The sequence below is a fragment of the Nuphar pumila genome, chromosome 16, assembly GCF_984573655.1.
Source record: "Nuphar pumila chromosome 16, dmNupPumi1.hap1.1, whole genome shotgun sequence".
Taxonomy (NCBI): Eukaryota; Viridiplantae; Streptophyta; class Magnoliopsida; order Nymphaeales; family Nymphaeaceae; genus Nuphar; species Nuphar pumila.
The window spans coordinates 12,573,115-12,645,203 of NC_143264.1; the positions used below are offsets into that span (position 1 = coordinate 12,573,115).

At 36.3% G+C, this 72,089-nt stretch overlaps 2 protein-coding genes across 6 annotated transcripts; both read right to left on the reverse strand.

Moving 5' to 3' along the window:
* Positions 1–10,502: 10,502 nt before the first annotated feature.
* Positions 10,503–39,369, reverse strand: LOC149812944 (uncharacterized). 3 transcript variants are annotated; one of them, XM_089990788.1, is made up of 8 exons: positions 39,010–39,369; positions 22,946–23,008; positions 22,773–22,865; positions 20,142–20,189; positions 18,093–18,164; positions 11,191–11,249; positions 10,974–11,064; positions 10,503–10,812 (listed from the first exon to the last, which is right to left on the reverse strand). In XM_089990788.1, the coding sequence occupies exons 1-8, from the start codon at positions 39,334–39,336 to the stop codon at positions 10,651–10,653; spliced, it is 915 nt and encodes a 304-aa protein (XP_089846914.1). In that variant the 5' UTR covers positions 39,337–39,369; the 3' UTR covers positions 10,503–10,650. The 3 variants fall into 3 exon arrangements, with proteins under 3 accessions (XP_089846914.1, XP_089846915.1, XP_089846916.1); XM_089990789.1 differs by lacking the exon at positions 20,142–20,189 and having other exon boundaries at positions 10,546–10,812; positions 39,010–39,362; XM_089990790.1 differs by lacking the exon at positions 22,773–22,865 and having other exon boundaries at positions 10,546–10,812; positions 39,010–39,361.
* Positions 39,370–57,278: 17,909 nt separating this feature from the next.
* On the reverse strand, positions 57,279–63,566 carry LOC149812945 (putative transcription factor PosF21). Of its 3 annotated transcripts, none has more exons than XM_089990693.1 (5): positions 63,340–63,566; positions 62,334–63,024; positions 59,016–59,148; positions 58,477–58,561; positions 57,279–57,769 (listed from the first exon to the last, which is right to left on the reverse strand). In XM_089990693.1, exons 2-5 carry the CDS (start codon positions 62,972–62,974, stop codon positions 57,480–57,482), a joined length of 1,149 nt encoding a protein of 382 aa, XP_089846819.1. In that variant the 5' UTR covers positions 62,975–63,024; positions 63,340–63,566; the 3' UTR covers positions 57,279–57,479. The 3 variants fall into 3 exon arrangements, with proteins under 3 accessions (XP_089846819.1, XP_089846820.1, XP_089846821.1); XM_089990694.1 differs by having other exon boundaries at positions 63,190–63,559; XM_089990695.1 differs by having other exon boundaries at positions 63,330–63,437.
* Between the last annotated feature and the right edge of the window lie 8,523 nt (positions 63,567–72,089).

Consider the following 72,089-nt stretch of genomic DNA (forward strand, 5'->3'; position numbering starts at 1 on the left):
ATGGAAGGAAGCTGTGTTGGTTTGATTGTCACCATCGATTTCTACCCAGCGACCATATGTTCCGATGACAAAGAAATGTGTTTAAAGTAGGCATAACTGAAATAGAAGGTTCACCTACACGGTTGTCTGGCATAGAGATTTTAAGACGATTGTGATACTTTTCATATGGACTGACAGATGCCTATAGTGCAAGGTCCTTCCTTGGATTTAGAAAGGATCACAATTGGACAAAGAAATCTATATTTTGGGAACTACCATATTGGTCGGCTTTATTGATATGACATAATTTGGATGTGATGTATGTAGAGAAAAATGTGTTTGATAATGTGTTCAATACGGTAATGAATGTCAAAGAAAAAATGAAGGATAATTTGAAGGCATGTATGAATTTAAAAGTAATATGTAAAAGACCAAAATTGGAACTCAAAGAGTATAATGGCAAAGTACTGAAACCAAAGGCAAGGTATGTGCTTAGACCAGATCAAGTAAAGCAAGTATGTCAATGGTTGAGATAGATGGGATTTTCAGATGGATACGTCTCTAACATTGCTCAGGATGTGAAGATAGATGAGGGACAATTATATGGGTTGAAGAGCCATGATTGTCATGTTATCATGCAACAATTGATTCCCCTAGCATTTCATGATATGTTAGACAAACCTATATGGGGGGTATTATCCGAATTCAGTAGATTTTTTAAAACATTGTGTGCATCGGAAGTTGTAGTAACTGAGGTAAAGAATCTAGAGGATTCTGTCGTCACTACTATTTGTCAGCTAGAGAAAATATTTTCTTCAGCGTTTTTTGACGTTATGGAACATGTGATCATACACTTGCCATATGAACTTAGGGCTGGTGGTCTTGTGCAATATCGATGGATGTACCAATTTGAAAGGTAAATTTTTTTTATATATTTTTCTCTCTAATGCTATTAGAAATTTATTATATTACGAGATGTATATTGTTGTCAGATGTATATTTGACCTCAAAAAAAGGTTCAAAATAAAGCAAGAGATTTCAAATTTCGCATCTATGTACTTTAAGCCTCATATTCCAACACGTTACACTTGCCCACCTCGTAATGATAATGGAGAACAAGTTATTGTGGCTGACAAACTATCGATATTTAAACCACTTGAAAATGTCATTGGGAGTTGTCGGTCAAGACTCTTGAAAGATCGAGAGCAAGATGCAACACAAATCTATATTCTTTTTAACTGCTCATAGATCAACCTCTACATCGAGTAAGTATACATAATATGTTACACTAAGTTCTCTACGTACATGGTTTGATAATATAATTATTTGTTAAGTGCAAATGATTTAATCTGGAGTTGCGAAGACAACTTTCATATCTCATTGATTCAGAATTACAAAAAGAACGTGAAAATAAGTTTGTGGCATGGTTGAAAGAGTTGGTAAGGACGATGACATGCATTCTTTTTGTATAAACAACAATATGTTACTTAATTAGTCATGTTTACAGCCATTGTTTATGCTTGTAGGTCTGCCATGGTGATGTTAATGACCAAAAAATATATGATTTATAAAATGGTCCGACCAAAGTTGTGCAACGTTACAACGGATACATCGTAAATGGTTATCGATTCCATACAAAAGACTATGATGTAAACAAGTCAACGATGAATAGTGGCGTATGTGTCAAGGGTAGCAGTTATGGTAAAAATGAACTTGACTATTACGGTGTTATAGAAGAAATAATGAAGTTGACTTACTTAGGCATAAATAACAGGGTAATTTTATTCAAGTGTCATTGGTTTGATCTCACAGCAAAAAGAGTCGACAAAGCCTCAGGCATTGTGGAGGTGAATCATAAATCAAGGTTTGAAACATATGAACCATTCATATTAGCATCGCAAGCTCAACAAGTTTACTATACTTCATATCTGAATACAAGGAAGTCAGATAGAAATGAATGGTAGGCGGTTTGCAAGGTGAAGTCTAAATTATACCCTGAGTATGATCAGTTACATGAAGACAAGATTGTTGAAGAGGGTGATTACTATCAATCAGATAATATGTATGACTTCTCTTATAGTCACGATGTCACACATGGTTTGCATGTCACATCTCCATTGTCCGATAGCACACGTATGGAAGAATGTGATCCAAATGATATACCAAATGGATGGGCGCACAATGATGAAGAAGATAAAGACGATGAAGATGACGAAGAGAAGGAGAAAGAAGAATATGAAAGTCAAACAAGTGATGAGGAAGCATACTCGAGCTAGTGAAATACATCTTGTAATACATACCACATCACTTTCTCATATGCTCTTATTTTTGTAGTTCAAACACATACAAGCATTCTTTCATCACTATGACAACTTTAGAACACATATGAGCATGATATTAGCATATATGAAAGTTTTTTGACTGTCTTATAACACATATATGCATGATTAAATCAATATGAAAGTTTTTTGACAACCTTAAAACACATATATGCATGATTGAATAACTATGAAAGCTTTTTTATTGCCTTAGAACACATATGAGCATCATTAAATCACTATGAAAGTTTTTTGACAACCTTAGAACACATATAAGCATGATATTAGCATATATAAAAGTTTTTTGACTGCCTTATAACACATATATGCATGATTGAATCAATATGAATATTTTTTGACAACCTTAGAATATATATGTGCATGATTGAATCACTATGAAAGTTTTTTGACAACCTTAGAACACATATAATCATGATTTCATCACTATGAAATTGTTTTACTGCCTTAGAACACATATATGCATGATTGAATCACTATAAAAATTTTACTGCCTTAGAACACATATATGCATGATTGAATCACTATGAAAGTTTTTTGTCAACCTTAGAACACATATAAGCATGATTTCATTACTATGAAAATTTTTTAACTGCCTTATAATACATATATGCATGATTGTGATACATAACACATTTATTTGACAGCCTTATAAACATTATATGCATGCGTGAATCACTGTGATATTTTTTTGACAACCTTAGAACACATATTTGCATGATTGAATCACTATGAATTTTTTTTGTCAGTCTTAGAACACATATCTGAATTCTGTTATTGTCCTTCACTTTATTGCTAGTTTATTTGTCATTCAGTCATTTACTTTGATTGCATTAGATTAGGTGCATTGCATATAACTTATTTCATTATATTTTGTTTATCAATACTAACATTTCGGTTCTCTTGTAGGATGTTGGAGATGATCAGCATAGAGGAGCTGATTGAGGCATGAATGGAGGGCAGATCGAGACAATGAAGAGGATGATGCCCCAAATCTTGGCGAAGATTAGATTTATGTGTTTATTTTGTTTCTCTAAGATTGTTGTTTCAAACGAAACTCTTTGTATATGTTCACTTGTAACTAATTAGAACTTAGCAAGGACTGTACTGGGTTGTTAAATTTGTTTAACTTATAACTTATGTTAAATTTGTTTCACTTGCTTTGTATATGTATTTTTTATGTGTACTTTATTTTTTATACACAGGTTATATAAATTGTATAACGAAAATTTTTTCTTGATATTCATATTTTAAAAAAAAAATTTAAATTTGCGACGGATTAGCAATGGATATTATTCGTCACTAATATCCGTCGCCAATTTAAATAAGTCGATGTTTTGTGATGAAATTTAATCCGTCGCTAATCCCTCGCTAAATTGGCGACAAACATTAGCGACGGATAAGTATTCGTGGTTAAATTTTAGCGACGAAATACATTCCTTCTCAAAACCAAATCAATTCTTATTTAGCGACGGACATGATTTGTTACTAATTAGTGACAGATTGGCGATAGATAAATTCTGTCATATTTTAGCGACCAGAATTATGCGATGAATTCTTTCTATCGCAAATTCATCGCTAAACATGTTAGCGACAGATTAGCGATGGATAGCGTATGTTGCTAATCCGCATTTTTCTTGTAGTGTTTTGGTCCTCAGCCGGTAGTCTCCAATCCTTCTGGCGACAGTCAGGCAACATTTTGGCTTTGCAAAAAACCCTCATCGGTGGTGGTTCACTGGTGGTGGAAACCCCTAAAAGCATGAGCGGTACTTCATCGACGATGAGTTTTTGTTGTAAAAGCATGAGTGACACTTCATTGACAATGAGTTTTTTCAGTAAAAGCATCAGTGGTGAGAAGATCGACGACACTTCATTGATGGTGAGTTTTTCTTATAAAAGCATCAATGATACTTCATCAATGATGATTTTTTCATTAAAAGCATCAACAGTGAGATCTTATAGTATGGGCAGAATAGAAAGCCAAAATTACGTAGGTTGTTCGTGAGTGCAAAAGTTGATCAGTTGAAAATTTGTTCTCATTATAGAGAACGTGAAGAATGGTGACGTAGGATAGATGGAGGGGTATCTGCTCTAATGAACTATGAAAGCTCCTAAGATGTGTTAGACGATGATATTTTCTCCCTTTGCAATTTATTAGTGACTTCATTTTGTAAAAGAATGAAATGAATGTAATATATGAGTGACTTCATTTTGTGAAAGAATAGAATGAATGCAATGTATGAGCGACTTCATTTTGTGAAAGAATGATGTTTCATTTCTCAATCATTTTTTTTTTGCATTTAGATGCTCTATTTTCATATACTCTGAATTTTGGCCTCCCTTGAACAATTTTTTTGGCAAATCTCCTGCAAATGGTGAAGCCAAATAAGAAATTTTGCAAGAAAATTTTGCAACCCCCATGCAAAATTCCTCACGATTTTCGCATCTATATACGAAAATCGCAACACCTTGTGAAGTTCATCAAGATTTTTGCATTGCTGGTTGCAAAATTCTTGAAATATTTCCAAAATTCCTGAAATGTTTGTGGAATTTATGAAGTTTCGCATGAGGTGATGCAAAAAAAAAATCAGCATGCAAAATTATTTATGCATTAAATGTGATGTTTTGTTTTGGATGAAACACAAATTGACAGTACTTTATCAGTGGTACTTCATCTTGTTACTGATTTTTTTCTTAGAAAATGATGGAATCTGAAAAAATACAGAAAAGAATAGAGATTCTATATGAAAATATTTTTTCACCGATATTTTATTCATTGAAAAACGATGAACGAGTGTTGAGATACAACCCTAAGAACGTTCCCAAAATAGAAGATAAATCGTCGTAGCTGCACCTATCCCGATAATTATATGCTATTTTTTGCCCACCTGTGCCAAGAATTTGGGGAAACAGAAAAATAACAGAAGAAGATTAAAATAACTTTCCAATGCCATCAAAATCACATTAATCTAATGAATGGTTAGAAAGAAACACCTTCTTGAACACAAACTGTTCGATTGTAATAGTCTGCAGAACAGTTTTCTATTTAGATTTTTTTATCTTAGAAATGAGAACCCTAGAGGGGTTTTTATTCTAACTTAAAATAGGAAAGTTTGAGATTTGTGTTTCAACTTTCCAATGGTTATAAAAATATGAGTTTTTAATGTCTGAAACTGAGATATAGATCTGAGAACAGAAGTTGTTTTGCATATTTTTGAAAAAATTTGCATGGAGATTATGAAATTCGTGAAGTTCAAACATGATAAAGGTAAAAAGATCCTAAAATTTTGAGAATCCGTGAAATTGTCCATTTAGGGGATGTAATAAATTGTGGGGCATTTTTTAAAATGCATCATTTTTTGTTGTACGGTATGTATTTTCTAGATAATTCATGTGGTGAGGATTTTGGGTTGGACCTACCTTAGTGGATGGATCTCCACTTTGGTATGCACCTGGTATTGCATTGTCATGTTCGTGCGATTTTGGACTCAAGATGGACATGGACAGACTAAGTGTAGAGTAAGCTGGGTCGAGTCGCTTGACACAAGTGCTCCCCGAGACCGGCAAAAATATGGGTATGACCTGACTCGCAAATTCAAAAGTATTTTAAAAATAGGCCTCTTGGACATTTTCTTTTTAATTTTTTTTTTCAATAAGAAACTATTTTTTATATTTTAATATATAAAATGCATTTTTATGAAAATTATTACTTAAAATTATTGAAAATTATTCATTACGTGTCCTTTTCCATCTGATTGTGTCATATCATATCTGGTACTGTCACCCAAGACACACCACTAAAAAGAATAGTTGCATTAAGATCTATCATACTTCACTTGGTCCTTTTATGTATAGTGACATATCTTACTTTCTACCATTAACAATGGATCAGATTCAAACTTGACCGGAGGACCAATATCAAAAAGCATAAGGATTTCTCGGGCACGATAAGAAAAATTCGAAATGGACCCGGAGAGAGAACTGGGTCATTGTTTGCTCAAGAAATGTATCTGAGATCCATTGGTGAGTTTTCTTGAATTAATATCATAAAAGAGTAGGACCTGACATACTTCTTGGTTAATTCCTTCAAACTGGTCTTTGTTCAACCATCAAAATCCAAAATATTATACCAGGTTCAGGATTTAGTTGGCACATCATGTTAGCTGGATCGGGTCCAAATATCTTGGACTCTATCTGCTAAAAGCATCAAACCCATTCGTTCAGTATGAAGGACTTGCCAATTTTAATCATAAGGGTTTCCGACTACATGGGGTAATGATAATGAAATTAAATTAAGTTGCATGTTTGTGGTCCGAGTTTTTCCTCAATGTTTTTTTTTTTTTATGACGAGGAACCCTCAACAAGTACTTGGTCACTTAGTGGGCCCGCCTCCCTGCAAGGTAAACTCCGAGTGGGGTCACCGACACTCGGGTTCTTACTAGCTCACCAGTTAAAGGCACCTGCACACCCGATGAGAGTCTAATCCCTTGCTAAATTGGCGATGGACATTAACGACAGATAAGTATTCATCGTTAAATTTTAGCGACTAAATACATTTTTAAAATGATTTTGACATGATATTATGTTGTTTTATTTTTGGCTAAGCCAAGGAAAATCCCCCTCATGAATCCGTATTGATAGGCTTTCCATTGGTAAAACCATTGAGTTTCCTCTTGCCCATTAGGGAGTACACTTTATTATACTTTATTATGTGTTAAGAACATGATTTTCAAATTTAAGCATTTTATTTAAATATCATGTTTTTTACGGCATAATAGCTATTGAAAATATTGCATTAGGTTAAAAATGAAAGTTTTCTAAATCACACCTAAGTTTTTTGGCGATAATAAAAACTACACTTAAGTTTATGATATTGTTAAAACACACTTAAGTTTATACTCCGTTAAGCAGACTTCCATTACTTTAACTTGGGATATCACTAAGCCAACTAACCAATTGAAGTTACAACTAATTTGTCTTCAAAGCATGTTTTTGTTTAGAAAATACTAATTTGTCTTCAAAGCATGCTTTTGTTTAGAAAACTTTCAAAAACACACCTAAGTTTTTTCATTTACACCACACATTTTGTGACAACTTTGGCAGAAACAAACGTTAGGTTTTTTAATTAACCATGACAAATTTAAGTGTGTTTTCACCGATACTGAAAACATAGGTATTTTTTTTACGAAAAATGATAGTATTGTACGATAAAAATAATGTGTTTTCCTAAAAACCCATAATTTGTTAAAATTTGCTCGATAACCAAAATAGCAAATAGCTAACTTTGTTAGAACCTTTTTACCCTTTGCATATGTGAAACTCATGAAGTTTGCGGGATATATCGCTCCACTCATCGGGTATCCCAAACTTCCACTTAAAAAGAGTTTTGCATGTTTTTTTTTTGTAAACCTCATGAAGTTCGCATAATAATAGTTGCAAATATCCTTTTAAACTTAAACTTTGCAAATACCTAAATAAGTTCACATATATATCCTCCAAATATGTGAAGTTTCTCTCAAATATGCAAAGTTTCTCAAAAATATGTGAAATTGCTCTCAAATGTGTGAATTTCCTCCCAAATATCTGAAGTAGACTATACTTTTTCTTATAAAAGCAATAAAAAAAATAGACTATACTTTCATTCTTTAAATAAGTTTTGTGTCGTATGACTCCTTATCCCCAAATTATAGAGCTTGCTTGCTAGCACTACATTCTTATCACTAATCATCTAAATAAAATATAGCTAAATTTTCTTTCATTGGATTGAGGCTATGAATATAGAATTAGATGTCCTTAAAAAAGCCAGGACATAGGAAAAGAAAAACAAGCATAACGGTGCTAGCCTGGAGGAAAGCCAACATATATAGACCAATGAAAGAAGAGACGTGATGGATAGGGGATTTACTGAGATAAATGCCATAAAATTTTTGAACAATCGAAAATTCAAAGACCCACACGAATCCTTGTAATTCAAGGAATTGTAAATACCTCCTTGTTATAAAAAGGAGTTGAAATTTGAAGTTGGAAGGATTTAGGGTTGGTTGATTCTTAGTTTATATTCTTTCCTCCCTACAATCCCTTCTCCCAAACATGGTCCAAATTCTTTTGGAATCATCCACATCATGTAACTATCTCCAATGCTCTCCCACCTCCTCTCGTGCCCTACGCCCATGGTTCATACCGAATAGAGGGGGTTTCTTGACTCAGTATGTGCTCAATTCGAGCTAACTCGATTGAGTTTCGAGTTAACTCAAGAAATCCGACCTTGACTATGGATGACTCAATGTTTTGGTGAAGGACTTGAAGAGGTAGTAGGCTGAGAATAAGGCTGTGTTTGGGAGGTTTCCGTTCCCAGAAATGGGAGGGTGTCAGAGACAGTTATGTCCGTTCAAGAAATCATATTTCTGCGGAAGATTGTTTGGTTGAATGAGTGCAAAGAACCGTGAATCGAGGCTGAGATTAAGGAGGTCCCAAATCCTCACTTTTACCCTCTTTCAACTCCTTCAACAATGAGGAGGTATTTTTTATTGTGAAAGGATTCCGGTGGGTAGTTACCAAAATACGTTCACCTCTCTCTCTCTCTCTCTCTCTCTCTCTCTCTCTCTCTCTCTCTCTCTCTCATACTAACCGTTTATGTCCAGTTTGGATCTAGGTAAACTAAACCCACACAATAGTCATGCATGGACTCAGGTTCTATTGGATATTTGACCCAAATCTAAATTGTTTGCATCTTTAATTATAGAGTTGAAAATGGATCGGATTTGGTCAAATCTTTGGTCCGAATCTGACATTTTTTTCGGGTATCAATTGAGATTTATATATTCAGACTGTTTTATATTAAAATCAATCTTTTGAATTAGATATATGGTTGGATTCAGATCTAATTCAATTCATTTATAGCTTGTAGATGTAAGTTTTTTGTCCATCATTTTTAAGAATCTTGTGGTTGATATTTAGGTGGATCTAACAAATTAGATAGTTGATTGGAATGATAAGCATTTTTCGGTTTCATTTTCTAATGGCACTTGTGATTTTAGTTTGTATTTTTTAGTTAGTTATTTTTTTAAATAGTTTACTTTTATTAAAAGAGAATGTATCAATTATTCCAAAAACTTAGTATATGCAAAATTAGACTTAATTTGTGTGCATGAGATTCTATCCAACTGTAATCCATATTACATGTAAAATGTTCTTCAATCAAACACGGTAAGTAATCAGGTGGATTGTAAGCCTGATTCCTTACTAGTACTTCCAAAGAATCAAAGAAATCCATATTACATTTCGAACACACTTCCCTTGAATTCCAGTATAATATATTTTTTCCAACTCCCTTTGAATCCCGCCAAATGCCTCCTCCCAAACGCCGCCTATTACACTGGTGACCGTATGAAGACAATAATATTCATGATGTTGCAGAGGATGACCAAGGAAAACACACATCTCTGAACGATAAGCAAGCTTGTGCTGCCTATATGCATGAAAACAGGGATAACAGACACATAAAAAAAAATTAAAACTCATAATCTATCCTTGTATTAAACATAACTTCCAACGGAGTCTTATGCTTCAAAACTTTTGAATACATACGATTCATAGGATATACAGCTGTATTAAAGGCATATGACCAATATTTTGTAAGAACATTTGCTTAAGCCATTAAGGACATTATTGTTCTCATATTGCGGTGTTTGCTCAGGCATATGTAGACAGGACATCCTATGCCCGATACCACACTCAAGTAATCCTCCAAAAAAAGAGTGGTTTGTGTTCCATATTTTAATTGAAATCCATCTGGTGCCTTTTGCAAAATCCAGTGATGGAACATGGTTTGGTTGAAACACTATCATGTGAATTGGATGTAAAAGGTCATGACAGCTCTCTAATGCCATGTGACGTTGTGAAAGCTATATACCAAAATCTGAGCTATTCCTGGTAATTTCAAATATATCTTTAATTTGTAGATTTGACATGTAGGATTTTGATTTTTTTTTCTTACTGTAGTCTCCGTTACCATGTCACAAGATAGCCCGTTACTCCAAAATATTTGAGTTACTGTAAATCATTCATGATAAGGAAAGAAGAACCTTACTACCTAATGGCTCACAAATCAGGAATTGTACCATACCAGGTACGGGAAACATGAGGCATAACTGTTTCCTGAAAGTTAGGAACGTGCAATCAGTCCATGAACTATGGAACTGGTTTGGAGAGAGAGAGAGAGGTTCTCATGGAGAGTAAATCTGAAAATTTCCATAGTCAAAGTGACCATTTCAACCGAGTACAATAAACAGCAAAATCCATAGCCAACAGCAGCAGAAACAAAAAATGTTCACCCTCATCTCCTACGAACAACCGAGTTGGCAGCACGCTGAGTTGCTGCTGCTTGTGACTGGGAAGGTTGTTGTCCTGAAGTTCCTGCTGGCTGCTCCTCTGGCATGTTCATGGCTTGAGTGATCGCATTCATAACTACGAGTCCAAGAGGGATCAAGTACATCCACTGCAATAACAGTAGAAAATCCACGAGCACAGAGACACACACGCACAGAGTCAGCTTCTCATAAATCTCACAACGGTGTTATGTTTGCTTGTGTGTATTTTCCTCCTAACTAGTTAACATGTTTTATCAAACAAAGAAATATAAACGTATAAAATACTTACATATTTTGACCAAAATGATCTCTCGGGTAGCTTAACTTCTTCACCATCACCATTCTCACTTCTTAGTACTTCCTCAGCAAATGATGGTTTTCTGCAAGTAGAATATGCCCATTTTAAGATCCCATTCAACAGCTTCAACCAAATACATGTGTAAAATAAGAATAAGCTGGGGGAATCTGTAGCTATGAAGGCAACTGAAAGCTTAATCTAATGTGACCTTGGAGCCACTTCGCCATTCTTCAGAACCGCGTGCGAGTTGAAAGACCACTTTGATGGCTGCATCGAAAGAGCCAAGTCAGTGATTAGACAATTTTACAAACTTACAATCATTGCACAGAATACAATCTATGGAGCTTTTAAAAGCTTCCAAATTTTGCTGTCAATGCTGGGGGCAGGGAAAATAGCTGCAGCTGATGTCAAAAAGGTGTTAGACCAGAGTAGAAAATAAGATTAAATTTTGAAGTTGTTTCTCACGTGGTTTTAAGAACAAAAACATTGCACTGTTTGATGCTATCATGTTAGCCACTTGACCAGTAGGTGTCTTAAATGAAGGTTTTAGAATGGCAATTATACTGAGCCAAACATGGCCACACACAACACTTTGTTCAGGATGACCAGTATTATCTTATTATTTTCCAACTAGATATCATAAATCATATATTTAGAAAATTACAGAAATAGAAATCAAATTTATCAAATTTGGAAACTCGTGTCCCTACAAAGAGAACTGAGATTCCACTAGACCAAAAGCTATGTCAACTTTGAGGCTAAGTCACACGGACTCTGTTAAAAGGTCGACGCACCCACGTCGATCGTACCTGACACGGGTGCGGCTTCGGACACGGGGCAGACACGGTCAACTAAGTGTCAGACTCAGTCAACGCATCGGGGCCAAGTTCCTCCACATTTTGGACTCGGTCAACTTTGACCGAGTCTATTTTCGTCCATATTTTAGGGCAAAAGATGTATAAAAACTAAAAAAATCGATCTTCGATCGTCTTCCTCCTTCTTTATGTGTTATATTTTGGTAAATTTGTGTTACTTCAATAGAATTGCTTTTTTATTTTTGCTTTAAAATTTACAATCTTATTATTGTTATATATATATATTTAAAATATATATATATATATAGTCGTGACTTCATGCGCAAGATTCAAAAGAAAGAAATTACAGAGGCTTTGAAGAAAATGAAATCAAGAAGGGCAGTTGGCCCAGATGGTATACCTATCGAGGCTTGGAAATGCTTGGGAGAGAAAGGTTTAGAATGGTTGACAAATCTTTTTAACTTGATTTGGCGAACAAATAAGATGCCTAATGAGTGGAGGAAGAGTACTTTGGTGCCTTTATATAAGAATAAGGGTGATATACAAGATTGCACAAACTATCGTGGTATAAAACTCATGAGTCATACTATGAAACTTTGGGAGAGGGTGATTGAGTCTAGGTTGAGGAAGGTTGTCATGATATCGGAGAATCAATTTGGTTTTATGCCTGGAAGATCAACTATGGAAGCTATACATCTTCTTAGACAACTTATTGAAAGATATAGAGAGAGGAACAAAGATTTGCATATGGTTTTTATTGATTTAGAGAAGGCATACGATAGAGTACCTAGGAACGTTCTCTGGTGGACAATGATGAAGAAAGGTGTTTCTCTCAAGTACATTAGTATAATTAAAGATATGTATGAAGGAGTAGTAACCAATGTCCGCACTTGTGGAGGGGTGACAACCAATTTTCCGATAACGGTTGGGTTACATCAAGGATTTGCTTTAAGCCCTTTCCTATTTGCGATAGTGATGAATGAGCTTACGAGATCAATTCAAGAAAATGTACCGTGGTGTATGTTGTTTGCTGATGATATTGTTTTGATTGATGAGTCTAGAGCTGGGGTTAATGCTAAGTTAGAATTATGGAGACAGACATTGGAAGCTAGAGGTTTTAAGTTGAGTAAGAGTAAGACTGAATATATGGAATGTCGGTTTAGTAAGCAACGAAGTAGTGATGCGAGTGTAGTGAAGCTTGGTGAGCAAGAAATACCGGTGAATGATTATTTCAAATATTTGGGATCCATCATTCGAAAGTATGGAGAAATTGATGGAGATGTAAATCATAGGATAAAGGTTGGGTGGATGAAATGGAAAAGTGCAACTGGAGTGTTGTGCGATCATAGAATGCCATTGCGGTTGAAGGGAAAGTTTTATAGGACGACTATTAGACCCGCTTTACTATATGGTACGGAATGTTGGGCTGCCAAGAGACATCATATTCAAAAAATGAGTGTAGCTGAGATGCGGATGCTTAGATGGATGTGTGGAAATACAATAAAAGATAAGATTTGGAACGAGGAGATACGTAAGAAGGTAGGTGTTGCACCCATTGAAAATAAGATGCGAGAGAATAGTTTACGGTGGTTTGGACATATTCGGCGAAGGCCTAATGATGCTCCAGTTAGAAGGTTGGAGAAATAGGAAAATACATTAGTTAAAAGAGGTCGGGGTAGGCCTAGGAAGACTTGGATGGAGATGATAGGAAAGGATATGAATGCTTTGAACCTCACCGAGGACATGGCATTGGATAGAAATGATTAGAGGAAAAGGATTCATGTGGAAGACCCAAAATGAATTTCTTTTTTGGTTCATATCGCTGACCCCAATTGTTTTGGGATGAAGGCGTAGTTGTTGTTGTTGTTGTTGTTGTATATATAGTCGTGTTCCCGTGTCCAAAATTTTTGAAATTGCTCTGCTCCCGTACCCGTACCCGCACCCATGTGACATAGCTTTGAGGTGTTTTTCATGTTTCACATGAATGATTAGTCCATGGATTCTCTTTTCACACTTTATAAATACTGGACGATCCAGAATCTCCAGATCTGACACCAAAATTGAAACTTTTAAGATGGCATGACAATCCCCATTCACACAATCATGGACATGCATGTTGATTAATAGAACCAAATACGGACATATTTGAGAAACGGAGATGAGAGGGGAGATGGTATTTAATGAGGATTTAATAAATACCACCTACCCCGATCGGTGGTTGGGAACCCTGTTTTGGGAGAAGAGAATGGTGTTGGGAGTGGAGATGGGTCATTTTCAACCATAGTTACAACTGTTGTTCTCAGTAATGAAATATCTCGGGAGATTTAATTTTTTTTTCTCAAAAAAATCAGTTTATTAAAAAATACTACAAAAATATAATAAAAAAATATTGAAAAGAATTTTTAAACAAATAAAGAACAAGGTATGAATGGTAAGAAATTACCTTTTTCTTCAGATACAAGGTAATATCTTACCATATGAAATATACTTGGATGGGTACCATGTTAAATCACATTACAGTCTTTTCAGAAAATAGTCCATTCAATGTTGTCAGTAGCGTTGTGAATTGGCCTGAATCGGCTGATTCGTATTGTATCACCAAAACTTCGATATGCTATAGGGGTGAATCGGCCCTTCAAAAAATTGAACAATTCAGGCCGAAACAGTTCGGTCTGATAGATACCACCTGAATCACACTTTTGTGTGATCCGTTTGCCTCTCTCTCTCTCTCTCTCTCTCTCTCTCTCTCTCTCTCTCTCTATATATATATATATATATATATATATATATATATATATTTTGGCCACTCCACTGTCGTGAGCGACAATGAGGCGATAGGCTGGTGTTGGAGGGTCAATGCTGAATCTCATGAACTCCATGGCTGGCAGGGAGGGAGGGGGATTCTATATGTTAGGGCTCTGTCATGGGGGGTAGGGGAAAGCCCATGTCATTACTAGTGAGTTTGGTGGTGGGTTTGAGAGGGGTTGTGCTAGTGGTTTTCACTCTGGTGGTTCTGTAGGTGCTCGTTTTGATGAAGCAACAACAGTTGGAAAGCAGTAGGAGGGAGCAGCCAAGCAGTGGAGGAGGACGAGGTGGTGGAAGTTTGTCTGCAGCCAATGAGGCACTGTCTCATCGGCGATGAGGTGTCGCTGCTGAACAGAGGGAAGAGGCAGCCTCTCTCTCTCTCTCTCTCTCTCTCTCTCTCTCTCTCTCTCTCTGTGATTTTCTCTTATTTTTAAAGTTTATGTTTTTCCTATTTTTATGGATTTTTAATCAAAAACTATCTTCAATTTTTTTGTTTTTAAATATTTTTTTCTGTTTTTTTAATTTTGAATTAAAATTTCAGTTTTTAAAATATACATATGTCACATGGGTGCGGGTACGGGTGCGACACGGGTGTGGAGCAATTTCAAAAATTTTGGACACAGGGACACGGCTATATATATATATATATATATATATATATATATATATATATATATATATATATATATATATATATAATAAGACTCGGTCAAAGTTGTGCCCATTAGAGGACACAGCTAAATATATATAACAAGACTCAGCTATATATATATATATATAAAAATATCAATTTTTTTAGTTTTTATACGTCTTTTGCCCTAAAAATGGACTCGGTCAAAGTTGACCGAGTCCAAAATATGGACGGACTCGGCCCCAGTGCATTGACTGAGTCTGACACTTGGTTGACCGTGTCAGCCCTGTGTCCGAAGCCGCACCCGTGTCGGAGCGTGTCGACGCGGGTGCCTCGACCTCTTAGCTGAGTCTATGTGACATAGAAATAGACCGATTTCAGTCGACGTGGATTCGATTCAATACAGCCTGATTCAGGGTTTTTTTTTTGAAAAACGATATGGGTTTGATTCTGATACTGACAACATTGGTCCCATATCAAAGAGGGTGTCCAAAGTCGGCCCCTCCTATTTCTATTTAAGAGGTCTTTTGTGCCTCTTGAGAAGCACAACTTGTGTGATTACGTGGAATTGCACATGTGAACACCTTTTGAATGCTTTTTAAAAAGCATTTAATGGCGTACGAGTTGGTAGTGAGCTAATGTACATGTATGACCTTACTAATAATAAGTATTCTTTGCTTTTTGGTTTATCTTAGAAGTTGTGATAATACACGGTTTTTTCATAATAAACAAGATTTTAGATTTTGAAAATCTCGAGATAATATCATCATTATCACGGTTCTTGAATGAAACAAGATATTATTGCGAGATTTTCAAAATCTTGGCGATATTTGTGACTATGTTTTTAACTACATCCTCACAAGGATGTTGTTGACAACTTATTACGGTCCAAAATCCAGAGGATCCGGTGCTCCAGGATCCCAACACCACATCAACCATGCAAGAGTCTCTCAAGTCAAAGTGGAGCCCAAGGAGGTGACGTGGTTGCTGATGTGGTACCTCTCTATGGAGGAAAGTCAAGGGACACGTCCCAACCAGCTTGAAGGAGAGGAAGAGCAGTAGGACCCACAAGTTGGCATTGATTTTGTAAGGAGGAAGAAAAGAGAAAAGGAAAGTGAGGGGCACCACCTACTTTCCAGAAAAGAGGGTAGGACGCTTCCCTCTTCTACTTTTCATTTAATGTTTTGATTCTAGCATAGGTATATTTCATATTCATGCATTATTGATTTTGGTAATTGAAGTATGGTAATTACGATATGATTAAGGAAGGACCCCAATCAGTCTAACTAACCTTCTTCCTAGTCTAGTTATAATTGTCAGTTAGAGTATAGTTTTGGCAGTTAGAGGGTGCATGGGTTTAATGGGTTAGATTTTATTTTTGAATTGAAGTTGGACCCAAACCCAGGTCACACACTATAAAAAGTATCATAGGGATCCCTTTTATAGTTTATGCAAGTATGAATTTGATTCTCTCCCTCTAGTCGTTTCTCTCTCTCTCTCTAGACGTCTTTCTCTTTATTTTTTCTTATTTCTCTTCTCTTTCTCTTCTTTTTTTCTCTCTCTTTCTCTGATTCACATGATGACCAGACCACCTAGGTTGGTTAATCGCCTTGCTTGGAAGAGCCCCAACTCCTGCAGTGCCCCGGGTCGTGCGGTCCAGCTTCCCCGACATTGCAGATCATGTGCCTGAGTTTCAGATCGTTGGAGACACCTTTGTAACTGGCCCCTAGACTCGATCCCTAATCTTGGTTAAGCCTCTACTTATTTTCCGAAATCTAAATCGCGCATCTTGACGGGGACCTGGCTTACCCACAAAACCCATTCTGGCAAACCTCGGACCATCAGCAGCCTAAGCCCCTGTGCAGCACTTGTTCTAGACACCCCCCCTCCCCCCCTCACACGTCTCTAGGCCTTCTTAGAATCCCTGGACCAGGTCCTACACGTTCTAGACCTCATTCCATACCCAAACCATCTACCAACCCCAAACCACACCAAACCGATTGGCCGAATAACCTCGTTTCTCCTATATCGCCTTGTTCGCCACAACGAGGAACCTTCGACCTCTTCCCGATCATGTCAACCAAGGTTCAACCCCTATGACACAACTCACAGGCCCCAAGGCCAAAGAAACCAAGGTTCAACCCCTAGGACACATAACTCACAAGCCCCAAGGCCAAAGAATAGCAGGTTCGATCCATTTGAGTATGCCGGACTCCGATTACGGTACCCATCAGTCACAGATCTGGACCTTCGTCCGATCCCAACACTGGTTCATCCCGCATGAACCTGGAAATTTCTGAGGGTACAACACAACGCCAGCTTCATCTCCCATTTTCTTCTCCACTCCCATCACCCCTTTCATCTCCTCCTCAACACCAGCTCCCAAACATAGCATAAATGAATTGAAAATGGTAATTTAGGATGTACCCACCTACCTTTCATACAGAATGCATCAACTACTAAGAAAAATTAAAGCCCCATTTATATGGGTTTTTCCTCCCTTCATGCTTATTAATGTGCAATATTAATTGCCATTAAAATAGAGGCAAGTCATACTCCATTTATCCATGCGTCTTATCAGAAATTATTATGGAAATACAACTGATGATGGCATTTTTTTTTTAGAAGCATAGAGACAAAAGCATTTAATGAGAGTTATTTTCATAGAAAAAATTGCCAGATACCCAGGCCTAAGATTATTAATGTCAGCAATCAGTTCCAAAATGCTAGAAGCTAATGAAATACAGGTTATCCTGTCTATTAGAAATTAATCAGGAAAGATGAGTGACTGTTTTGCAAGGAACTTGGGGACATGCTTCATACTTAAGTAAGAAATGCAAACACACTAGGTAAACTTACAAATTTCAGTAACCGTGGATGAGGGCATGAGCTGGGTGAACCATAGTTAACAGCCAAAACATTGACACCTTCCTGCATCACATATCATGGTACAAACTCCATCAGAAAATAAACCACAACAAGCATAAACAGGCAAACAGCTATTATGATGGATAAAGAAAAAAGATAGAAAAAAACTATATATTGGTAAATATAACATGAAGAGAGAACAGATACTTGTATTCATCAAACGACATCATCAGTCACATTGTCTCCCAAAGAATCTCCATTTGGAATGTCAAGGTAATATTCTTATCCTTCAATTATGATGTAATAGCTATAGAAATGGATAAGCAATGTTAAACTTATGAACACGGCATGTCTCATCCAGTGAACAAAAGAACTGCAATATCAACACAATGGACCTAACAAAATGCAAGCTGTTGTTTGCCCTGTCATATAATACACCATATTGAAATTGGATGGCAGGAATGCCGTTTTTTATTCTTTGTCCTCATTTCTTTTCTCTTCTTTAGGCTGTGTGCAGGCAGGAGGGGTTGCAACATCGACTGATGCATTTGAAGTCAACATCCCTTTATGAAGATGGCACAACTCTATGCAACCATCACATCAACCCAGCTATGTTTTTGCACCACAAGAAGATTTCCCAAGCATTTACCAAATTATAATTTTATTTGGTACAATGGAAAAATAGGTCCACCAGACATTGGAGTTTATATGACAATTATATCTGGAATGTTGCCTCTTTTCAGTTGTATGTTCTCTTCATTTTATCTTTTGAAGTCGAGTTCTCCAAAGAGGAGGCAGGAACTTGTCTGCCCCCATAAATCAGTAATTTAGGTTAGTTCCTATTTACATAATTAGAGCCACTTTACAGGAATTTCTCTCACCAATTCTCATATGTCTTTTTAATATTGTAGTCTAGACGATTTAATTCAACATGAAACAATCCAAGTTAATAATAAACGGGCAAATATTTGGTACTGTAGAAATCACCTTTATTTTTCATATTTTTTTTTACTTTTTGTAGATCAAACCCTATAAATGTGATCTACATGGTTTGTATAAAGGGAAATAGTTTTTGAATCAAATAATTGTGACAAGTAGGTATTCCAAAGGTTTAAAAATCAACAACCCACAATGTACCGAAATTTGATTGCTCAAAAAATCATGTTTTTGTCAGAAAAACATGATACAAGGTCCAATCTTTCATAAACAAACCATGTTGAACAAATTTATATGGTCTGATTGAGTTGATACAGCTTCCACCTATGATTGCCACCTCAATACTTCCATCCCTTCATTAGTACCAAATATTTACCCACAATGACTTGTTGAAATATAGAAACCACTAGAATGCAACATTGAACCATGTGTAAAGTTTTATGTGATGCCACCCTACGGTACAACATGATATGCTAGAAATGGAAAAGGCACACATGCACACACACACACACACACACACACACACACACACACACATATATATATATATATATATATATGTATATATATATGAGAACTGAACATATTAGGCCCAGTTTTCTCATTCTGCCCCATTAGGCCCCATAGTTTGAAGTGTTTTATGATAGATCTGAACCATTAGATGTGTTTATCATGCTTGATTTAGTGGGAATCGACTCTTGGATCATGTTTTTCTGACGAAAAAACATATTTTTATGAGCCGGAAAAAACTGACACCTTCATAGCCATTGATTTTGGATCACCGGAAAAACCTGTATACAGGTCGGATTCCGGTGATCCAAAAGCCGGTTCCCACTAAACAAAACCTATAGATCACATCTATGGTGTTAGATTTGAGAAAAACCACCAAAAACTACGATTTTAAGTGGGGCAGAACCAGCGCGTTACACTATATATATATATATATATATATATATATATATATATATATATATATATATATATATATATATATATATATATCAAGAAGCATCCTTTAAGGAATAGGAATATGACATGAAGATCCAAAGACAAAGCCAAAAATCACAGATCAAAACATAAATGCATAATATGCACAGGACTTACCGCGTGGATGACAAAATGCTCTTCCAATAACATCCGTGGAAGGCATCTCTAGGATTGTCAATTAGGAAAAACAGAAAAAAGAAACGGAGGTAAGACTCACATTCATTATAAGATTCACACAGACGTAAAACTGACACAAAGCAAAACATCATAATAAGCCACTGCAAATAAGAAATAATTGGAAAAGAAAGGCATGAGAAATTACATCAAACATGAACACGACAAAAGAATCATCTTCTGCCCCAGATAACTAAAAAGTGTATCATGTATGAATCTAACTACGGCACACAATAATGGAGGAAGATAGATTTTTCCCTTTATCTATGAATTGCAGGAAGGGTCAAAACAATAGGAAATAGTTTGTCTTTTTTTCTCGACAAATATGAAGTTGGCTACTTCAGAACCATCAGGCAATTTCCTTTAAGCTACTACTCTGTCTGGTTCATGGTTTCTTAGATTTTGGCAAATGCTCATTACATGGTGTGTTTCTGTCTGCTGTCATGGATATTAACCACTGCCCATATTATAAGAGAAAAATCTTGATTTTGATTCATAAGAAACAAATGAGCACATAATGACCTGGATTATTCTACATACAGAAACATAACCATTTTGTGCCTCTCTAAACATTTTCAAGAAAGATTATAGGCCAAGTCAAAAACTTTTCCTTTTGAAGTGAAGCAAAAATTTTATTATAAAGTCAAATAAAACAAAACTAAAGGAAAGGAAAATGTAAACTCATGTCATTTCCTATTTAGAAAACACATTCCTGACTATCAATCTATCAGTGCTAAGGAAAAGGAACTAAGCTGGGTACTATGAAGTAGGAGGAATGACCTCCTTGAATGGAAAGAAGGGAACAATCATTGGAAGAAGTGAGATTCATGATGCTTTAATAAGCTGTGTTCTGTGCAATAAAAAAGTGTCTTCTTGGCCCTCATAGTAGCATACTGGCACTTCTATGAGAGAATATCATTGGCAAACAGACAAACATATATACAGTTAGTGTCACGAGATGGCAAACAAGAGATGAACTAAGAAGAGAAGGTTGTGACATCTAGTTATTGATAACAAGACATCCATTTATCCCAATTTATGAACCACCGGAAGAGGATTCAAGCCTCTGAGGTGACTATTGGTTGTAATTTGTAAAGTTTCCTTCTGTGGGACACCTGCTGGTGGACATCAATTTGCAAGGATGTGCATATGAGAAAATATTTTTTACTCTCTTAAGGTGGGACAAGCAAAACATATAAAAAAGTTCTCTTCCATGAATTTGAACTTAAAATTTTTACTGTTGCAAAAACTAAGTGTTGACAGATAAATGAAAGGTCTTGGATACTCTTCATGTTAAATGCACACAAGCATGACTAGCAAAATCATCTGTAGTGTAACACAATAGAAGTATCTGAAAGGCACAGACTGGATTTCCTTCTACACCAGCATGAATGAGAACAGAGAATGCAATATGTGCTCCATATACTATTATCAATCAATTCAAATTAGATCAGCTAACTAGAAGTACAATAACCTAGAGAAAAGCATTTTAAGCACCTCATTTTTAACGTGTCTATAAAAATAAGAATATGAGAAAAGAACAGTAAAATAAATACATATGTGGATGCTAGCATTGATTTGATCCCTTGACCTTCAATTTATTTTTACTTTACCCTTTATGCTTCCCGGGAGATGCACAGCTTTGGTTGATTCTTTGGATTAAATCACCAAATTTAAACCACAGAAAACGAAGTGTTCTTCTAAAGACGACTATTATGATCCAAACAAGCATTTAATCATGAATATGATTGACAAGTGACAACATAGTTGCTACACAAAACATACTGTGAACAATACTTTCATGACCAATGAACTAAAAAGAGAAGATTCATAAAGAATGCAATATACAAAAGCTTAATGAAATGTTGCTGGTGATGAGTTGTGGAGCCTGATTCACTGTTTTTTGCCCTTGCAGGAAGGGGGGTCCGGGGGCTCCCCCCGGCGCGAGTCCCGCTGCGCGGTCAGCGGGCGGGGGTCCAGGGAGGGCCGCCCCTGGCGGGGGGTTATAGGGGGGCAGCGCCCCCCCAAAAGAAATTTTTTCTGGGGCTTATGTTTGGGACCCGGTTTTCAGTGGATCCGACCTGATTTGGTTAGGGTTAGGGTTGTCGCCCTTGCCTTGTTTATATTCTCGCTTTTCTTTCCCGAGCTGTAACTGTCTGTTAAGAGTAATAATATTTCTCTCTGGGCGGCCGTGGTTTTTTATTCTCTCTCGGATTTGAGGAGAGGTTTTTCCACGTAAAATCTGTGTTCTTCTTGTGTTTAGTTTGATCGTTCTTGTTCTTTGTTTCCTTTTGATTGTCTCTTGCTCGTGGTTTTTCCTAACAGCTGGCGTATGTATGTATATGCCTCCAACAATTTAAGCTAATGAAACTATGGTGCATAAATTCCAAATCCAAATGCAGGCGATTTAATGCCTCTACATTTGCATCCTAATAACAAAATAATTTAATGCCTCTAAATATGCATCCTAATAATGCAATAATGGGTGGAACTGCTAGTTCATTATGCAAACAAACCCAATAATAATGATAACAAAAGATGGAAAAAGACAGCTCAAACAACAGGCAAACTTACTGCCTTGACAGATGAGACAACATAAACTTTCCCAGTATTCAATACATTAGATGGTAGTCTGATCTGATAGAATTCATCTTTTTCTAGCAGATCCTGCAGAAAGTGATGTTAATCTCCTAAACCAATAATAGATCAAAAGAAGTTGGAGTATGGCCAATGGAGAAATACAATACTTGGAAAATCTCCTTCTCCTTTTCAGTTAAAGCATTTCTTGAGAGACGAAGCTTGGTAAGAGTCTGCAACAACATGTTAATTGATATCATGCATAAATATCACACACACACACACACACAGAGAGAGAATATGTATATATACAGCAAAGTGTGCTCCTTTATGAGAAAAAATGGTTGAGAGATAGTAGGGTGTTCAATCGTAATGAAATATGCGGAAAAATAAAAACAAAGTGCACAAGCACTATTACAAGTCCAATAAAGAACAAAACAAAAACACTAAGGCACTACAAAAGCACAAAGTGCATAAACAAGACTTCAAAGAATCAAAACAATAACACAAAAACATAAAAAAAATATCATCTTTATTGAGTAGAATGCTTATAAAAAGCATTCTACTCTAAAGAAGATATTTTTTATGCCTCTACATATGCAATAATGAGTGGAACTACTAATTCATCATGCAAACTGTTGGAGCACATATGTAATATAGCCCCTTTAGTTAGTTATTGTTCATTTTATTGTTTTGTATCTTGTGTACATATTGTTATAGGCAAGGAGCAAACTTATAAATTAGCTCTTCTTTTGTTTTTATCTTTCTTTGTAATCCTAGAGAGGTCGACACATAAAGGTGCTCTCTCTCATTTTTCATGTAATTTTGGAATGCAAACCCCTTTGCTTCTCCCATTGTGAGTTAATCCCTAACTCTTCTCCGACCCTAAATCCTTCATTCAATATGGTATCAGAGCCTAATGCAAGCTTTTAGAGGATCGCGGGAATGAAGACCAGAGGTAGGGACTCCATCTTGGTCATCGATATTCTGTCTTGGGAAGCATGCTGCTGATGTCAGCATTGGTTTCACGAGTGGCAGATGCATCTCCCCTGAAGTAACCTTTAAATTGATCTTGATTTTAGAAGCTGACCCAAACAAGAATCAGGTTATTTGGTGATTTGAAATTTCTGTGATTTTTTTAAGTATTTCTGAAAAGCGCACGTAGAAAGGTCCAGATTTGGGGATTTTGTTGATTGTGAGCAAATCAATGATTTTGGATCCCCTTAAAGGATTGTATTTGACACTAGAAGACTTTTAGAAGTGGCCTGGTGACCTAATGTGGCAATTAGAGGCAGATTCATAGTGATTTTGATGTTCTGCTTTGTAGCAATAACCCTGTTAATATATTGGTGTTGGAGGTGTTTGGGTACCATATTGTGCAGTCCGTAGTTAATCTTTTTGGCTGGTTGAAGTATTCTTGATATGTTTTTGGTATTAAAGCTTGCACATTAAAGACAGTGTATTGAAGTTTGTGATGGTATACTATTGTGCACACTGCTTTGGATATTGATTTGTTATTGTTTTCTTGTGAAGCTCTACACTTTGTGGTTGGAGGTTTGGGAGAGAATTGGAGAAAGATGGAACCAAGATTATCCCAGCAAAGCTGGATGGGATGAACTATGTGTATTGGGCTGACTTTATGGCGTCACTGATAATAGGGAAAGGGTTTAAAGGGAATTTGGATGGCTAAAAAGCACGATCCAAGCCCACTGATGCAGATAATGATAAGGTGACAGAAGATTGGATTGTGAGTAGGGGTGGCAAAATCTGACCCGACCCGCCAACCCGCTTCTTAGCCGGGTTAGGGTTTGGCTTAAACGGGTTCGTGTCGTAAACGGGTCGACCTGCCTAACCCGTTTATTAAACGGGTCGTGTTCGTGTTAGGGGGTATGCCAACTCGCCAACCCGTTTGACCCGTTTAATAAACGGGTTAGGCGGGCGGGTCAACCCGTTTACACGAACCCGTCAACCCGCAACCCATTTATATATATATATATATATTAACTTATCTAACCCTAACTCCTAACTTTACACTTTAGTCACCCATCTAACTCCTTCCTACCCAGCCGCAGCCGAGAGCCCGAGACCTCTCCTCTCCAGTGGTGGTATGCGCCTGTGCGGTTATCGTGTCTATGTTATCGGGTCGACCCGTTTAATAAACGGGTTGTCGTGTCGTGTCGACCCGACCCATTTATTAAACGGGTTAACCGTGTCATGTCGGGTTACCCGTTTAATAAATGGGTCGTGTTTGTGTTTGCCACATCCGACCCGTTTAATAAACGGTTCGTGTTGAGGTATTCTGACCCGCCAACCTGCCGACCCGACCCGATTGCCACCCCTAATTGTGAGCAATGCAAGAGTCAAGGCTTGGATTCTCGGTTCGGTAGAACAGACAATAGCTATGAATTTGTCCAATTTTAGGAGGCCAAAGAAGTCTGGATGTATCTCAGACACGTCTACAAGCAAGAAAATTGGGCAAAGCACTATCAACTCACTCAAGAGTTGAGGAGTATGCATCAAGAGAATAAGTCAATTGAAGAATTTTATTCTCATTTGCAAAGAATTTAGGACGTTCTTGCACTTATGGAAGGCCAAACAAAATGCAAAAAATATGCAAAATGTGAGATATGTATCTCATGCCAGACTTGTCTGGGACTCCATAACCAAAACAAGAAAACTAATAAGGTCATTGAGTTTCTTATGACACTTAGACCAAAGTTTGATGGGACTAGGAGTGCCATCTTGCATCGTTCTCATTTGCCTTCGCTTACCAAGGTTGTAGCAGAGTTGACAGCTGAAGAGATCAAGATGAAATCTCTTGGAACTGTTAGAATATAAGTATTTCTTATATATATATATATATATATATATATATATATATATATATATTGTGCATGTAATAAGTTTTAACCTTCAGAGGTATTTTGGTCTTTTGACCCATGTAATAAGGACAACTCATTAGGGGTTATAGTGTCTTTTTCTATTTTATTTTTTCTTCTGTTTTTTGTTGTTTCGCTTTTGTTATATTGTCTAGCTGTTGGGAGTCCCCAACAGCTATATTTTAAGAGCCTCTCACTCCCTCCTTTGTGTATAAATATGGGCCTTAAGCCCCTTGGCATGTATGCATTTTATGTGTAATAAAGATTATATTTTTTATGTTGTGTGTTCCTCTAAGCCCCTAAGTGGCTATTGTGTTTGTGCCCCTTTTGTGGGTTTTGTATTTTCCTCTTGTTTGAGGTGTGTGGAGACTTCTTGATCTCATTAAATGGTATCAGAGCCATTGCAATCATGATCATGGTAAAACTTTTTTGTGTGGATGTGAGATCGTAGATCGTATGATCGGGGACTCGTGGTACCCAAAAGTATTTCGCTTTCATTATCTCATTTCTCTCTATCTCTCCATCTTTCTCTTCTTGTATCTATTGAGGATGAATGAGAAGTGATTGTTACCATGCTCGTGAGACTCAATGACATAAACTATGTGATGTGGGCATCCACATTAAAGCATAAGATTTGAAAAAAGGGTATATGGGGCTTGGTGGATGGATATGAGAAAGAACCAAAGCTAATGCTCGCCAAAAATGAAAACGGCAAAGAAATTGCATTTCAAGGAGAAGAGATAAATAAAGCCATTGCCGACTATGAAAAGAAATGGAAGAAGTGAACGATGAGTCATTCCAAAATCATGTTCTAACTTAGCAAAGTCTGAATTTGCTAGTGATGCTTGGAAGTATCTCTAAATATGTATTCTCTAAGGGATGTAGCTCATATATGTAATCTCTAAATTAAAGAAAGAACAATGAACCAAGGAGATATGAGGATGAGAGAATACTACAATGCTATTTATCTCCTTTGAGATGAATTAGCTCTTAAAGCCTAAGTGGTACTGTCCACTTGACATAAAGCTCCAAGAAAAGCAAATCAACTCGGAGCATTTTTTATCAATTCATAAATGGGCTTAGGCCCGAATTTGAATGGACAAAATCGGCCCCTTTATAGAAGAGGTATTCTTTTCATAGTAAAAACTCTAGAAGAGCTAACTATACAAGAAAATAGATTGAAGAAACCCTCCTCTACCAAAGATGAGGAATCGATGCTTTCTATGTCAAGACCTGGAAATCAGATAAAAGCATATAGGCTTCCTCACTTTGAAAGATGCCAAAACAACTATAAAAGAAGCTCAAATGACTATGGGAAGAGGTCAAATGACTACGAAAAAAACTTAAGTGACTATGAATACAAAAAAGGTGGTAAGATAATGTCACTTTTGCAAGGAGTCGGGCCACATCAAGCCGTTTTGCTCAAAAAGGAGAAGAAAAGATTGAAGAGATAAAAGAAAGTAGTCTATATGGGATCATCAAGCGAAAGGGGTGGTGTAGACGAAGGCTCCACGAACGTCTCATCTGCTCAACTCATGAAAATCCTTCAACTATTAATCAAAGGAAAATCTTCCTCTCTTTCTCTGGTGTGGGCGTATAAACATGTGTGGACCCCAGTAAAACTCTTGGATTCTTCATTCCAGTGTCTCTTTCCATATGGCTCATAATGGGTCCATACTATCCAAATGTGTCATTAACCCCGATGATTCTTATGTTTCAACTGTCGATGGAATGTCTTTAAAAATTAAAAGTTTTGGTACTTTAAAAAACTCTTCTAAAATTAATCAAAAATTTTATGTCCCAAACATTAGAGTTGTACCAAAACTTAACCTAAACATCCTATTTGTTCCTCAAATAACAACCATGGATGTAAGGTCACATTTTCATCTAATGATTGCTTAGTACAGAATCTTCAATCCAAGAAGTTGATTGGGTGAGGCTATAGAAGAGGAGACCTCTACTATATGGACAATTTGAAACTATCAAATCAAAATATTTGTAATTTTGTTGAAAAGAAAAGTATTGAACATCGGCATAGAAGATTAGGACACCCAAGTATGTCAAAAATGTATTTATTTCATTTTCTTAAAAGTTGTAATGAAAATGATTTGACTTGTGAAGGTTGCATACTTGGAAAAATGAAATCTATACCTTTTGGAAATAGTCAATTTGTATCTAAAGAATCATTTGAGTTAATACATTCGGATGTATGGGGATTGGCACCGGTTATGTATAAAAGAGGAGTTTCTTACTATATGATATTTGTGGATGATTATAGGAGGCACACGTGGATTTATTTTCTTAGACTCAAATCTAGAATATTTGAGTGCTTTAAAAATTTTATAGTTATGTTAAAAGTCAATTCAAAACCTGCATTAAAATATTTAGATCTGATTCTAGAGGAGAGTTTTTATCAAAAAAATTTAAAAGTTTTCTTGATCAAGGCATTACTCATTAAAAAATCTTGCCCTTACACCCCAAAACAAAATGGGTTGGCCGAAAGAAAGCATCGGCACATTATTGAAACTACTAGAACTCTTCTAATATCCAAAAATGTTTCAAAAAGGTTTTAGGACGAAGCCATCCTTACGACGGTTTATTTAATTAATAAAATGCCTTCTATTATTCTCGAAAATACTTCTTTTATTGAAAAATTATTTAAAATTTTTCTCGATTATTCAAGATTAAGAATCTTTAATTGTAAATGTTTTGTTCTTTCCAACAAAAATGATAAGCTTTCTGCAAATGTCATTCCTTGTGTTTTCTTAGGCTATGCTCAAAAACAAAAAGGATTTAGGTATGATGATATTGAGAAAGACAAGTGTTATGTTTCAAGGAATATAACTTTTCTTGAAAAAGAAAATAGTTTTGGAAAAATTAAGTCTAAGAAACCATGTGTGTACTCATTTTTGTTTGATCTAATGCATGAGCATAATATTGATACTATTGATGAAAGTAATAATATTAATGTGAATGAAAGTAATGATACTCATGATATGCATGAGAGTGTCAATGGTAACACTCATGATGTTCATGAAGGTGATATGTTTATTGTTGAACCTCATAATGAACTTCAAACATATTTTCGTCATACACAAAGCCAACCATGTGCATTAGAAAGGTATACCCAAAATCAAGATAGATCAATCTAGTGTTTGAAGATCTACAAGAATATCCCAAGCACCTAGTAGGTTTGTATCCTATGAATCTTTTGAACCCTACTCTTATGTTGAATCTCTCCTATAATGATGTCAAAAATCATCATGAATAGATTGAGGCCATGAATAATGAATTAGAAGCCTTAGAAAAGGCTAAAATTTAGGAGATCCAATCATTACTTATAGAAAAGAAAACCATAGGGTGTAAATGGGTATATAAAATTAAAACCAAAAGTGATGGAATACTAGAAAGGTACAAAGCTAGGATAGTAGTAATTAAAGGGTATAGTCAAAAATATGAAATAGATTATGAGGAAACATTTGCCCCAGTAGCGGGGATGACCACAGTTCGAACTCTCATCATCATAACATCTATTAAAAAATGGCTTATCTTTCAAATGGATGTTAAAAATGTTTTTTTAATAGAACCCTTAATGAAGAAGTCTATATAGAACCTCCACTCGGGCTAAGTTTGGCACATGAAAAAGTTTTTCGTTTACAAAAGGTTTTGTATGGTTTAAAACAAGTTCCTAAGGCTTGGTATGACCGTTTTAATAATGTAATGGTTCAACTAGGATTTAGATCTTGTTATATTGATATTGCTTTGTTTGTTAAGTCCTCTTATGCAGGTATTGTTATCTTACTCCTCTATGTGGACGATATGATTATCATATGAGGGGATAAACAGGAAGTCATATCAAAGATGTTCTCAAAAGGAACTTTGAAATGACAGATCTTGATTTTCTTCGACATTTTCTTATGATAGAAGTTACTTATTTACCCCGAGTGGGTATTTTTTGTCTCAAACTAAATATGCAGCCGAGATAGTTGAAAGGTCAGGTCTTACTGATGAAAAGAGAGTAGACATGCCAAAGGTCATCAATGCAAAAATGAAAAAATATGATAGATCACCTCTAAAAGATCTAACTCTATATTGCCAAATGATTGGTGCCCTAACTTATCTCTCTATTACTCGTCCTGATATTGCTCATGTTGTTTGTACTACTAGTCAATTTCGGCCTATGTCACATGGACTCTTCTAACAGGGCACTGCACCTGCATCGCACCCGCATCCAGGTGGGTACGACACTTGGACACAACTTCCTTTGTGTTAGGTGAAATCAACCACATTGAGGTCTATTTTTATTTAAAAGTAGATTCAACTAACCCTAATCAAGTCTATTTTTATCTATATTATATATATAAATACATAAATGCACACAAATACACGTAGTGTTAACTTAAAACTGTTAAAAATTATATATATCCTCCCTGCACCCCCGCACCCAAGTTTTTTTAAAGTGCCGCATCACCACATTCGCATCCGCATCCGCACCCGCACCTATGTGACATAGATTTCAGCATTCTCCCACTATAGCGCACATGAGTGTTGTAATGAGAATAGTTAGATATGTTAAAAATATTATTAATCATAGTTTGTTTTTACTTCATCTCTATCAGATATTATTGCATATATTAACTCTGATTGGAGAGAAGATGTAAATGAGCATCGCTCAACTACTGGTTTTTGTATTTTTATAGGTGATTCCTTGATATCTTGGAGATGCAAAAAGCAACAAAAGGTGTTATTGTCCTCTACAAAAGCTTAATATTGTGTCATGACCACTACGACTTCTGAATTAGTGTGGTTGCGACAGTTACTAGAAGACTTGAGAGTTTACATAACAGAAGCCTCAAGATTATATTATGATAACAAGAGTGTTGTTTATTGCAAGCAATAATTCATTTCATGAATGAACTAATTGAAATAGATTGTCATTATGTCTACGAAGAATTCCTAAAAAAGACAATCACTCTACCATATGTACCATCTGAGTATCAACTGGCGGATTTCTTCACCAAGGCGTTGCCCTCCCTCAGATTCCACTTTTTCCTTGGCAAACTCTCGCTTGTGATTCCATGAGTTTAAGGGGTATTAGAATATAAGTGTTATATATAATATGTTTTACCCTTCAAGGGTATTTTGGTCTTTTAACTTGTGTAATAGGGATGTCTTTTTCAATTTTATTTTTTCTTTTATTTTTTGTTGTTTGGCTTTTGCTATATTGTCAAGGGCATTAATGTTCTTGACAAGATAGCTATTGGGAGCCCCTAACAGCTAGAAATATAGTTGTTGGGAGCCCCCAACAGCTATATTTTAGGAGCCTAACAATCCCTCCTTTGTGTATAAATATGGGGCTTGAGCCCCTTGACATGTATGCATTTTGTGTGCATTTTATGTGTAATAAAGATTATATTTTTTATGTGTTATGTGTTCTTCTAAGCCCCTAAGTGACTATTGTGCTTGTGCCCCTTTTGCGGGTTTTGTATTTGCCTCTTATTTGAGGTATGTGGAGACTTCTTGATCTCATTATAGGAACTTACTCGACCGGAGTCAATGTCATGGCAAGTTTCTAGATATGTGAGTGGCAGGGACAGTAGTAGAGGTGGAGGAAGATCTGGTGGAAGAGGTGACATACACATTCGGGGGAGAGGTGACTTGAGCTCTATTCAGTGTCACTACTATAAAAATTTTGGCCATATGAAAAATTATTGTCCAAATACTAAAGACAAAGAAAGGTAGCATGTTTGCAGCATCCTCAAATAGTGAAAGTACTTCGGCTAAAGAGGATCATCCCGACATTAGAACTCAGTCTGTGGGGTTGTTAGCCTTAAAAGGGTCAAAATTATCAGGTGGTGATCAGCTCCAAGTGTTAGAAAAGATGCAACAACATATCTGACAGCTATAACTACAGCTTCTTGCTCACTTTGTTTTAGCTCCTTCCTCTGTTACTCCTAATTCTTCCTCTGGTACTGCTTTTTTAGATATCTCAGGTTATTCCTTTGGTTGGTTAATAGACTCAAGAGCTTCATGTCATATGATCTTTCATAAGTCTATGTTGACCAACAGCCTTACAGTGATATTTTTCACACTGTAAATAGTTTCTCTGTCTGTATCAAAAGTAGGTTCTATTACTTTTAAGTCTTGCCTTGGTAGTAAAATTAATTTGCCCCAAGTTTATCATGTTTCATTTCTTGCTATGAATCTTATTTTGGTTGGTCAAATTATCAAACTTAATTGTAATACTATCTTCTCTTCTTCCGGCTGTGTGGTGGAGGATTAGTTGTCAGAGAAGAAGATTGGGATTGGCCATAGAAGAAGAGACTTGTACTACTTGTACTGGATAGATATGAGTGAGCAGAAACATGGGATCAGATTGGGAGTTTCTGTCATAAATGAATCAATTTTGTGGAACCAGGGTCACATTTCCAGCTCTAGGTTGCAAAAGTTTGTGTCTTCAAGAAGTTTTGGTGAGTTAATTGTGTCAAATCATGTCAAAAATTGTGATAGTAGTAGGTTGGCAAAGGGTCATGCCTTGTAATCTATGTCACACGGACTCGGCTAAAGGGTTGCCGCACCCGCGTCGACACGCACGGACTCGGGTGCGGACTCGGGTGCGGCTTAGGACTCAGCCCGGACTCGGTCAACGCCGAGTCGGACTCGGTCAACGCCGAGTCGGACTCTGTCAACGAGTCCGGGCCGAGTCCGTCCACATTTTGGACTCGGTCAACATTGACCGAGTCCAAAATTGTCCATTTCAAGTTTTAAATTATGTTTTGGATCCGGGTCGGGTCGGGTCCAAACTCGACCCAGATCCAAATTTTTTTTGGCAGCCGAACCCTAAAAGGGGTTTATCGACAGGGAGAGGGGCTTACCCTCTCGATTTTGCCTCTCCCCCTCAGCCCCTGCAACTTTCTCCTGCACCCACGCCGGCGATCCGAACTCCGGCGACAGGCAGCCACCGTCTCCCTCTCCGTCAGGTATGTCGACCCTCCTGCACCCTCTGCTCGTAGCCTCCCTCCATGCACCCTTTGCACGCAGAAGAGGGGCTCGGCCCCCCTCCCTGCACCCTCTGCTCGCAGGGGAGGGGCTCGGCCCCCTCCCTGCACCCTCTGCTCGCAGAGGAGGGGCTCGGCCCCCCTCCCTGCACCCTCTGCTCGCAGGGGAGGGGCTCGGCCCCCCTCCCTGCACCCTCGGCTCGCAGGGGAGGGGCTCGGCCCCTCCCTGCACCCTCGGCTCGCAGAAGAGGGGCTCGGCCCTCCTCCCTGCACCCTCTGCTCACAGGGGAGGGGCTCGGCCCCCCTCCCTGCACCCTCGGCTAGCTTTTTTTTTGCTTTAAAATTTACAATCTTTATGTGTTAATTTATTGTTATATATATATAATTATAATATTTAAAATATATATATTTTTTAATATATATATTTTTTAATATATATATATAGCCGAGTCCCCGTGTCCAAATTTTTTGGAATTGCGCCGCACCCGTGTCGCACCCGCACCCGCACCCATGTGACATAGCTTGTAATTAAGATCTAGTGATTAGGAATCATAAAATCTTTTTTGTGCATTCTGATGTATGGGGCCTTCTTCTATTTTGTCTAAAGGAAGGTCATCATATTTTATTACTTTCATAGATGATTGTACAAGATTTACCTGGTTGTATTTTATGAAAAATAGAAGTGAACTTCTTGAAATCTTTAAAGACTTTTGTGTTATGATTGAAAATCAATTTGCAGTCAAGATCAAGACTCTTCGTACCTACTCTGGTGGTGAATATGTCAGTAGCATATTTGAAATGTTCCTACATGAGAAAGGTATAGTCCACCAAAGGTCTTGTCCATACACTCTGAACAAAACGGAGTGTTTGAGCGAAAAAATAGGCATATATTGAAAAGTATAAGAGCTCTCTTATTTGGAGGCAAAGTACCCAAAGTGTTTTGGGCATATGCAGTTCAGCTAAGTATCTATCAGATAAATTGTATGCCCTCAAGTGTGGTTAAGGGTATAGATCCACCATTCTGGGAAGAATTTGAGAAGTTCTTTGATGAACAACATGAGCAGCTAGTTGATGATGCACGTGCATATAAATGACAACAACCAGCATATGTAGAAGAAAATTGTGCCATAAGAAGCAAGCCAAAAGAAAGTTGTCCCACAAGAAACAAGGATGATGATGTAGATATCGAGAAAAACGATTCATCTGATAATTTAAATAGTGTGATGTCATCGATAGAGCATTCACAAGTATATATAAGGAGGATGATACAAGCTTCTCTTTCTGAAACTATGTTAGACAATGTTGCAAATGAAGCTGAAGAATATCCCAAAAGATCAACAAACCATCTGCATAAAGGTCAAGAACTATGTAACATGGATACTCCTAACAAGGCAACGCACCCATGTTGCACCCACACCGATGCAGGTGCAACACTTGGACACGGCTTCCTTTGTGTCAGTTGAAGCCAACTACACTTCGGTCTATCCGAAAGGTTAACCCGAACCAAGTCCAGTTTTATCTACATTATATAAATAAATACATAAATGTACACATACACGTGTGTGTGTGTGTGTATATATATATATAACAACAACAACAACAACTACGCCTTCATCCCAAAACAATTGGGGTCAGCGATATGAACCAAAAAAGAAATTCATTTTGGGTCTTCCACATGAATCCTTTTCCTCCAATCATTTCTATCCAACGCCATGTCCTCGGTGAGGTTCAAAGCATTCATATCCTTTCCTATCATCTCCATCCAAGTCTTCCTAGGCCTACCCCGATCTCTTTTAACTAATATATTTTCCCATTTCTCCAACCTTCTAACTGGAGCATCATTAGGCCTTCGCCGAATATGTCCAAACCACCGTAAACGATTCTCTCGCATCTTATTTTCAATGGGTGCAACACCTACCTTCTTACGTATCTCTTCGTTCCGAATCTTATCTTTTATATATATATATATATATATATATATATATATATATATATATATATATATATATATATATATATATATATATATATATATATATTTCGCACCCCCCGCAGCCAAGTTTTTTGAAATTGGCAGGTCGCACTCTCCACGCCTATGTGACATAGGTCAAGAATTAAGTCAGCCAACTAGAGAGCGACAATCGATGGACCACTGGTTTTCCTATGAAGGTTTTTGCATCAATACAAAGTATACTTCGCAGATGCTTTAAAGGCAAGGGAGACAAATTTATAATATAAGGCACCAAAGGATAAGAGATAGATTAATGCTATGAAAGAGGTGATGGAGGCAATGCACTACTATAATAGAACTTAAGAAATAGTTGAAAGATAGAATGATGAAAATGTAGTAAGATGCAAATCAGCGTACAAGATAAAATATAAATCAGATGAAAGTATAGCAAGATACAAAGAGAGATCATGGGAGAAAATATGACCAATAGCATGGGTTAGACTATGTCACAAGGATACTTTAATTTACTCCCCTTGTATATTTTTGCTAATGAAAACAAGAAAAAAAGGCATAATTCATGTCCCTTTTAAGTGTGTCCATGTGACGTTGCATTTAGCCATGTGGCAAAGATAGTGATTGCGAGAGTCAGAATATCCATTGCACTATCTTATTAATGCAAGTTATACCAACTTGATGTGAAAAATTATATTTTACACAGAAAATATAAAAAAGGGTATTTACAAAAAACAATGGGGATTTAGTGAAGCAAACACAAGAAAATATGTTTGTAAGCCTAGAGATGCTACCATGTTGTCCTTCGCTTAGCATGTCTTGAGCCAAATTTATAATGCTAGTAAGTGAGAGAGAAATTAGAGGTTTTTTAGCTTGTTCACCACTCAAAAAAAAAAACAGTTAGAGCATTGACGCTTAAATGATTTTGTATTTTGTCATTTATAAGATTAAACTCAATCAAAGGTTAGATGTTACTACCTTAAGGTCTCAAATTTTGTAAAGTTTGTAATTTTTCATATCACTATATGTAGCATTAGAATACACATACTATTTGCATTTTTCAAACAAGGACAAAGAGAATCATAGGAGCTATTATGACCCTATGTCACATGGGTGCGGGTGCGGGTGCGGGTGCGGGGATGCGGCACTTCCAAAAAGCCCGGGTGCGGGGGTGCGGCAGTATATATATATAGATAGATAGGACTTATAACCAGTTTTTTTTTGCTGGTGTGTTTGTTTGAAGACTTGTTACCCACGTTCTGCTTGGTGTGTACTTTGGCGCAACGGGACAAAATTGATGAACCAAAAGGATTGGCAATCTGATCGACCCAACCTGCTGTGTTCGGTTGATTGTCATGATTCAATCATGTCTGAAACTCCCTGGTCTTCACGAAAAAAAATATAAGCGAAAGGTTTGATGTGGTTTGTTGGAGAAAGAGTCTTCACGAGGCCTACGGCTCCACCGCCACTGCCACGCCACTGCCTAGGGTTCTTCAAATTTCATTTTATATACAGTTGCACACAGATCTCCAGTCTGGACTCTAGATGACAGCTAAAAGAAATTTATTGGATTTGACATGTGGAAAAGAGAGGTCTACACCAGGCTACAGCTAGAACACCCATCTCGTCAGGAGAAAAGTGAATACTAATAGCCACCAAGGCTACCACCACCATTATCATTTATTATGGAGAGAGAAAATCCTTGACGAAGAAAGATTTGGATGGTTGAAGGATAAAGACTTCAAAAGGCTCTTAAATTTTGGTTTTAATTTTTGAGAAAGATGGATCATCATTTCCAAGTTAACAGTATGTTTTCCAACGCTGTGAATTCATTGTTTGGAGGTAGGAATAGCATGGGATGCCAACAAAGCTCGTCAGATGTTGTGGACACAAGCACCCCCTTTATAAAACAAGAGCAGCAGCAGCAAGCAGGCATCGGCTGTTCCGTCCTTTCATTCTCTCATCACTACCTGCAGGGATCCAGCAAGGGGTGGGGAGAGGTGAAGAATCTGGAAGTCCTCGTCAGGGAATAGGCAACTCTAAAGATACCAAATGATACAGTGGTGAGGGTCGGCTGCAACTTACCGGCTGGCAGGAAGAGGAAATATGACTCTCACGTTCAGCAATGGGCAGAAAATAAGAGAGACAGTCACCCAAATTGATGGTGACTGGGTTAAAACCTCCTTTTATTGAAAATCAAGAACTTCAATGAACGAGAAACAATGTTGAATAATAAATGAAAATAGCAAACAAGGCAAAGGAATGAGACAAAAGGGAAAGAAAGTAAAAATATGCTGGAACGAAAAGGTTGCTGCCCAGGAATTAATCTTCTCCACCCTTCGTAAAACCCTAGGAGAGGGTTTTAACTATTCAGCTGGCGGATCCGGGTCTCGGGTCCAGTCATGGACCCGAGACAAGATCCGGGTCTTCTTCTTGATGGATCTGGATCTGGGTCACGGGTCTTGGAGTAGGGTCTGGGTCCATCCTGCCCTGCATCACCAAAGCTATCAAGGCCAAAATCAAATTCAAAATCCAGCAAGGGGCAGGCCCCGCTGCGCGGTCAGCTATCAGCAGAATTTTTTTTTTAAATTTCGCAGCCCATTTCACAGGGAAAAATTTTAAAAAAAAAACAAAACAAAAAATTAGACCAAAATGACCCTGGGTGCGGTCAACGCACCCGGTGCCGCACACGCACCCGCATCGCGTCGCATCGACGCGGGTGCGGCACCTGCCTGGACGAATCCCTGTGACATAGCTATGACCCCATTAGCATTGATAATATAGATATATTGAATGATTAGGTGCAAGAACAGCCAGGCGTCTTGAATGACATGCTGATTGGAGGTAGATTTGCAATTAAACTTTAAGGCAAATGATTATGCATGGATTGAGTTAGAGAAGAAGATTGATGAATCATTGAATTGTTTAGTGTTTTTAGAATTCAGACTTCAGACTCGTTAATGACTTGATGTGACTATTATAGCAATTATAATGTTTTGTTTTGCTAGTCTACATCTAGGTTTATCAATGTCCAAGCAGTTTTAGTGCTTAATTGTGATTTTCCTTTTTGAATTTTAAATTCTTTAAGTTTTCTTATTTTTGTTCTTTATTCTTGTAATTTTTCAATTTTTTATTTTCTGATGGTGTATCTTACATCCGTATCATAGACATACACCTTTTGCTATGATTTTTACAAAATTGCTTCAAATAGACATTCACTTATGAGGTTTCAAATTTTCCAAAATTTCATAAAGCAAAAAGGTTTTGCAAGAGTTTTTCATTGATCATTATTAATTCATTTACAAAGGTGACAGAGGTATTGTAATCATATTATCCTATGTTGATGATATAAATAATTACTAGCAGTTCAAGTTCGCTGATGCATGAAATAAAAAGTGATCAACATGATGCTTTTCAATCAAAGACCTAGGAGAGCTAACATACTTCTTGGGTATAGATGTCAATAGAAGCATAGTTGAGATAAAGTTGTCACAACAAAAATATGTTGTTGCTACTTTTAAAAGGTTTGACTTTGCGTCCTGTAAACCAGTGTGCACACCATATGCTTTGAACAAGTTGTCCAAAGGGTGAAGGTATGCCATTAAGGGATACAAAAATATATAAAGGCATAGCAGAGCATTCCACTATTTGACCATTACCAGAAATTACTTATGCAGTGAATCAAATGTGTTTATATATCATGCACCCATTACATCACATATGGAGGCAAGTAAAGAATCATGAGATATGCAAAAGATGCTATCGATCAAGGGCTCGTTTATTATAAAGTTAATTCAAGTAAACATGTCATTTTGTCCATTGATGGATACTCAGATGCCGTTGGGCAGGATATCTAAATACAATATGGTTTGTATCCAGCTACCGTATGTTTTTGAAGAAATTTCATATATGAGAAACAGTATCTTATTTTGTTTATGCAGCATAATATGGAAGAAAAAAAGCTGCTTGTCCTCTTCGCATCATTTCAGCATTTCAAACAACTGACCACTCCTCCCGGATAGTCGCCTGGCTGTTCAACTATTCGACCAATTCAACAACCCAAATGGATCAATTTTTTGGTAATTTCTACACAGGTTGAGGGATATAGCCATAATTTTTCTTCCTAGACAGTGTGATTAATGTTTCGCCACACACACACACACAATAAAATAGCGATCAAACAAATCTAAACAAAGTTAGACATTTATCCGACGAAATAACTTGAACTATTGATTTCGATACACCAGAAACTCTAGAAACCCACGGAATTAAGCAAAAAAATCTTAAAAAATACGAGCAAAATTTTCGAATGAATTCGATACACCAGAAACTATAGAAACCACGAAATTAAACAAAAAAAAACTTAAAATACGAGAAATTATAGGAAAAATTACTTGTCCGCCATGGCTGGAGATCTTGAGGCGGGCTGTGAAAACTCCTGCTGGCGAAAAAACGCCATCGCTTCCGAGCGCGTGCTCTAGGGAAAATTGGACCTTCGAATCGGCGGCAGCGGCTGCGGAGGAGGAGGAGGAGTCCTTCTCGGTCCTCCGCCTGGCAGGAGGGGATGGAGTCGTGGCGGGGAATTCGGAGTCGGGAGGCTTCAGGCCTTCAAACTCCTCGTCGTCCACAAGGAGCTCGTCCGATTGGAAGGAGGAAGACGGAGGGGCGCAGGCGGCGACGAACACGCAGACGATGATAAAGATCGCCGATCTCTTCTTCATCCTTCCTTCCTCTCTCTCTCTCTCTCTCTCTCTCTCTCTGATTTTAACCGGCCCTTCGTTGGGCCTAAGCTACGGGCCACGAGCCTAGTCAACTATTTTACAAGGACATGCGATTTTGGTAGAATGTTCCCGGTGACACGAGTCGCACACATTTTGATACCCTCGCACAAGTTAGACACGTTGGGTCTTAAATTATATATATATATATATATATATATATATATATATATATATATATATATATATTCCAAACAAAGCCTACAAACTCAAAGCAATTCACAAATATGAGCAATGTTTTTAAAAATGTTGTTATTCCAAAGGTGAGATTTCTCAAGAAAGGACATTATATTTTCAAAATAGGTAATGTTTTGAGTACATCACCTTTTTCTCATTTTATCTTGATATTAATGCATCAAAACACTTTTTTAGATTTTTTAATAAATTATTTATTTTCATTACAAACCTTTTATATATACCAATATTTCCCCAAGATTTTCTTGAAAATCAAAATTTTTAATTTGATGTAAGATTTTCATGGCTAGATTTTCCCAAGAACGCTATTTGTGACATTGCTTATAAGTCTTCATATCCAAGTTATTGTCGGGGACCCAAAGATGCAAATTAGGGGCATGAATGGATTGGGTTTAGTAGGATATCCAATCCAAATTTGACATTTTATTGTCAATCAAATAATTTTTTTTTTATAGTCCAAAGGAAAAACCTTCCATCACTGACCGCACATTGGCTGGCCTTCAGTTGGTAAAACCGTTGAGGTCCCCCCTGCCCACCAGAGAGTACACCTATTTTTGGCCTTGCGGCAAGGGGTGCTACCCGTGGGTTTCGAACTTGTGACAGCCCGTCAACTTGATGACATTCACAAGTTGCCCCTACCATATGAGCGGAGCCCTTGTAGGTGTCAAACATAAATATTTAGATCATAATCAAATATTTTGTATGATGAAACATATAAATAAAGTTCAATAGCAAAACAAGGGAAGCACTTGAGTTTATATAGATCCAAACCCATTGTGATTATTCAAATAACAACTGGTTAACCATAAGTGTCCTATGGTGAAATATTGGCTAGCTTTAATAGCTAGTTGTAAACATAACCATGCTGAGTTCATGTTAGATGCATAGCTTTGAGATAAAATTGCACCGTTTAGTTAACTGCTGATTAATTTGCAGGCAATAGCCTTGTACCCATCTTTAGTGATGCAATTGGAAATGGAAAAATCAATGAATCAATTGGCCCATGCATGCATATGAAACCTTTATTGGTTTTTCCTCTTAAACAAACTCATTTATCTTCCAAAAATGGTTCCCAAAGAAGTGTCCTGATGTTGAAATAAGAATTCCACAAGACAGACTTCTTTTTTATTTCTTCACCCCACCCTAAGACATACCTACTTGCTTGGTGGAAAACTGGGTCACCAACACGCGACTCATCTTTGGTGTCGGGGTCAAAACCCTAAAATCAAAGATCAGTACAAATGGCTTGAAAGCTCAGGTACACCTAAAGGATATGATATACTAGTCATCCATAAAGACACTCTTCGATTGACAATGGCAAAACCTGGTCTTTCCCAAACCAGGCCTTAAAAGGATGTTTGGGTGACAAAAACATGATTTTCAGGCCTTAAAAGGATCTAGACCTAGAATAAGCATGGGTTGGCTCAACTGAGTCTAAGTATTGGCCTTTAGGAAGCTAGGTTGGAAGGTAGGTGTAACAGAGTTTTTTTACTTAGGCTCTAGATGTTTAACTAGGTAACCAAGGCTTCTATTTATAGTTTGTATAATGGTTTTGGATCTTAGTCTTATGAATCTCAGATTCAAAGATTCATATCGAACTTTTGATGACATGACACAACCATACTGGTTTGAGATTTTAAGGTTTATTTTTTATTGATTCTTGATTTTTAGGTTGAATCCTATTGGTTGGAGTTACCTAGCTTAGTAGTTCAGCAACCTAAGAGTGACCAAGATCAATGAATATAAGGTGAGAATAACCCCTAAGAGATTATGAAGACTAATTTCTAAAAGAAAAGGAGAAACTTTTATATGGTTTCATGAGTTTTCTAAGAAGATAAAAATCTATGGGCATGCATGAGGCTTTTAGAAGTTTTTATAGATTAGATATGAGAATTTTTAATTTTTCACGTTTCAAATCGAGTCGAACTTCAGATCTATTATAATAGGCTAAATTGTTTTGGCTATACATTCCTATCTGGATGTCTTAGCGAGGCACAATTTAGCGTGTTGAAAAGCTAACATTCTCTACTTTAATTTATATTTTAAGTAAAAAACCAAATTCCATATTTTTTTTTCAAAATTTTACTTAAAATAGGCCTTACCTGAAAAAACAAGAATTTTACAAAACAAATCACCTTGCTTTGACTATAACTTCCTATTCCAATGTCGGATTGACCTAATCTTTGTCACATTGGAAAGATAAGATCCTCTATTTGGACAAAAATCTTGAAGATATTGTCTTAAGGCCCAAAATGCCTTTGAACCTAATTTTGATTCGAAAATGACCTAAAACTTCTTGTTTTCAAAGAGAGATTTTTTCATAAAACTATTTGGTCAAAATTGGGGTGTCTATAGATGCCCCGCTTTGTTGTCGAACATGCAAATCTCGATCGATAACAATGAAGCAAATGCATTGATTTTGATAAACAAAAGATTGACTTTGACATTAGACTTTTCAAAAAAAGTATTGTGAAAGACAATGACATTAAAAGAAAGTTGTGCGCTTTATAGCTAAAGGCACATATGTAGCTCAACATGTGAGTCCATTTATGATGCATGTTTATATAGGTAGAGAACTCTTGCTAAAAGAAGTTTGACTGAAGACTAAGCTAGTACCTTATCTCACAGGACGGCTTTCCTTTGAACTCAGTATGATGAGCAAGAAGGCTAAATCCTTTTGTGAAGTTTAAAAATAGCAAAAGATGAATCATATAGGGGCGTGTTGACTCTTATATTTACAATTTAAAATCATGATGATCCACTTAGAAAAAAACTCTTAAGGATGACAAGACTCTCTTCTATTTTGTATTTGCTTATCATCCCCTCCTTTGGCCGGTCATGTTGATTTATCCATCTTATGCACGAATACCTTTTGCTCCAAAGTCTTGTTTTCAACATCTTTTTTGTTGTTGAGTAATGCAAGTTTCACATGTTTATTTTGAACTCATTCTTCTCATGTTTGCGATACTTTTCATAGCAAACATCCAGTTATGTGATGACTTTTTTTCTTAGAATTCGCTTTAAAAAAATTAGCAAGAGACAGTTTTTGTTTTTGTTTTTGAAAAAAAAAATAGAATGTCATTTTCAGACTTAGGTCGTCATTCACATTGCATTTCATAAGTCTCACCATCGTATTCAACATTATGTCATGCACCCTTGTCAATTATAAATGTCATCTTTGTCTTGTTGTTTGTTTGTCATGAAGTTTGTTAGCAGCATGGCTCGATTGTATCATCAATAACATTTATATTGCATTCTATAGAATATTTTTGCCTTTATAGACAAGCATCAGAAAGAGACCTAACGTTGAGCTAAGCACATGCCTTTAGCTATAATGTGCGCAATCTATCATCAATCTTTTTTTTTACAAGACTTTTTTGAAAAACCTAGTGTAAGAGTCAATCTTTTATCCTCCAAAAATCAATATGTACTTTATTTGTTATCGATCGAGCTTCACACACTTAAAAACAAAGAGGAGCATCTATAGGCACCCCAAGTATAACCGGGTCATTTCACATCAAGAGTCATATGCCAAATTCAATATTTTCGACCTATTTTAGAGTTATTCCAACTTTAGCTTTATTTTTTGTCTTTAAAAATGGTATCTTCAAGAATTTTGTTTAAAAGATCAATTAAACTAGAGGATTTTAATGTTAAAAAAAAATAAAAACTAGGTCAATCCGACATCGAAGTAGAAAGTTATGATCAAACAAGATGACTTGTTCAGTAAAAATCTTATTTTTTAGGTAGGTCTCATTTTGAGTGAATTTTTTACCACCAAAATGATCAAATTTAGTTTTTTATTTAAACTATGAAATAAATTTAAGGATGTTGGTTTTTCAACGCACCAAATTGCCTCTGGATTTGACAAGCGAATAGAAAGTTATGGCCAAAATAAGTTAACCTATCGGGCCTATTTTAACTAAGTTTCCAACGACATTAGGGTTTGTCATTAAAAAACTGCTAACAACAATTGGATTGTTGTCAGCAATTTTGGATTGTTATTAGCAGTTTTTTTATGTGATGTTAGGAGGGTCCAAAAATGATGGATTGTCATTAGCAAATCCTAATGTGTCGTTAGTGGCTCATTTGATCTAAAAACATGTGTCATTTGAAGATAAGCTTTCTGGAATCTTATCACTATCTCTCAAACTCATGAGATAGGATTCAATATATCAACCCTCATTCCCAAAAACCTAAAAAACTCTCTAACATATCATATCCCTAGATCCTAAGCTGGAAAACCCTTTGTCAATCAGAAAAAGACCTTCTAGACTTAAACCAATTATATCTTGACATCTCACCATTGGATGGATATGGATCCTTGGATCCCATATATATAGGAATCATACTAGAATTTGCCAAAAAATCTATAAATAGGAGTTTAGTCTTCCTATTCCAGCATCTAACACCTGATATCTAGAAGTGCACTTACCATATAAAAATCCGTACTCAATCTAGACCTAGCAACCCTAGCTAGCTAAGCCTATTTAGCCTATCCTAGGACCTAGATCCCTTATCTCACCCACTTCCTAAAACCCGTGCCTAGCCAGAGTATTGGTCAAGTTTTATCGCGCTTGTTATCATCGTAAGAAAGGTCTACTTAAGCTTGATGTGAGATTCAACTTTTTTTTTTGTTTTTATTTTGTTTATTTCATTCATTTATATGTGTAGGATCTTTTAGACTTTCATATATTGTTTATGTTTCATTCTTTTTTCGAGCCTTAGCGGTGACTCATATGTACGATCACTTGCAAGTTGATGCATATGTTGAAGATTTTGAGCCCCTAGTGTGGTTGATCCCTGCTCGGCGAAGAAGGAAAGATGTGCAACTTGAAAAGCGTACCCCACAACTTTCTAGTCTCAAATTTGGATCTGATTTTTTTGGATAAAACTCATCTTTTTGGTTTTCAAAATTTGGGAATCTAAAGACTCTAATGATACAAACTGGTATCACTTCTTAAGCACATCCTATCTCAAGTATCTTTTATGCCAGGTTCTAAGTAGAGTTTTCAAGGCTACTTCTAATCTAAGGGCTACCTAAGCCCGATGTGAGATTCAACTTTTTTTTGTGTTTATTTTGTTTATTTCATTCATATATACATATAGGATCTCTCAAACTTTCATATATCATTTATATTTGGTTCTTTTTTTGAACCTTAGTTGTGACTCATATGTACGATCACTTACAAATTGAAGCTCATGTTAAAGATTTTGAGATCCTAGTGTGGTTGATCCTTGCTTGGTGGAGGAAGAAAGATGTGCAACTTGAAGAGCATACCCCATAACTTTATAATCTCAAATTTGGATCTGATTTCTGAATATAAAAACTTTTTTTTATAAAACTCATCTTTTTGGTTTTCAAAATTTGGTGATGCAGAGACTCTAACGATACAATTTGGTATCACTTCTTAAGCACATCCTATCTGAAGTATCTTTTATGTCAGGTTCTAAGTGGAGTTTTCAATCATTAGATTAGATGCAACCTTTGTTTTGTTGTGTCTTTGATCTCTTTCACACTCTCTCTGTTGACTTCTCATTAACTCCTTTTGTTGTATGATGATGCCTTAAGCTCATCAATAATGAATTGTTTTCCTTTCTCTCTTAAAAAAAACATGGTTGTTTTAAATACAAGATTGAAAAAAAAGTATATAGTTACTTATGTGGCTATTTTAAACACTCGTGGGCATAGCATCAAAAACCTTAAACAAACATTTGATTTTGAGAAATTGCTAAAGCTAGTTTAAGTTTTTTGGCTAGGCCAAGAGAAAACAGAAAATGACTGTATTGTACAATTAATTTGACCTGATTCCATAAAAAACCATACAATTTTTTATATTCTCTTAATGTTCAAAATCATAAATATTTGACACTATTAGGACTCTTTCACCCTTCACAACTTTGAATTGAGGCCTTATTGCGATAAAATTATATCGCTCGTCAGCTAGGTCCAACTCCCACTTAAATCCAAAATCATAAGTTTTTTTATGCGGATCTAACAAACTCACAAATTTATTTACGATTTTTTTATGAAACTGAAAGCACCAAAATCACAAATATCCTACGCTTTCGCATATACATCAATATTTCTTGTAAATATATTTGTGAAACTTCACTTACCACTAAATTCTCAAATATCCTACTTTTCCACATATACTTTTAGAAATCACATAAATTTATATGTGAAACTTACTATTAAATTTACAAATGTCCTATTTTTCGCATATGCTTCCAGAAATCATATAAATTTATCTGTGAAACTTCAATTCCCACTAAATTCACAAATATCATTCCTATTTGCATATATTGTACTATCTCGTATAAAGTAATTTATGAATCGCCTTATATAACAAATATCATACTTAAATATTTATGCGATTATGGCAAACATGTGATATTTTTTATTTTTCATGAAATATTTGCTTGAATCATATATAAACCTGTTGTGGTCCTCAACCTGATTATTCTTGCATAATCTAGGTTTTTTTGTCTTTTGTCTCTAACCAGTGGTCCCAACCTACTTCCCTTTTGACAACTATTCGTAGGAGGCTTGTCATCATTGTTGAACCATCGACAACGTGTTTTCTCGATAAGCACAGTGTGCCCTTTTGTTTAATGACTAAATGAAATATTGTTTCCTTTTGTTTAACGACAGAATCAAACTGTGTTCATTTTTAAATAAAATGTTTTTCTAATATTTCTAATAAGCACAATATTCCCTTTTTTAAAAATGATTTTGAATTGCAAATAGTTTGTTTGTTTTTGCAATACTTATTCAATTTTTTTGTCTTGTTATTGTAGGAAAATTTGAATCTATTTATTAATACAACATGACCAATAAGAAGAAGACACCGAAAGGGTCCACACCCACATCATCTTCTATTGTTGTAGCACAACAACAAAAGCCAATGAAAAACTATGAATTGGGTCATCCTAGTAATTTGGAAGCATTATTTAGTGTGCAAAAGTGGGTAGAGAGGGAGCCACATCTAAAGCCAAAAATATGGGTGTCCGGCGTTTTCTATAAAAAATACACCCTCGATAATCATGTACAACTATGCTCAAACAGTGAGTCAGAAGGAAAACCTAAATTATCGTATAATGAACAACAACAAATATCAAAGTGGCGCGTATCTAAGGCAGAATATGCAAAAAAAGCTGATCAATTTGTAGAAACAATCTTGTCTCCCATCCTAGAAGCATCTAAAAGGGAAAGGGTGATCCATTGGCTGGATAAATAAAGCTGGAAATGTGGTCACCTGTAGTGGTAGCGATGAGAGGGCAAACGAGGTACCTGAGTAAGGTTTGAGGTTAATGATCATGCATAATATTTGCATTTTAATAATCATTATTTATGCATGATCCATGATTAAAATTACTATAAAAACCCATTTTTATCGTTAGTTTTGAGAAACCGCATTGAATTGAATTTTATCAGAAAATCGTATTCTTTAAAGCTTTTCCTGCGTTTTTAGTGTTTTAGTGGTTTAGGAAGTTTATTTTAGTTATACTTTGATTATATTAGGTTCTAAATAGCTAAGTTAATCAATTTAGGAATAGGCATTTTTAGGAAAATTATTTTTTTCAAGCAAAGCCTCTTTTGAAAATTGCTAAACTCTTGGGACTTGTTTTGAAAATTTTATTTTAACCTAATATTGTATTATAAATAGCATAACTCAGCAAAGAGGAGGGGTCTCTCTCTTTGGGAATTCACGCAGCCCACTTTGAATCTCTCTCTCTCTCTCTCTCTCTCTCTCTCTCTCTCTCTCTCTCTCTCTCTCTCTCTCTCTCTCTCTCTCTCTTCCCAGCCGTTTTCTTATTCTCCTCCCTTCTTCTTCTTCTTCTTCTTCTTCTTTATTCTACTTCTTTTCTTCTCTTCCTTTTCTTCTTCTACCCTTCTTCCCACCGGCAGTTTTGTCTTTCTTCATCAAAGGGTGCAGTGTGACGATCTCATTGGGAGAGACCGCTCTCTTCCTCAACCCATCAGTTGGAACAAGTTGCAATAGGTTGTCTCCCTCTTCTTCCTTTTCCCTCACGTAGTACGCTGCATAGCACATTGTTAGTTCTTTGAGCAAGTCACATCATGCATATTAGCTCATAACTGTATTGCATATTTCTGGTATCATATGAAAAAAGAAAAAAAATCAGTAAAGTTAGTATCGTTTTGTTATTAGTCTGAACATTTTTTTTGTGATTCATATTTAGGTTCAGCAAGTTTTTCTCTTTTTGTCAGTCGTTTACGTTGTTATTAGTTGCACCGTGTTTACCATTTAGGTCCAACATTTTTGTTTTCTTATTTTTGATGTATTTGTAGTCTGCTGTAGTTAGTAATTCAGATTCATATAGGTTAGTTTGTTTTTGTTTTTTTTGGTTGACGTTGTTAGCATATAGTGTTTTAGTTTTTTTATTTAATTGTATTTGTTTTAAGTTTGACGTAGTTAGTGTGGCATCTCTTGCATAAATTGTTCAATCGGTGATGGGTAATGTCACGTTCTTGTTTTTGTGAATTCCATAGATTGGTTAATATATTAGCTTTAGTTTTTTACATAATATTGTCTAATTAGTTGCACTGGTTACTTCAAATCACGTTAATGTGTGTTAGCTGTGTGTTAAATTTGATAGTAGATCAGATTGTAGTTAATTCCTTCATAAGTGGAGTTATTGCAATATCAAGAGTCAATGCCTTTAAGGAATAACGTGACCTCTCACGTACATAGCTCAATTAGTTCATTACATAGTTCTGTTTTTTTTCTTTTGTGTTGGGTATTAGGGTCAGCAGGTTTGTGTGTGTCATGTTGAGTTAAGTTAGTGTAGTTTTGTTTCCATCCATGATTAGCATTAAAGTTGTTTGAAGCAAACTTACCAATTTTTATAGTCTTTATTAGCCCATCTTGATAGTTCTCGTTCATGTGATCTATATGTGCATAGTAAATTAATTAATTAGATTAATTTTATAGTTCAGCTGAGTATGTTCGTGATCTTTTAGTTCTTCTGTGATTTAGGAACTTTTGATTTCTTGAAGTAGTTAGATTGTTAGTTAGTTTCTTGAGGAGTTTGTAGAAAATAGCTTTTGAATTCTTGTGTTAGATAGTGTTGCTACTTGTCATCCAGTGTGAGTGGTGCATTTATAGTTCATGTCTTTACTTTAGATTTTTGTGATTTTTTTTTGTCATATTTCCTGTTGATATTCTTGTAGATTTCTTGTTTCTGCTTCGTGTTTTGTTTTGTGTTTTGCAGGGAAGCATTGGAAAGTGTGGTAGAGCCCTTTTTGTGCCCTAAGTGTACCCTCAGAAAGGTCCTCAGGGAGCCTTCAAAAAAGCAAAAGTTCAAGAAAACATACATTATCTCAAGAATGGACAAGAAGACTTGAAGCACTGAAGCCTTTTCTTTTCTTTTAAGATTAGGGTTTTATTTTATTTTATTAATTGGGTCTGTAATAAAACCATTTATTTATTTTGTTTAAGCCCTTTACGTAGGGCCGTACTCCCTTAGTTATTTAATTATCTAATTAATTTTTTTATTTTGGCAATAAAGAGTAGTTTAGATTGTGTGATTGAATACAAAGTATTTCCCGTTCTCTGAGATCGACCCAGACTCCACCACTCGTGCGAGCCGGTTTTTATATTTTTGGTGTCTGGCTTTCACTGGATTTTCATTAAAAATATTATTTTAAAAAGGGTTTTCATAAAACTCACACCAGTTAATGTGGACCCTCCTGAAGAAGTAGATATAAGTGAGGGTCATGTGGCTAGATTAGGTGTGAACATTGTTCAGAGGTTCGATGTTGCTATCCATGCGGAGGAGAAAGTGCAAGCTTTGACAAAGAGGTCGCAATGGAGAAGAAGGCTCAGTGCTTGTGAACAAGTATTGCTACTATCCATGAATGTAATTAAAATTAAAATTAAAATTAAAATTAAAATTAAAATTAAAATTAAAATTAAAATTGCTATTATACATATATATATTCAATAATTGATTAGTTTAATGTTGCTACTATTCATTAAAATTGACTTTGATTAGTTTGTCATGTATTTGTAAAACATGCAAAAAATTATTAAAATTAAATGATTTCATTGATTAAATTGGGATATATCTATATTGCTACTATCCATGAATGAAATTAAAATTAAAATTAAAATTGCTACTATACATATATACATTCAATCATTGATTAGTTTAATATTGCTATTATTCATTGAAATTGACTTTGAGTTGTTTATATGTATTTATGAAACATAGAAAAATTCATTAAAATTGTGTGTGTGTGTGTGTGTGTGTATATATATATATATATATATATATATATATATATATATATATATATATATATTTCTACTATCCACAAATGCAATTAAAATTGCTACTATACATATATACATTCAATCATTGATTAGTTTAATGTTGCTACTATTCATTAAAATTGACTTGATTAGTTTGTCATGTATTTATGAAACATGCAGAAATTCATGCAAATTGAGTGATTTCAAAAAACTTAATTTGGATTGCAGGATTCTTATCCAATTAATTCAAAAGAGCTAACATCCTTCATGCGTCAGTTCTACTAGAACCAGGCATACCAATGATTTTTAACACTAATGAATGAAGCAAGGGAGTTGTTGGATCAAATACAGTTTCACAAATTCTTGGAGATCACATCATGAAACATTATCCACCTCCTCTTAGAGGACCTTGTGCAGTTTTGAAATTTGGCAACCATAGATTTCAGTTTGAAGATCTTGAGATGATCATCATGTTAGAGAACATGGCACGAATCACTGAACTGAAGTGCCATGGAGAGCCAGTTAGTTGGCAGCGATGGAAAAATTTCAAGCAATTGTGTGATATTTATTTGCAAGTAAATGATGATGTGTTCAAAGGTAAAAGGATCAAATTTTCATGGGTTAGGAACTACTATGCCCCCAATAAGGCGAAGAGGATAAAGGCAAAACTATCATGTATTGGACAAAAGGGTGGTAGTAGGGTGGACAAGATGGTGAGTATTTCTGCTATACTTATTTTGCCCATGATTATTCATCGACGCTAGTGGGAGGTCAGTTCATGCATTGTACATCAAATTATTGGAAGACTTGAATCGCGTTGATCAATATGCATGGAGAGCAACCACACTTATACACCTGATGCAAGTTTGAGCAGCATGAAGAGCGAAAGAAAAAAATTGTTGGGATGTTGGTGTCGTTGGAGGTATTTATTCTTTAATTGTACCTAAACTTTTGATTTATAGTTATTCGTATACTTACATATTGTGTTTTCATACATATTGTGTTTTAATTATTGTTAATCATTGTTATGCAGGTTTGGATATGAGAACACATATCCATTGAAAGGCCTCGGATGTGTGACGTTACCTATAAATTTTCATGTGATACAATGTTGAGTCGGTCATGTAATGAAGACGGTCGTGATCAAAGATTGGTGGGTCCTCGCATGTCATGTGTTGAATGTTCTGCATCGCTTCGCAGGCTGACTAGGGCAAACGTAAATATTAATATTGATATTCATATATTTTTTTAATAAATGCATGTATACAGGCCTAACCATAAAAGAAATATGGGTAAACTATTTCCCCTATGAAGGCACATTAGAGGAAGATGATAATATCGGTGTACTTGTAGGGGCGAAGACATCGTGAGGAAGGATATTTAGTTGCACAACATGAATAAAGTTGACCGCTAAATGGCCAACTGAGTCGTTCGACAATTTAGTTTTTTTCAGCAATCAACCAGTCGCCCTCACACAATTAGCAAATTTTTATCGCATACCACGAAGGATTACCCCCACAATATTCTTCTCTAGACTTTAGGACTGGAGTGAGGGCGACAAAGACTTTAATTTGTCGTCCATGGCACATGCCACCAATGATGATTTTATGGCCACTTAGTCGGTTGCATGTTCTTCAACGACAAAGAGGGTTTTTCAGGGAGAGGAGAGAGTTGGAGAGAAGCACAAAAAGATCGTAAGTGGATCGAAAGGAGAATTGTCTCTTGTACTTGAAAAATCTGCATGCCAAAGAATATGATACGTACTCAAGAGGATATGATATGTACTTAAGTTGGCCTTTTGAAGAATGCAAATAAGGTCACTGAGGAGCTACGATCACAACAATTACAATATCCTCAACTGTATAAATTCATTTGATTATTATTTTTTTGTACATATTCAAAGATCAACATTATAACTCATCGATTTGTGTATAATGTCATTTGAATATTTTTTATGAATGATTTTTTATATAAAATCATTTGAATGTCATTTATTTGTATATAATGTCATTGATTGAATGTTTCTATGGATGAATTTTTATATAAAGTTATTTGAATGTCATTAAATGATTTGAATGTTTAAATTGAAAGCATTGTTAAATGAATTGAATATTTAAACTGAAAATATTGTTGAATGATTTGTATACAATGTCATTGTTTATATATTTATATGTTTTCAAATAATTTAAATGTTTAAATGATTTGAATGTTTTTTTGCTTACATTCACTGTTATTTGGGTTGTTATATGTGAAACTCTACTTAAAAAACTAAAATCACTAAAATTGCAAATATTTTATAAATTTACTTAAACATATGTCAACTTAAACTGAAACTACTAAAATTGCATATATCATACTTTTTGCATATAATTCATGATTTTATATAATATATTTATGAAAATCAGTTTCACAAAAATTTAACTATTTTGCAAAAAGCCTATTGTTTTGCATAACCGCTTAAACAACTAAAAATGCATATACCCAATTCATTTGCAAAACAGAAGAATTTTCGAAAACCAGTATGGTCATTTCAAATGTATTACATTTTTTTCCTTTCTTAAGGAGTGTTTGTATTACTTCTTTTCCCTTTCTCAATGAATGTTTGTGGTTTAAAATGTATTATTTCTCAAGGTGGCTCTAAAGGTGAGAGAGAAAGTCATGTAAAACAATTTTTATAAGAAAGGTTTCATGTTGTGTGGAAAAAAGCAAAAAGTTAGTGGACCCTACCTATAAAAAGGTACAATTTGCATCTAGAATGTGCACCACTAGATGGTTTTTCTATGTTTGTTTTAGTTGGCCAGGATATTGAGAGAGGTTGGTTTCTGATGAACCCTATTGTATAGTTGAAGCAATATGCATACTTCAAGCAGTTGCATTAGGCACAATTCATTGGACATTATCCATGAGTTTTTTTTCTTGATTTTCATATAGGTAAGCCTTCTTTTTTATGATACATATGATATGGGGGTGAACATTCTTTACATACCATTTGGATGACTCCCAAAACCCAGTTTTACACTCTGTATTGGGTGTAAACTAAGTTTTGACCAAAAAACTTAGGGTTTGGTGTGGTTGGGTGACACCAAAAACTTGTTCACTTAAGGAGAAAAAAACCCTCCCCCTCTCTAGACACCCTAATTTTAACCAAATAGTTTTCTGAAAAAATATTCCTTTGAAAACAAGGTGTTTCATGTTTTTTTGAGCCAAAACTAGGTTCAAATACATTTTTAGCCTTTAAATTGGCATCCTTAAAATTTTTGTCCAAATGATAAATTAAACTAGAGAATCTTATCTTTTAAATGTGACATAAATCCGGTCATTCTAACATTGGAATATGAAGTTAAAGTCAAAACAAAGTGACTTATTATATAAAAATCTTGTTTTCAAGTAGGGCTCACTTTGAGTGATTTTTGACTTCCAAAAAGATAGAATTTTGTTTTGCTTTTAAAATATGAATTAAAGTATAGGATGTTAGCTTTTCAACACATTAAATCATGCCTTGATATGACATTCGGATAGGAAGGTATGACCAAAACAAGTTAGCATATCATAATGAATATGAAGTGCAACCCGATTTGAAACATGAAGATCTGAAATTCTTATATTCAATCTATAAGAAACTTCTAGAAGCCTTATTCACACCCATAGATTTTTATCTTTTTAGAAAACCCTGAAAACTACCTAAAAAATTTCTCCCCTTCTATTACAGATAAGCCTTTCTAATCTTTTAGCGATTATTCTCACCTTAGATTCATTGAACATGGTCAGTCTTAGGTTGCTTGACCCTTAAGGTAAGTAACTCCAACCAATAGGATTCAACCTAAAAATCAAGAATCAATAAAAAATAAATCTTAAAATCCTCAACCAATAGGGTCATGTCATCAAAAGTCGAATATGAATCTTTGAATCTCAGATCCATAAGATTAAGATCCAAACCCACTACAAAAAATCTAAATAGAGGCCTAGGCTCCCTAATTCAGCATCTAAAACCTGTGTAAAAAAAACTGTTACACCTGCCATCCAACCTAGCTTCTTAGAGGCCAATACCAAGACTTTACCCAAGTGAGTACAACCCAGTTGAGCTAACCTAATCCTAATCCAGGTCTAGATCTCTTGTCTCACCTAGCCTACTGGAGTGCACACTTAGCTGAAGTGTTGCCCGAGTTCTACCACGCTTGCCATTGTTATAGGAAAGTGATTGTACCTGAGTCATCTATTGAAGTTGTCGTTATAACGGAGAAAGATGAAGGTCTTGCCAAGACTTCAAGAGAAGAAAGCCATGCCAAGGCTTTAAAAGAAGAAGGTTTTGCGAAGGCTTCAAAAGAAGAAGACCATATTAAGACTAGAAAAGGAAGGCTCATTTGTACTTGAGTCAACCCCTATTGTTCTCATTCTAGATGAAGAAGATGTGTCTAAGAATATCATTGAAGAGGATTATCTTGAATTTGTTGATGTAATGAAAGACGTTGACTCATCTAATTTGGCAGATGCAAATGATCATGTTTAGATGAACTACCCACATTATGTTATTGAGAATTCAAAAGCTAAAAATTTTCATGTTTCCTTTAAGAAAAAATAAATTTCTACTAATAAGATTTCTTAGGATAACTCAAAATTTGCCAAAGAAATATACAATCTTATCATACCCATACTCATCTTATTCCTCAATCTTGTGATCCCGGACTGGACCATGAATAGTGTCCATGGGATAACCAAGATATCCGTGTATTCAGTTTGAACTTCTGCCTCATATGTTTAATATGGTGAGGGAGTCCTTTGCAATTTGCATTATACATGATGAATCTATGTTGGGTTAAGAGAGGCAAAAGGTCAACAAATTTTTTTAATAATGTGGAAGATCAACATCATCTACCATTTTGCATAGCCACATCTAGGCCAACAATGGAGCAAAAGTTGAAATCTCAATTACTTTGAAAGATTGATATTGGAAGGGAGGAAAACATAAACATAATATAAATCATATTATACCTCAAGAAGAAAATGGCATGCACCAATCCTCACAACATATACAGTCTACTACTAGGGCAGATCTAAAGCACATAAAGTTCTCCACATTGGGTCAGAGAGTCATAGGAGGTAAAACTGCACCACCAGGATCAAGTTTGATTTAAACCTTTTATAGTCCAAAGTCACGCATTCATCATTCTCACATCTTTGGGAATGTAAGTGAGTTGTTTGATTGCCTATCATAAATAGTTATTTACAAAATCCAAAAAAATATAAAAAAAATAGAAACTTTTGAAAATAAAAAAATTAAAAACTATTCAAATTTTTTTAAAAAAGATTGCTCCTTTTGCTGCAATTTTTTTGTCATTTGAATGGATTTTGCCAAGATTAGTAGTAGTCAATTTTTTTTCATTATTGTGAAGAGAAAACTTGAAAGTAGAACCCTTTATAAGACAAACATAAAATGAATGAGCTTGGAGTGAAATAGAAGGGTAAATCTCTTTGTAAAGCTTGAAAATAACAAATGATAAATTACACAGGAGTATGTTGACTCTCATATTCTATGGTTTAAAATCAAGATGATCCACTTAGAAGAAAAACTCTTTAAGATAAAAGTTGACAAGTCTACCTTTTGGTTTGCTTTTGCTTCTCATCTCCTCCTTTGGTTGGTCTTTGTGAACTTGCCCATCTTGCGCTCTAATACCTTATAATCTAAGTCTTGTCATCTTTAAAAAGGATTAAGTTGGTCATATTATTGTACAAACAAAAAACTACACATTCAGGTCTTATCTTGGGGCAATTTCTTTATTTTATGAAGGGAAGCATCAAGAAGAAGAAGAAGAAGAAAAGTTCTCACAAAAAACAAATGAAAAAGATGCAAAAAAAAGTGAAAATATTTCTAAAAAAAATAGTCATGTCACCCCTTAGGCTCGGTGGTTTCCCTTAAAGTCATCACTCGATCTTAGGTTACTGTGGTGGTGACAAAAGAAAACAAAAGGCATTATTAAAAAAATGACATCTCTCTTAGGAAAGCAAAGGATCCCAAACTCACCCCAAGATTCTATGGACCATATCCAATTCTGGAGCAAATAAGAAAAGTTGCTTACGAACTTGAACTTTCAACCAAGGCACAGGTGCATCTAGTATTTCACATTTCTTGCCTCATGCCTTATGAGGGAAGTCCTCCAAAAAAGACAGTTGCTTATCAAATATTGGGAACTTGATTCAGCCCATCTCCACATGAGCATTAGAGAAAAGACGTTGCCGCATCAATGAGAGGATTATTACTAAGGTCCAGATCCAATGGAGTGAGTCCGAACCCACAGAAACCACTTGGGAGATCAAGGATCAACTTCGGGAGTGGTTTTCAGAGTTTCAACCTTGAGAACAAGGTTGATTAAAAAAAGATGAGATTGATAGTATCCTAACCCAAATAAAGTTGGTAATTGGATTTGGATATCCCTGTCAGATAAATGAGTATGTTAATCCATGTCAATGTATAGGGAATAAGGGATAATTCAATACTTTGCAAATAAGAGGGTTCTTTTTTTGGGATGGTGCCATTTCAGCGGCAAATGAAAAAGAAAAAAATGAAAGAATCTCTCCTAGATAGGGACGGCCAACTTGGGTCTCCTATTTGAGATTGAGATTGCCTTCCTATCTATAAAAGGCTCGTGTAATCTACAGTTTGATTTCTTATTTAATGAAATTTATTTTTGAAAGGTTTTCTTTTATTATTTTTTGGCCTACTTTTTTTTTTTTAAAGCAAGTTAGGGTTAGGCAGACCCTACTGGTTATAAACTATACCATTGAGTTTTGAACCTGCAACATCCCAACACAAGGTGACGTGCACTAGCTGCTCCTACTAAACAAGTGGAGCGCTGCGCACCACCCCCCCCCCCCCCCCCCGTATGGTGGGAATAAGTCTCCTTTCTTGGAAGGAGAAGGCTCTTAAATCCTCGAGAGAGTCCCACCTCAACCATCAAACCTCCTTGCCTAGTTCATTTCCCTCTCCTTCTCACGTCTCTCCCAGTCTTCCCCTCCGCTCCTCATCCCTCACTAGTTCCCTAGTTGCCCACCCCTCCATCTTTGTCTCGTTCACCACCCCACCATCACCTCCTGCGACCGTGCACGCTATGGCTCGAGTGTAGCAACCCACCTGGGGTAGCTATCACTGGCTGATTGCAAAGCTTTGTGAACGTGCCCCGAGCACCAAACGACAGTCAGGACATGACCCGATTAAGAACTACGCACCACACACAAACACACGTAGATGGCTGGAACGATGTTTGTGTACCCAACTAGACCCTCTCTCTCTTACACACACAAAGAGTCTAACGAGATACGTCCACCTCTCTCTCTCTCTCTCTCTCTCTCTCTCTCTCTCTCTCTCACACACACACACACACACACACACACACACAAAGGAGTCTAACGAGATACGTCCATCTTTGTAGCATCGTTGGTACAACTTAATGAACAAGAAGATTAAACAATACAATAAAAAAGGGAAGTTCTAGTATAAATAATTAACACTACTAAGAATATTGGTATAACAGAATAAATACAATGTTATAAAAAACACCACCTAGTCTACATCATCTAAGGGGTAAAAACAAAACCAACAACCTTGGCTTCAGTTTCTCATTCAGCAGGAGCAGCATTGAAACTTGAAGTGTTCTCTATTTGATTCGGAGATGGCACGCCTCCTGATTTGCTCCTTAGCTCAGCCGTCTGCAGCGGAAGCTGAGAATGGATCTGGAGCTGTTGGAATTGATGAACAGCCTGAAGGGTATGAGCTGCTGGATTATGATAAAATTGTTGATTTGGGCTGTATGAGGAACCAAAATTCATCATTTGTCCACCATTCGGCATCATTTGACCAGTTGCTACTTTTAACCGCTGCACCTCCTCTCTCAAAGCTTCATTCAGTGCTGCAACATACATAACGTCCTTTTAATACTATACCATAGTACAAAATGCGTGATCCCCCTCAACTGTATGTCCGTAACTGGATTAATAACCAATGGTAGGCAAGTAGACATGTTTGACAGAGTCAGATCAGTTCTAAGTGTGAAACTAATTCACAGCATTGAAAAATGCCGTTACAAACCAAGCTGCCAGGCTGGTTACCGACTCTTAGAGACCAATTGGGCTGCCAGTTGCCGAGTTTGTCAAAGTAAAATAAGCAAGTCCCTAGTTGACCTCATGTACCCCACTAACTCCGAAGATACATGCAGAGATGAGATATACTTAGCAAGTTCTCAAACAAAGAGACAAATAACTCCAGCAAAATCCCTAGCCAGATCTTGTTTCTTTTTACTGTCACATATACATGAACATCGGTACAGGACACAACACAGATATGCTTCAGAGTTCATACAACTAGAGTTGTGCAAAACTACGATGAGAGGATAGGGCTGTACATTACATCCACACACATACACAGACTTCATCATTTTAAGCATGAATAGCATTTCAAGTGCAAGTGCAAATTATCAAACAACAATTCCGTCATTACAATTTTAAACAATAAATCTAAGTTGGAAATTGAAACGTAATTTAAACAAACATAGAAAGAGCATCACCTGGAAGAACATTACACAGTTATACAATTTCTCATGAGGTCATGAGAACTTACCATCTTGTAGATGAACTTGTTGTTCCATGGTCTGCAATCGCAGTTTCAGTTCACTGTTTTCAGATGTCAGACCATTGGTATCCCTCTGCCACAAAAATAAATATAGACAACCATATTCAAATCTCTTGGCAGTAGAAACAAGAAAATAACTTCGAAAAAAAAAGTTGTGGGAAAAGATAGATCAGATTATTATCACATGCTTCCATTCACATTTTCCTCCCTTTTTCTGTTTCCTTTTTATTCGTAGTTCTTGTACCTTGCTTCAAATGAGAGACTAAAGCTAAGCATATCTTAGTCCATCTTTTTAGGCAATCCTGGTGATTCAACAGAGTAGTATGAGTGCACTAAGAGCTCATCTCTAAGCCCAGTGGTTCAACTCAATTCCATTTAGTTTTCCTGTACTTAATCAGAAGCCTACAAGTCCACTTCCGTACAGCTCAACTAAAACCACCTTTGATTAAGCTCCATAGGACTCAAACATGACTCTGGGAAAGACTGGTGCAATCCCCAAACCAAGATAGATAACAATGATAAATTACCTGCAACATGGCCAATTGAGCAGATAATGTTGTGGCTTCTGTTTGCAGAGTCTGCACTTTCCGTTCAAGTTCTGCTATATACCGCATCTTTCTTTCTTTTGACCTTGAAGCTGACTGCCGGTTCGCCCAGATCCTACAGTACAAGAAAACCAAATTTCTAATCTAAAACCGCTTATTAAGTACATAAATATTCACACAATCAATAACAGCTTCTACTTTTGAGATAAAACTTTCGCTCAGATGTCAACTTCATAACACCATTACCACCACCACCACCCCAAAAAACAAACCAGCAACACATACTTTAAGTGAAAACTAGCTACTTAAAAAATATTTGATATAGTCTAGATTAGCTAGAAGAGTAGCAAAGTCAAAGCATCCAACAATGAGATTTTGTACAAAAATATCTACGAGAAATGGACAGGGCCTGAGGACAAACGAGAATGTACAAAAAATTATGCTCTGAACAATGGCGAAAAAGATTAGTTCAATAATCAGATTAAGGATTATGAGTTTAAACATGGACCATCCCCGCGATGAAAAATCTTAATGATATTTTCACATGGGATAATTAAAATATCTCTGTCCACTTTAAGCTCCAAAAAGATGATATATGGATTTATATGGTTTGGACTTCTTTCAGTGACATCAGAAAATGATGAAAGAATAGCTTTCCTAGGATACATGTCATCAAACACCCAGAATGCAAACTAGTTAAACGGAGGTCCTTTTTTACCAATGTGTAGCTTGGCCAACACCAGGCCCATGCAGATGAATTGTCAAGGGTACAGAGTCACAGGGCTGACATAGAACCAAATTATACACAAATCTAACCTGATGTTTTCAGTGGATTAGATCATGGAACCTGGTTCTACTGGGTGTCAACTTTCAACTTATACAGACTGAACTATTAACGGTACAGGAATCACTAGAATACATATACTGCTAAAAACGTTGACACACAACATTTGAAATTGAATATAGCAGTCCTATGGAAGGACATCATTGTTGCAAGATCTTCATGTTGCTTGTACAGTGATATTAGTAGAGGAAAAGTTGAACTAAAGAAATTGAATTCATCTTCTCATGCTAGCTTTGATGTGGATTTCAGATATTGAATCTACCATGAAAATGACAAGTTGGACGAGCAAACATTACATGTATAATTTCCATTGCATCTTAGATGTAACTGTTGTAGCGTAGAACACATGCATTATCTCTCCTTAGTTACACAGCATTTGAGAGATACTTGATCACTAATTTGACTCAATACATGTTCTCAAAAGAGAAACATGGTCGAATGAAATGAACTCTTAATAGAAATCTTGTCTTTTGTATAGAAGAACCCCGTGGAGCAAACACTTGCCCCTCCCAATAAACTAATTGGCTTCGGTCTTGCAGACTCACTCAAAAAAGAACTCCTAGAATCCTAGGAAAATCAAGAGAAGATGAAACCATGAACCAGTCAAGAGGAGATAGCGGATCCAGGAATGGAGGCTCAATTGGATTGTCACTGACAATATACACAATCTCTGCATCAGGCTATCATATTTTCACAGTTGATGCTTCAGATACAACTGACAGGGAAAAGCAAATCTACAAACTCATTGACCATATTCATATTAATAACAAAACAGAATATATTACTATGGCAGGATTATGAACTCTGAAATCTGAGGGAACATTTAGCTGATGTTTAAAGTGATGCTTTGAGCATCAAAATATAGTTTTCAGAAAAAAACATTTTTTTAAAAGGCATGTTTGGCTGACAAGATCTCTGGAATCACAATGCTAAAATGCCATTTCAGACCTCAGACTGAAGTTATAAAAAAACAGGAAATGGCTGTTTTTCCATAACTTCTTTCCAAAACCGACTTAAAACATCAGGCTCCCTTTTCAGTGTTTTCACCCTTAACACCTCCACCACCAAACCACTCAGTTCTTGGGAAGATCAAACAAATGATTTCCTACCCCTCACTTTCACAATTATTTTACCACCATAGTCAATGAAAAGTTGAAAACAATGGGATTTTTTCCATCCAAGTGTATCTTAACATCTTCTAGACATCCATGGCCTGAAAATCCCTCACTGTGATAGCTAGTAAAGCATTTCAGGTGGCAAGCTAAGCCACCAAGGCCAGAAGTGCAGCCCTTTAAGGATAAGAGGTGCATGTCTTCCACAAAGCGCAGATTTCACAGTGATAAATAAATGTAAGATGACAATCAACAACAAGGAAAATAAGATGAAGAACCGAAGACATATTATCATCATCATTTTGGCACTAAGATTACAGAAGACAGCAAAGGGAGAGGGAGAAAATAAGAGGCAATGCTGAGAGGTCAAGTTATAGCAATGGCTATGGCAGTGGATCACGCACAGATGGGCCAGACAGTGGACTTCTTTTAATTTTTTTTTTTTACAGAAAACCATGTTATGGCCATCCAAATGGCATTTGAAATGTTAAAGTAGAAAAATTCTTATAAAATTGCTTTTCAACAAATGTGTTTATAAAAATGTTTTTTTCAAAAAATGTCATCCAAACAAGGCTTGAATTCTTTGCATAACCAAACTAGAAATGCTTTGTTAAAGCCAATATCCTGACCTTGTTTGTTGTCAGAATTCCATATGGTCCATCTAGTTTAAACACGCTTCAACAGTAACATGCTGAATAAGTATCAATGAGGAACCTATGCTATAGTCCCATGGCATCAAGTTCTTATACCTAAAAGCACAGTTATTTTCTTCATAACTTTCAATGGCAATTTCCAGATAAGTCCCAAATCCACTACCAATAATGACATTTAATTGAGAATTGCATCAACTCATGAAAGAAGAAATGTAAACAAGAGGCGGTTGGAGACAACTAACTTTTTTTTGTACGATGTGAAAGAAAACTATATATAATTGGCCCTAAAATTCTATGCAGATTAAATACTGCAGAAATTAACAAATATTGAGTGATTTGAGTCTACGATACTACAAGCTTACAGTTTAAGTTCCACAAATAGCTTTTTCCCGTATGGAAAAGTAGGCAACAACCCGGTAATACAAACATTAAATGCTAAAAAATTACCAAATAAATGCAACGCATATTTAATTTCACGGAGAACTGAACCAACAAATACAATCATAAAGATTTAATTTGCAAGTACAGAAGAATAAACAAATCAAACAAACACAACAAAAGTAGAACATTGAGAAAAAAAGATGTGTTAATCTGTTCAAAGCATAAAAGGTAACATCCGAGGATGCTTTCCAAGTTTCCTAGAGTCCATTGGAGATGCTCCATCACCGAATGTAGTGCATAAGAAACTAACCTTTTTGCACGTTTTGGATCAATAAGAGCGAGATCGGCGAGCTTGGCTGCAGACATTGCCTTCTTGGTCTCCGCCAGAGTTGGCTCCGGAGACATAAACATCTCTGGCTTAATAGAAGTAGAACCATCCATCGACTGGCTGTGCTGGTGCCTGATCCGAGGCATCTCGCTAGCGCTCCCACCGCTATCAAGCTCGTTATGCGACGGTGATGCAAACGATGGTTCTCCAGCCAGCAGAGAAGGGCCAGAAGTCGCAGAGGAAGAAGATGCGAACTTCTCCATATCAATGTACATAGAGAAGAGATCTTCCTCCGCCTCGTCAGATAAAGTCGGGTAATCGGCACCAACAAAGCCGAGGTCGTGATCGAAGCTGATGTCATCTGGCAATCGAACGATCTCAGAGTGAGCTCGACGGTGACCCGGCTTCCTCTGAGGGTAGTCCGGCATGTGGCTGATGTCCTGACTGAAGTGGGAATTCGCCGGAGAAGAATCCGGCATGGGCATATCCGGCCGAGACGGAGAAAGCGGGGGTACCTCACGCTTGACGGTGAGCGGGGAGCTCGTCGGAGAAGGGTAGGGCGGGAAACGCCCCGACTGAGGGGGTAAACCGCTAGAATGGGCGGATGGTTTCTCCTTCTCCATGAAGGCGAGAAACCCTAGAACACCGGAACCTCTCAAGATCAAAACCCTAGCTAAAACCACAAAAAAAGACAGTACAAAAAAATCAGAATTTTCTAAAGTCAGGTTCACGCTGTTTGCCGATCAAAAGCAGGAAATAAAACCAAATGAATCACCGAAACTCCAAAACCAGCGATCCCAAACTATCCTAGACAGACTAAAAGCAAGAGGAGAAGCACCAGGAAAAACCCTAAAAGCGGTCCAAAATCATGCAAATCCGAGATCTGTGAAAACCCTAACGACGAACCACCAGCTTCTTACAGAAATGCGAAACCCTAGCATGCGAATGAGTAGAACGAACAGCTGCACGAAGATCTACCAGAACTCACAGGAAACAAATTGCACTCCGTCCACCGACCGGAATTATCTGAACCAATCTACCGTCGGAAAGTAGATCTACAAGACGCAAGACTCAGGCTAGACCGAGTTTCAGACGAGAGAGAGAGAGAGAGAGAGAGAGAGAGAGAGAATAATAAAAATTAAATAATGAGTTTCCCAAATAAATAAAAAAAACGCTTTTTAGTTCGCTGACTCTCTCTCCCTCTTTTCGAAGCGTACCGAGCAAGCTTTCTCCATTTAACGAAGCTTACTGATAAAGACAAGGAGGTGGAATAATGGAAACGCCCTTATGTGGGCTAGGCATGCGGGTGGGCGCGGTCTGGTTTTGCTTGGGTTGGATCATAACATGTAGGGACATGGATCTTCCCAAATTGGTTTTTTTTTTTACGACAGAGAAAGCTTGGGTTAGGCAGACCCCTACAAGTTATACAACCATATACCATTGGGATTCGAACTTGCAAGGTCCCAACACAAGGTGACGTGCACTAACTGCCACTGCCAGATAAGCTGCCCCCCCCCCCCCCCCCCCCGTTGGTAAACAAATGACACTTTGGTTAGTCACTATCAAGACTTATGTTAATTAGTCTCTCCCAATTGAAAAAATATTTGTATCATGTATGTCCAACCATTTCTTGTGTCAATAGCAAAGTGGTAGACTCACTAGTGGGCAATGGAGGGTAGGAATGCACGACGAGCTTAGGCTCGACCCATTTAAGCTCGGCTCGAGCTCGTTCATGAAAGTAAATAAGTCGAGCTTGTAGACTAGTCGAGGCTCGATCTACATAAACGAGTCGAGGTTGAAAAAATATTTGTATCATGTTTGTCCAACCATTTCTTGTGTCAATAGCAAAGTGGTAGACTCACTAGTGGGCAATGGAGGGTAGGAATGCACGACGAGCTTAGGCTCGACCCATTTAAGCTCGGCTCGAGCTCGTCCATGAAAGTAAATAAGTCGAGCTTGTAGACTAGTCCAGGGTTGATCTACGTAAACGAGTCGAGGTTGATCAAGCCACTAACTCTATAAAGCTCTCAAAAATAGTATATATAAAATATATCTCTAATGGGCAAAGGCTTTGGACTTTTCATCTAAAGGTTATGGTATCGAATCTGCTGTCAGTATACCTTTTCATCTTTAACAATAAGCTTTTTAGAATATGTTTTATTTTTTCATCATAGTAGTAAAAAATGACGAGCTTGGTTTAACGGTAAGGCATTTGTACACATTTTGAAGTGGTTGGGGTTTGAATCTCACCTCTTCAAAAAAGTCAGGGATATGTTTTTTTTTTTTAGCTCGGTAAAGCTCGGCCTTGCTCAAGCTCGAAACTGAGCCGAATTTGAACAATGTAGTTCAAGCTCAAAACCGAGTCGAGTAATGTTGTTCAAACTCGGCTCCGAGCTCAAGCCAAGCTTGAACGCATGCATTTTGAAATCAACAAGTTCAAACAGCCCAGAATTGGCTACCTAATGGAGGGTGATCGAGGGGTTTTAACGACTTGGGGTAGGCTATATGGCAAAACATCAATATCTCCATACTCTCACCACCTAAACCAGAGTTTCCCTCAGAAGCAGGGGTATTCAATGCCAAAATTTTGATCTTTTATCATTTTTTTAAAATGACTCCTATGCCTTATTCTTTTGATACGTAATTATGAAATTTGTTAAGACAGTTGTGTTTTTTTTCATAGAAAACCAAGTGTTACTTAGATGGCACTTGTGTCCTATTTAAGTTTTATTCCTCAAATTAAGTATGGCATTTAAGCTTGATTACTAAATTAATTTTTCTCTTTAAAAACCTTATCCAGAACTCACCATATAAAATATAGGGATGGCAGCCCCACCCCGCCTCATCTCGCCCCATTTAGACCGGGAATAGAGGCGGGGATGGAGGTTAAAATCAAAACTCATGTGGGGATGAAGTTGGTGATAGACTTATGTTTTCTCTGGCCCCGCCCCGCTCCATCCCCGTTAGTAAATTAACTAAAATACCTTTAGGGATGGCAGTGGACCAGGGATGGAGGACATAAAATTGGGTTGAAGGCAGGGATGGAGGTTAAAATCAAAACTCGTGTGGGGATGAAGTTGGTGATAGACTTATGTTTTCTCTGGCCCCGCTCCATCCCCATTAGTAAATTAACTAATTAAAATACCTTTAGGGATGGCAGTGGACCAGGGATGGAGGACATAAAATTGGGTTGAAGGCAGGGATGGAGGTTAAAATCAAAACCCGTGTGGGGATGAAGGCAGAGATGGGGGGCAGAATTTTGAAACAGAGCGGGGGTCGAGAACTTGTCCCCCGCCTCCGCCTTGGCCCGCTGCCATCTCTACTGAAATAGATAGCCAATTATTTAAGGCAAATGCTTAAAGTAAGCATAAAATACAAAATTTACAATGTTATGTGTGCATCACATGGTGATGGTCTTCCAAAAATGAGGAAATAATCAAGTGTATTAAAACTACAACATGGAGGGACCATTGGGTTGGAGGGTTTCTTGTAGGGAAGACATGGCCATGTGTCACATGCATGGGGCTTATGAAAAAACCAGACCCAAGTGGGTGGGATAGGGTCAAGTCTCAAGGTTGTGTGCCCTAGATGGGCCCTATGAACCAATGTATTTAAAACATCTCTGACGAACCAGTGGACCCTTCTTTTGTTCAACCACTTATGGAGGCATATTTTGAGCTGACCTCATAGTTGGGATAATGTTTAATAATTATGACCATGACATTGTCCCTATGATAAGGAGCACAAGAATAAATCATTGCTCATGTGAAATGGAGTCCAAACTTTTATATATATAGGGGTAATGTGTAAGGAACCTCTAGTGAAAAAATGTAATATTTTTATTATTTTTTACTTTTTTTATTGTGCATCTCACCCTCTAGATGTGATCTATATTAAGTAGAAACCTACATTTTGGATCTTATTTTTCTGATGTATATGTCAGATTTTAATAGGTATGAAAAATGAACCAAATTTTAAAATCTCAAAGAAACATGTTTTTATGTCAAAAAACTATGATCCAAGGGTCAATTCCTACTATATATATATGTTGACTATGTTGAACACATCCATTTGATCAGATTTGGTCAAAAGACTCAAAACAAGTTTTCCTTACACACACACACACACACACACACACATATATATATATATATGTATATAATCTTAATTATATAATTATATATAATATTTTATGTATAATTCTAGCATGACCAGGCCCAAATAGGCCCTCGGGCCTAATGGGTGGGTCGTGGGCTGAGTATTTGCCAACAGGCAAACTCGAACTGGGCCTAGCTAGGCTTGGCCCCCGTCCAGTAGTAGGTAGGTCGGGTTGGCCCATTGCCCCCACCCCAGTGTCTGTATGAAATATATCCCTTGTGTAGACAAGTATTAGACTACACTGTCGATAGATACATATCCATTGGCAAAACATGTCATAGCAAGGCATCATGTCGGCAACATGGTTAATCCAATGGGGCCACTGATGATGCCTATGCTGAAAGGCATGTCGCCCTAAATCAATAGCCTTCTAAGGACATAGATATGTAGCAAATATCGTTGATAATATATTGTGATCATGTCACCTCCAAGAAATCAAGATATTCTCAAAACATTTTATCACACTATTAAGGTGCTAAAACATTAGCTTATGTTATATTATACTTTATTTATATTTTTTTATTTTGAAGTTTTAATGTATGCGGTTGTTTTTTAATTTTCTAGGAAAATAATTTGTATTATTTTTTATGAGATTTTCTTTCATTAAGATTGTTTAAGGCTAAGATTTTTGTGACATTGCTGGGGAGTCAAACCCATTGCCCCTTGGCTAAGTCAATAATGAATATGTTCAAACTTATTTTTAAACATTGCATTATGCTTTTTTTTCAGTGCTATAAGTTGTAAATTTTGCTAGTTGTGTTTGTAAAATATGAATGAAAGCAGTTAAGACTCATGAACAAGTTTGCTTAGATGCAGACTATTCAAGTTGTGACTAGTCAACAATAAGCATTGTTGTTAAAAGCATTGAAGCATCCATGAAATGAGGAGTAAGCCTCAAGGGTATGAAGCATAAGTATCATGAGAAAAGAATGAAATATTTAAACAAGCAAACAAGTAATGAGATTGCACATAATTTCTGAACATTTATCTCATAATAAAAACTCATTTTTTATTAAAATTCAATCAAGAAATCAAATTATGTTTAGGAAATTCATTTGTGCTTATTATTTATGAGTTTTTTTGTTTTAACAATTTTAGTTGCTTTTATAATAATTATTATTTCACTTTATGCATCAACAAAATCATTCAATTTACTACACTCAGAAAAAAAACAGAAACTATATTCACCATATGGCAATATGATACAGGAAACCAAATGAAAAAATTGATCTGTTATGATACAACACTAGCATGAGAAAGAAGATAATTTTGCATAGTTCCTCTCTTGTTAATGTAAAAGTTGTATGTTGCTTTCTTATTTTTGCAAACAATAAAAGGATTTTTTTTATAGAGGGATTAAGGAGAATTCATTAGGATGATAAGCAATCACCAAAAAACAAAAGATACAAGTGGAAACAAATGATACAAAAATGTCATGCTTGTTATAGAAGGAATTTTTATGATTGATTTTTTTTTTCTGTTTGTCATTCTAAAAACAAATGTATCTTGAAATTCTAGCATGTTTACCTTTTTAATGACAATTCATCAAGTTCTAATGACAAGTAGGAAAAGTCAAAGGACACTATGAGTTCTAACGACAATGAGGTGCCTTATTAGAAAATAAGCCTGATGACATTGACTGGTTAACTTGTTTTGGCCATATCTTCCTATCCAAATGTTGATTTGAGGAACAATTTAGTGTTCTAAAACTTACATCCTCTACTACAATTTTTCTTTCAAGTGAGACAAAAATTCAAAGTTTTTGTGGTGAAAAATGCATTCAAAACAAGGTCACCTTGTTTTTTGTGTAACTTTCATGTTGGAAAACAAAGAATGAATTCTCTTAGTGTTTTTTTTTGACATTTTTATTTTAAAGGTCAATAATGCAATTAAACCAAGATTTGCCTTATAAAAGACCCAAGGCACCTTGTTTTTTTAAAGGGATTCATGTAGAAAATTATTTTGGTCAATTGGGGTGTCTACATCAATTTATGAAATAGAGATCATAAAAAAACATCCCTACATATATTGCCAAGCTAAAACAAACACATAAAAATCATCTAGAGGTCTATATGGATTGGATTTTGTTGGAACCCTATATGAATCCAATGGATTGCACTTATTTATAGATCTTAAAATAAGACAATGCATACTTGGATTGGAGCTGGACTTGTTTTGCATTTGGATTTAAATCGTTCTTTTCTATTAGGCACGTGTTTGGATGTAGATGCAATTTCATCTTTTTTTTTCCTACGTGAAACCCTTGTTTCCATTTTTTTATTGAATTTAGTATTAACATTCAATGAGATCGGGTTTCAATTTTACTATATCAGATCTGGTTCAGTTGCAAATTCATGGTTATCATGATCCAACCCACACAGAACCCATTTGTGCCCCTAAAACTAAAAGTATATCAAGCGCAGTTACTCCATCAAAATGAAAGCTTGATTATAAAGTTGAAATATATGACAGGTTGTGTCATATTAAAATGAGCAATGATGTTACATTTGTCTCCAGAAAACAATGTAGGATGAAGGTTTGGTAGTAAAGAAAGAGGTCCGATTAATTATTTTGGTTGGATCTATAGGATATGATTTGCATATATAGTTGATTATCCTAATCCTAAATATTACAAAAGTAGAAGTAAGGGTATTAGGTGCCAAAAATTAGATGATTTATCACATTTTTTAAAATGACATTCTTTTCATGTGGTTTGACTGTGTAATTAAAAGTTTGTTTGCCCTTCTTTATGTAGTTTTTCAAAAAAGAAAATGTTACTTGCATGGCATATTGCAATTTTTTTACAAAATGTTGAGTGCCCATTATAACTTGATCTTGCTCTCTTAATTGTTATAAAAAAATCATAGTAATCACAACAAAACAGGAAACCATTGAGAACGTCTCTCTCTCTCTCTCATTAGCATCTATAAAATAAGGATTTAAAAATCTCTCTCCACCTCTTATATAGCCTTTTTAAAAAAAAAAATCCATTAATCATAAAAGATGATGGGAAATCGCTAGAGTGGGTGAATCCACCAACCCATATTTAAGCTTCAAAAAAGTGGCCCAATGACTATCAATTTTAGCTGAACATCACCACCAATGACACAATAATGCTATATTAAATTGAGACACCCTTATAATACCCAAACCACCACTACTTAAGGGCCTTGAAACACCATTCCAATTAACTAGAACCTTGATTGGACCATTACTACTCCATAAGAAACTCGAGAAGATCTTGTTGATTCTTGACTCCTATTTTTTTTGGCATATGAAAGAATGAATAACATGCCGAATCAAGATACATGTGCCGGTTTAGAGAGAAATTTGCCATGCCAAGATTGTTTTTTTTAACAAATTTTTTCTTCAAGGGAAAGCCAAAGATCTTGATTTGGGCGTTTATGCAGAATTTTTAGTCCCAAAAACTCAAGAGGAAGCGATGCCCGTCTACACCCAAATGGTATTTCTTAAAGGTTCACATGTAGTTGATTCACATTGAAAAATATAATCTTGCATTTGTTCTCACCAATTTGCAGCCCGAAAACCACCTCAAATGGCCTCAATAAGGGCCAAATTTTTGCCATTTTGGGGGAAGGGGAGATTTGTATTACCAAATAAAACTACATCATCTGCATATTGAAGCATAGTCATATTATTGATGTCAACCATTAGAAGTTAGTCAAGAAATTGGGTATCTAGGGCTTTCTTAAAGATGACGTTAAGCACTTCACCAAATATATTAAAAAGAAGGGGAGAGAGGAGGGCAACCTTGATGCAAACCTAGCTTCATGTCAATATAAAGACCACGTTCCCTATTAACCAACACAACCATTTGAGCCGTTGAGGTTAGTTCTAAAATTCATTTAATTAATGCGCTAGAGAAGGTCATTTTCACCATGCATTGTTTTAAAAAGTCCCAACTGACCATATCAAATGCCTTAAAAATATCAAGCAAAGAATGGTTTACTTGATTGGATCATGGAGTGCACCACTTTATTGCCAATCAGAACACCATCACGAAGAAGATATATTGGAAAAAAAAATGGTGTAGGTCCAACTTACAAGCCTTCCAAAAAAATCTTGAAAAAATATGTTGGGAAACCATCCGGGCTCAGAGTTTTGCCCAAAGGAAGAGACCAAACTGCATCTTTAAGCTCATCCATGAAAATTTGTTGCACTAAGAAAGGAAGGAGATCGTTGAGAATGGTGGCGAAGGGGAAACCAATAAGCTGCCTGAAAGAGCAACTAAGCATGACAATAATTCACGTCCAAACTCCAAGAGGATGGAGCCATGGTCCGATGCAATCTGAGGGCTTATTGTGACTGTAAGATCGTGATATGATGCAAGAGCACGATCAAGCTTTTGAAGACAAGGCAAAGTACGCTTGTTTGACCAAGAAAAAGTTTGGCCACCCATTGGGATATATATATCGTAGAGGCAACATGCGTTGAAGAAATTGTTAAAATCCCTCATTGATCGAGTTGATTTTATTGGCTTGTTACATTCCTCTGATGAATTTAAACAGTTAAAATTGCCAATAATACACCAATATTCTGGTGCCAAAGAGGCAATTTGTCACAACGCCTCTCAAAATACTTGTTTATGAGCCAAAGTAGTAGGTCCTTAAATTATCGATAATAGCATTAGGACTTTTAATGGAGGACCCAAGAGTAGAATGGAGATAGAAAAAGCTGCCCACATACATGTTGCTTTCCACTGATGGCTTAAACGCAAAGTTGCAGTCCATCCAAATTGAGTTGGTCCAAGAAGCATTTGTGTTGCAGTTTGGATTCAACAATCACAAACAAATCAACCCCCATGTCTGATCTCTAGTTGGCAAGAAAATGTTGTCGATCCCTAGAGTTGAGGCCCCTCAAGTTCCAAACAATCATCTTCATTTAAAATTTGATGTACTTCTCCTAGTTCTATGGGCAACAACGCTACCAATAGGACTAACAATAGCATCAACGACACTTGCACCATGATTTCTAATATCTTGCTTCAGTTTCATCAAATGAGGGCTCCGACGATACATGGAAGAATCCACATACCATTTGTTGATCTTGGACTGCAAGGCACATTAAAGTTGGTCAGACTTGTCAGCTGAAAGCATGAACCCCACTGATTCCAAAGAAAGTTGGATCGATGAGCCAAGAAGAGAGGCGACGAGGTCGATAGGACAAGAGATGTCCCGAACGACCAAGATAGCGATCGAGGGAAGGAGAATTAGTGAAGAAGAAGAACCCACAGAGATCGAGCCAAAGAGAGAAACGGGTCCAGGTGAAGAGAGGATGAAGATCGAGCCAGGATGGTGATGGACAGAGTGCGCAGCAGATGAGCGAAACAGTAGGAGAACCGAGCAGAGATCTTTGAAAACTGTAGAAGAGAGAGAAGAAGATCGGTTGTTTTGGCCTTTTGTAAGGTTTTCTTTGAGAGGCTTTTGGCTTATGCTATATTTTGCACATAAAGTGTTGAGCATAATTTATAATTTTCCATCTCTCGGATTCCCTTTTTTGGGCTCAGCTATGCAGATAGGTTCAGCGAGATTATTAGAACGAGTATTTGAAAACGGTTTT

What these genes read in the sequence shown, in the direction of transcription:
- LOC149812944 (XM_089990788.1), bottom strand. Translation starts at nt 39,336, where the DNA reads ATGAAGAAGAGATCGGCGATCTTTATCATCGTCTGCGTGTTCGTCGCC. An exon ending in TCTCCAGCCATGGCGGACAA is followed by an intron (nt 23,009 to 39,009) that starts GTAATTTTTCCT and finishes ATGTTGTTGCAG; the next exon opens with ACTCTTACCAAGCTTCGTCT. An exon ending in TTGTCTCATCTGTCAAGGCA is followed by an intron (nt 20,190 to 22,772) that starts GTAAGTTTGCCT and finishes TGACAATCCTAG; the next exon opens with AGATGCCTTCCACGGATGTT.
- LOC149812945 (XM_089990693.1), bottom strand. Translation starts at nt 62,974, where the DNA reads ATGGAGAAGGAGAAACCATCCGCCCATTCTAGCGGTTTACCCCCTCAG. An exon ending in GATCCAAAACGTGCAAAAAG is followed by an intron (nt 59,149 to 62,333) that starts GTTAGTTTCTTA and finishes CTTGTACTGTAG; the next exon opens with GATCTGGGCGAACCGGCAGT. An exon ending in CTCAATTGGCCATGTTGCAG is followed by an intron (nt 58,562 to 59,015) that starts GTAATTTATCAT and finishes TTTTTGTGGCAG; the next exon opens with AGGGATACCAATGGTCTGAC.